Raw genomic sequence first — 72,089 nt, 5'->3', positions numbered from 1 at the left:
TTTGGCTCAAGAGAAATACTAGATGGTTTAGTGGCAAGAAAAAGCACACGTCTGTAAAATCTAAACGTGTTGAGAATTTGTTCTTCTGGTGTAGGAGGAAAACAGTTACTGATTTCCAGTCCCCAATCAGTTACTGATTTAGAACACTTACTGTTCTAAGTGTGTGAATCTGATGTTGGAAGTCTTAATCGAGAGAAACACACAACTAGTTTCATACAGTTAACAGAGTCTTAAAAAAAAAAAAAATCACAACTATTTGCATGTCAAGAAGATCCAGATGTAGAGTGATTGACTATTTAAGCTTTCCCCTTTTGAAAAGGGCAATGATTATTAATTTCATCTTTTTTGACTCTGCATCTATCTTTTTCGTTGCTCACTCTTTCCCTAGAGAACTTTCGTTTATTTAACAGCACAGATTATTGTCTGTTCTTTCTAATTGTGAATGTCTATAATGCCCCTCTTTTCCCTCCTTATATCAATTTTTTTTAGGAAGCTGTTGTTAAAATCTTATTTCAATTTATGCCTTTCTCTGGAACCATTTTACTTCTTTCAGTTTATCATAAACTGAGTTTGTTCTGGATCAGGGAATACCAAAATGAGTATCAGCGGCAATCCTAGCTTCTGTTGAAAAAAGGTGGAGGCTTATATTCAATTTCTTATGCAGACGATGCTGAAGTAGTACTCCGACCACTTTTATTAGTATAATAATTCTTTAAGCTCAACATCTCCGTGAGTTGGTGGCCGAAAATGGAAGAATATATAGAAGCTTATATGAAGACTGTGAATCATGTGACCCAATTGATTGAAGGCACTGGCATGGCTGACATTGACATGAAGATGGGTGAAAAATATTCTAAGTGTTAGGTGAATCCATGAGGCAGAATTCGGGCCAGGCACACGCACGACACATGCCAAGAAGGCATGCACACGGGGCATGCACGAGGGTCATCTTTTATTAGTACAGTCAGACTTCTCTACAACGGCATCCGCATATAACAGCACCTCTCTATAACAGCCAAGTTTTTTCGGAACCGATTTTTTATGTTATATTTTATTTCTCTATAACAGCAATAATCAACTTTATAATAGTACTCTCTTTGTAAAATCACCCCCATATAACAACTATCTTTTTTTTTTTTGGTAATATAATAATTAACCATCTTTATAAAAATAGAATATCTTGATTACTAATAATAAGTGTAGAGATTTTGACTAAATATTTGATCCTTTGATACAATGTTTATGACAAAAAATATCATATGAATATATATATATTATCATTATAAGATTTTCCTTCATTATACAAAGTGTGATTAAGCTTGGAATTTGGCAATTAAAAATGAAAAATTAGATTTTATGCATTTTTTTTTTTTTGCCTACAGCAAAATATTATTTAAATGTCAATGCTGTTATATGCGTATAACAGCAATTCTCTATAACAGCAAAAAAATTTCGGACCCAATGATGCTGTTATAGAGAAGTTTGACTGTATAATAAGTCTTTAAATTCAACATCTCCGTGAGTTGGTGGCTGAAAATGGAAGAAGATATAGAAGCTTATCTGAAGATTGTGAATCATGTGGTCCAATTGATTGAAGGCATTGGCATGGCATGACATTGACATGAAGTTGGGTGAAAAATAATCTAAGTGTTAGGCGAAGCCATGAGGCAGAATTCGGACTAGGCACATGCACGACACATGCCAAGAAGGCATGCACACGGGACATGCACGAGGGTCATGCGCACGACACAAGCGACAATTACACAGTGTGCGCTGCAGTTTCGTCAGTTGAGGCGAATTTCTGAAGGCTTCCCCTCATGGGCGAAGTGGTTCCCTTAGAATCAGCTTAATGCCCCCTTATGGAACTGCTGGCACATGCTAAGCACGCCCCTACCCTTGTAATTACCCTGGCAGGTTTCTTTATGTAGGCAGAATTTGGCTAAGGCATGGATCAGTTTTGTAAGCCTCCAATTGTAATATCTGAGAGATAATAAAAGTTTGGGCATTTGCCTGTAAACGTGTGTGTCCCTATCATTGTGTACTGTCCCGAAATTAATCTAAGTGTCAAACGTGTGTGAGCGCGCAAAAGCTGAAGTTGGCTATGACGCTGGCCGAGCAGTAGTGACGAGAGAAAAAATCCACACCTATTACAACTGGTATCTCTGGCCAGTTTAATTTATATGTCTTATTTTTCCTTTTTTATTAAGTTTAAAAAAAATATCACTTTTATTAGTATAATAGTTCTTTAAATTCAACATCTTACATGACACATTTAAGACAACAAAGTACTAATGGCATTATGATACTATACATGCATCTTTAGTTTACGACCAGAAAATACAAAAGGCATTATGGTATTAGTAGTACTAATTCTTTAAATTCAACATCCTACATGACACATTTAAGACCACAAAATACAAAAGACATTATGATACTGTACATGCATCTTTAGTTTACGACCACCAGAGTCTTAATCAAGAGAAACACAACTAGTTTGCTTATGTATGTGTGATTCTTGTGGAAGTAACAGTTAACAGAGTCTGCATTTTGGCTAATTTAAGAGTTCTCTATACTAATGAAACATGCCTCTGCTAACATTTTGGACACTATTAACCATATCCATTAACTAATAATGGTGTATGCACTTTGGCAAATTTTTAGGAGAGACAGTGAGCTTAGGTTTCAAACTTCTATTTATGTTTGCTTAATTTTGTCCATGAGCTATCTTTTTCATTTTGATATTGTGATGTTTTTTTTTTAATTTTAAGTTGGATCATTATGTGTTCTTTCTAGCCATGCCGATTGATAAATCTTGGATTAGCAAACTACAAAACACACCTGAATATGAAAATGTGCTAGGAAAATTTTTGGGCTTTGCTTTCGAGCATGGGTCTGTTGATGGGCGTGTAATTAAGTGTCCATGTCCGAGATGTGGCTTTAAGAAGTGGCAAGGAAGAAGTGCAATTGAAGAGCAGCTGACTTATAAGTCTTTTCTAGAAAATTACAAATTTTGGTATTTGCACGGTGAAGAGTCAAATGCAACTGTGCCATAGACTTTTCAGAGCACAAATGTTACAGAAGATACTCTGCAACCCCAAAATTCGATGGCAACCATGATTAATGGTGCATTTGGTTCACCAGGAACAATGTCAATGAGTCTGATGTATCTTGTGAGCCTATAAATACAGAAGAAACATTTAATGAAGGGCACATTAAGGGGAATAATGAAGTTTGTGCGAAGTGTTCTTTGAATTGATCGAAGATGGCAAACAACCGTTATACGAAGGGTGTATGAAGTATTCCAAATTGTCATTCCTAATTAAGTTGTATCAGATATAAAATGTTTGTGCCGCATGACTGACAAAGCGACGAGTATGATATTAGAATTGTTAAAAGATGCCTTTGAAGATGCCAAGATTCCAGTTACTTTTTATGATGACAAGAAAACCATAAACACGTTGATGGTTCACTCAATAAAAAGTGGAAGGAGTTCAGGATTAACCAATGGCGTGCGGCTTGGAATCCATTAAAGAGTAAAGAAGAAATCATAAAGAAAGTTTCGGAAGGCATTCCCATGGACCAATACCGCTCCCAAACGCACACACAAGTATTCAAGACCGTACAAGTAATATAGGATTAAAGTCCAGATATCATATTCACTGGGACTTATGATTAACCGTCAACTAAATTAAACTAGTGCTAATTATCTAAACAAGAAATAATCCAAAATTATATTTATAAACTAACAAAAAATAAAAAGAACGCAAATAACGAACTTCGATCAAGAAAGAACAGATTTTTATCGGAGAAGAGAAGAGATAGATCTAGGGCTATGACCACTAACAATCCAGCTGAGTCTTCCAATCAATACATAGTTCTAGTTGACGGGTTAATTATTGCTTTATGAGTATCGTCCGAGTTGCTCACATGCCTGTAGATGTTACTCTAACGCCTATATTCCTATGGTCATCAGAAAATAACAAGAACACATTTATAGCTCCGTATTCAACTAAGCAAGGCTAAAGGGTATATTTCTATCCTCATTAGTGAAACGATTATTCGAACAAGCTCTATTTATTCTTATTACGCATGCAAATTCCCTATCCCTAGTTCAATTCACACGCCACAGATAGTGTCTAACTATTGGCCAGATAATCAAACAATTAAGACCAAGAATAAATAAATAACCCCAACGATTGGAAACCAATAGATGTAAACGATAATCAAACGTCAACTTTCATGTTTGAGCCAAAATCCTAGAACTAAAGAGTTTAGCTCCACATAGACATGGAGGAAAAAAGACAAATCATCCGAATGAAAACGTAAAAACGAGTACTACAGAGAAGAAAAGGTCAAACCCCGTAACTACTGCCTCAACGGCGGCTCCAAGCTCTCTCATAGGTATAGGAAAAAGTCCAGACGAAATAACCCAATCCAAAATAAAATGAGACAAGTTTTAATCCGAGAATCCCTTGGTTGCTCCATTGTTATCAGAATCTCAGGAATTTATATGAATTCGAGTGATTCCTAAGCTATTACAAGAGTTTCTATGAACTCGAGTGAAGATAGCTAAGTAATGCAGCGTAAGAATGTAGAAGAAGTAGTTGTGATTGAAAAAGAGTAAAAGTATATTCATCCATGAAATCAATATTGAGATTACAATCTATTATAAGGCTGAATTCAAATCCGTGAATGTGCTAACCACCCAAACTAACTTTCCCGCCTAAACTGCATTTGAACTAACTCTACTTGAATTAACCAACTAACCTACTGCTGAGCTGGAAATTCTCAATTAGATGGAATTCCAGCTGATTACGAATCAATTACAATTCACTAAACACAAATCATGTATCAGTACTCCCTGCATCAAAAGATCCTTGACCACAAGGATCAAAATTCTGGAAACCTAGTGTGAAGTACATTGACAAACTCCCAAGTAGCAGCATTAGCTGTAAGACCATGCCATTTCACCAGGACCTGAGCTACTGCTTTATTGCCCTTCTTCACCATTCTTCTTTGTAAAATCAACTCAGTGTTGGGACAGTAGGGACTGTCAACATAGACCACTGGAGGGTAAGCAATTTGGGATGGCAATTCATAACATTTCTTCAATAATGACACATGAACTATAGGGTGAATTTTGACAGAATCAGGAAACAAAAGTGTGTATGCTACAGGACCAACTTTCACTTCAGTATTTGGAATGGTCCATAATACTTGGCAGCTAGCTTATGAAATGGATGACGAGAAATGGTCATTTGTCTATAGGGTTGCACTTTAAAATACACCCAATCTCCCACATCAAAGTTCCTATCACTTCTATGATTATTTGCTTGTTTCATCCTCAACTGAGCCCTCAGTAAGTGATGCTTAAGAAGTTGCAGTTTGAATTCTCTGTTAATAAGTGGGTTATCCACCTCAGAAGAAGCAGATTCCCTAGGAAGATAAGGCAAGTGTAATGGAGGTGGTCTGCCATAAAGTGCTTCATAAGATGTCAAGCTAATAGCTGAATGATGACTAGTATTGTACTAATACTCTACCATAAGTAAACAAGAGAACCAGTTATGAGCATCATCAGCACAAAAACATCTCAAATAAGTTTCTAAACATCTGTTAAGGACCTCAGTTTGTCCATCAGATTGTGGATGGTAGGCTGAAGATATGTGCAGTTGAACCCCTTGTATTGAAAAGAGTTCTTGCCAAAAGTACTCAAAAAGACTGCATCCCTATCACTAGTGATAGCATCAGGTAGTCCATGAAGTCTTACAATAACATCCACAAAGACCTTAGCTATAGACTGAGCAGTGTAAGGGTGTTTAAGTGGAATGAAATGACCATATTTACTTGGTCTATCCACTACCACCAAGATGACTTCATGACCCTGAGAATTTGGTAAACCATCCACAAAGTCCATACTGATCTGAGACCATACCACATCAGGAATAGGAAGAGGTTGTAAAAGACCAGGATAAGTAGCTAAGTCAGCTTTACTCCTCTTGCATACATCACATTTCTGCACAAAGGATTTAACATCCTTTCTCAGCCCTTTCCAATAGAATAAAGTCGGTAACCTCTTGAGTGCAACATCAACTCCTGAGTGCCCACCTTGAGCAGTAGAATGACAAAGTGAGATGATAGTATTTCTCAGTTGATCAGATTTACCAATAACCAATTTTCCTTTTCTCCTGAGCTGATTATTGTGCCAAGTGAACTGAGAAGGAACATCAGCATTAGACTGCAGCTTCTCAATTAGTGATTTCAGTTCCACATCAGTACTCCAACTATCAGAATTGGTATTAGAGAATGTTAGGACCAGTAATTCAGCACCATATATCTAGAGAGAGCATCTGCGACCTTGTTTTATACCCCCTTTTTATACTTAATAGTATAATCAAAAGGCATAAGTTTTGTCAACCAAAGTAACTGTGAATTGGTGTGAAGAGTTTATTCCATTAAGTACTTCAAAGACTTCTGGTCAGTTCTAATAATGAACTTCTGGCTGAGTAAGTATTCAGACCACTTGGTAACTGTATGTACAATGGCTAAATGTTCTCTGTCATAGATAGACATAGTTGCATATCTTGGAGATAGGGCCTTGCTAATGAAGGCAATGGGATGACCCTCTTGCATGAGAACAACTCCAGTTCCAAACCCACTGGCATCAGTCACAACCGCAAAGGTCTTGGTGATGTCAGGCAAGGCTAAGACAGGTGCATTTGTCAAAGCATTCTTAAGTTTTTCAAATGCTGCAGTAGCCACTGGTGACCATTTGAAACTATCCTTCCTTAGTAGGTCAGTTAGAGGCTTTCATATGATACTAAAACCTTGAATGAATCTCCTGTAATAACCAGCTAATCCAATAAAGCCCCTCAACTGCTTCAAGGTTGTAGGAATAGGCCAATTTTAAACTGCTGCTATCTTTTGAGGATCAATGGACACACCTTCCTCAGTAATGAAATGACCTAAATACTTAATTTTCTTCACCCCAAAGAAGCATTTACTGTGCTTAGCAAATACTGATGCTTCACCATTTCTTGGAAAACAACTCTCAACTGCCATACATGCTCATTCACTGCGTTGCTGTATATTAATATGCCATCAAAAAATACCAATACAAACCTCCTCAAGAAAGGTTGGAATACAGAATTAATGAGACCTTGGAATGTTGCAGGTGCATTAGACAATCCAAAGGGCATGACTGAGAGCTCATATTGCCCTGAATGAGTCCTAAATGCTGTTTTTAGTATATCTTCAGTTGCCATATTTAGCTGGTGATAACTAGATCTAAGGTCAATTTTAGAAAAAATCTTTGAGCCTCCTAACTCATCCAATAAATCCTCTACCATAGGAATAGGAAATTTGTTTTTAACAGTGGCCTTATTGGGATCTCTATAATCAACACACAATCTCCAAGTCCCATCCTTTTCCCCCACCAAAACTGCTGGTGAAGCAAATGGACTGCAACTAGGTTGTATCACCCCTTGATTCAACATTTGTTTTACCAATGATTCTATCACTTCCTTTTTAATAGATGGATACCTTTAAGGTTACTTATTTATAGGTTAAGTCCCTTGGTGTAACACTACTCTATGATCAAATACACCTCTAGAGGGTGGTAATTGAGTAGGTTCTTCAAACAATCCCTTAAACTCACCTAGCAGATTGGATTAACTAGTATCAATCTGAGTTAATGTATTAGTTACCATATCCTGTGTGTAAAACTTGCCTTCCAGCTCCCCTCAAGACATGTTTCTTGCCCTTGTATAGGAACTCCATTGTAAGATTCCTGAAGTTTATCTTGATATCCCCTAGAGTGCATAACCATTGGACTCCTAATGCTACTCCACAACTTCCTAATGGCAATAGCAAGAATTCAGCTTTGAACTCTGCCCCTTGCAATAACCAAGATAACTGACACATTTTATCAACCTATGGTCCCATTAGCTGCTGAAACCACATCAGGAATGGTTTCAATAACTTGATAACCCAACTGCTCCACTACTACAGGATCAATGAAGTTATGTGAACTTCCTATATGTATTAGTATGTGTAATGGCTTCTTGGAATGATAGCCAGTGACCTTCAAAGTTCTGTAGCCCATTGATCCATTCAAAGCATGAATAAATATCTCTATGTGCCCCTTGCCGTGCAGTTGTTCTAGTTCTTCAATCATCAATTCATTCTGTAATTCCTCCTTAGAGTTCTGAACTCTATTAAGTTGTTCTTCTAACTCTTGGATGTATAGTTGTTTCTGGTGCTTGCACTTATGTCCCATAACATACTTCTCATCACAAAAGAAGCATAATCCTTTGGCTCTCTTCTCATTCATTTCCTCAGGTGTCAATGTCCTTCTATTGAACCCCTTCTGCTGTGGTATATTATTCCTATGAGAAGCTGGAAGAATAGGTTTCCTTTGAGTTTTTGGATCATTAAATCTTCTTACAGGATTGACTACATTGCTCACAGTTAAAGAAGCAACTTGTTGTAATGCAGCAATGTAAGCTTCTTACATCCTAGTAGTTTTATAAACTTGTGATAAAGTAGTTGGATTTGTGACTTTAATTGCAATGTATGACAGGTTTCAACTCCCCCCCCCCCCCCTACAAGAAACAACTGATGGCATTTTCCTGAGACAAATTTACCCTTGTCAAATTCCTCTCAAAGACTGCCTGATAATCCTTCACACACCCTTCTTGTTTCACTTTTTTGATTTCTTCCATGGGGTCATCAAAATCGGTGCCAAACCTCTCCCCTATGCCATGATGTATTCATTCCAAGTAGCTGGTTTTAGGTATTGTTTGTATTTCACAAAAGAAAGGTGCCATTGAATAGCATCACCTTCCAATTGCAGAGCAGCAACCCCAATTTTCTCATCATTTGGTACATCTTCCATCTCAAAAAATTGTTCAATCTTGAACAACCAAGATCTGAGATCTTCTCCAGAAAATCTCATGAATTATAACCTTGACCATCGATTGAAATTTGAATGCTGAGAATTGTAACTTGTAGGGATCCATTCTCTTTCCCTTTGTACTCTCTCCTCTGAATTGTTATTTCTAGATGGACCTTCTTCCTGTACCAATGCAGTATGCTCTCTTGGAGTCTTGTCCCTTCGATTTTCTCCAGTTGCTGCTACTAATTGATTCTTCAATTCCACCATTGCTTGGTCCAATTTCTCCAAGTGTGAAACCTTGCCTGCTAAGGTTCCCGTTTCTGTTATCATGATTTGCATCATATCTCTCAATTCTCCCACTTCTGTAGTTGATGTTTCAAGAGTTGGTTCACCATTTGTCCTTGTTCCTTTCGCCCTTAATGCCGAGTATTGTTCAGCTCTAATACCATTGTTATCAGAATCTCAGGAATTTATATGAATTCGAGTGATTCCTAAGCTATTACAGGAGTTTCTATGAACTCAAGTGAAGATTGCTAAATAATGGAGGGTAAGAATGTAGAAGAAGTAGTTGTGATTGAACAAGAGTAAAAGTATATTCATACATGAAATTAATATTGAAATTACAATCCTTTATAAGGCTGAATTCAGATTCGTGAATGTGCTAACCACCCTAACTAATTTTCCCGCCTAAATTGCATTTGAACTAACTCCACTAGCTCTACTTGAATTAACCAACTAACAGACTGCTGAGCTGGAAATTCCCAATTAAATGGAATTCCAGCTAATTACAAATCAATTACAATTCACTAAACACAAATCATGTATCATCCACGACGTGCAAAGCATCAATATTGCTCACTGTCAGCTACGTGTCACGAGGAAGTCTGTTTGCTACATCACTTTGTAATTATAGTTGTTCCTTTTCAATTTCAAGTGTAATTTTCATGTATTGTTGACCCAATCATCATGTGTAATGTTGATGTTCCCCACAATTGTCTCCTCTTCTTTTACTTTCCTTTTGTTACTGCACTTTATTCAATTTTGCTCCAAATTTTTTCATCTTCACACCGCTTTATTCTTATATGATAAAAGTATAATATTAAGCACAAAGAAATATAATTTATACTCAAACGACGATTAAAAGTACTAGAATGCGAGGCAACAATGGCTAAATATATGCATTTTAGGCCGAACATCAACCAACAAGCACTGTTTGCTGCTAATTATTGCCTGAAAGAAGAAACACAGGTACTTACTATTCTTTCTGTTTCTGCGACTGCATCTTCTTCTACTTCTTCTGGGAATGCTCCTGCTTTTGCGTCTGCGAATGCTTCTGCTGTGAAAAGGAGAGCATAAAATGGTTATTTTGCTTCTTCTACTTTTTTTTTTTGAGACTGGTACTATTGTATTCCTCTTCCTCAACATTAAGGGTATGCTGGCCACCTCCAGAAAAACAGAGTTCAACAGAGAGAAAGAAAAGAAAAGAAAAGAAAAAAAACAGATCTACAGGGCACTTAAGAAATCTACCAGATCATCTACCTCCTCTATGAAGTTTTCTTTACACCAAAAGAATAAAGATACAGTACAATTCCATTTTACTTTATATATGGAATTGATTTTATCTTCAAAGCATCTACCATTCCTCTTCTTCCAAACAGTCCACCAAATGCAGGGTGGTATAATCCTCCACCACTTCTTCTGAGTCTTACTGCCCCCTCTTCTGATCCAGCAACTCATCAGATCTGCAGTGTGCTCGAGCATTGTCCACTTGATCTTTTTGAGACTAAAGAACATGGTTCATATTTGAGCATTGAATTTGCAATGAAGGAATAGATGATTGTTGGTCTCTCCAGTCTCATTGCATAAAAAACATCTGGTTACTATTGGCATACCCTTCTTTTGTAGTACTTCATGAGTGAGACAAGCCCTTTTGGCCACCAACCATGTAAAGCATTTCACCTTAGTTGGTGCCAGACTTTTCCAGATATTCTTCCAGGTCCTTGTACTGCTCCCCACCTAGTATTTTGCTTCTTCTACTTCAATCTGAAATTCGTTTTCCCCCCTCTTTTTCAGCTTTTTTGTTTGATTTAAGTTGTTGATCGATATAGAGTATTCATACAACTTTACTCCAACTAGTTTGGAAATGATTTTGTAGTTGTTATTTTGTTGTATTGGCATATTGCAAATGGGTTTTTGTGTTCGAGCTGAAATTTGATCTCTCTTGATGTATGAATTATATACAGTGTTATATTTCAATCTGAAAAACATTTTTTTCACGAGATTACTTATAGCATTTGTGTCCTTAAACCAGTTATGTATCTTGTGATATTTTATGAAGTCTTTATATGAGACAAAAGTTTTGGCTATCCTTTTTAGCATGATTACTTAACATAGTCTTTTACCAGAAAAGCTATTCTCATTTTGTTATTGTTTTGTCTTTCGTGTAGGAGAGAATCGAAGCTATCCGAAGGCAACCCTCAGAAGGTCTTGCATGAGTTTCGCCTAATGATGCGCTTGGTGTGGTCTTCGGTCCCGAGCACCCTGGCCGTGTTTCAGGGTTTGGCATGGGTGTCTTTCCATCTGTGGCATTCAATCAAACATCAAGGCTAGGTGGTCGTTTTTTATATGCGTTCATCTAGTGCTAGTGCTTCACCCCCACAATGGCAACAAGAGATGGCGGATATAATATCACAATTAAATGCGCTAAAAAGCTTATATAAAATGGACATAGGGAGTATCCCGAGGAGTTTAATCACTTATTTCCGACTCCTCCACATGTACAAGTACTTATTTTATCTTTATTATAGATTTAAAATATTATGATGCACATTTTGAGAATACACATTTTGAGAAGTCAGTACCTTTTAATGCAACATCTTAGTTGCATAGACACTTGATGGAACATAATCAACGAGCAAACTACTATTGTCTTATGGGTTTTAACTGTTGTTGAGTTACTTTCTTTTATTTCTCTTCTATTTTTGCTGGTTTGACACAATTTTTGCTCCTCTTTTCTAGGTTAGTCTTGAAATTTGAAGCTAGTGATTTATTTTTCTTGAATTGGTCGTTTGCTTAGTCTAGTGTTTTAGGTTTTTAAATTGCATGAGTTTTTTTTCCTTGAATTTTTTCTTTTTTTCAGTAACTAAAAGCCTGCAATTCTGGATGATTCTCCCTTTTTTTGGTCGATGATTATTTTCTGTGTGATTATATTGGGTATTGAGAAAGTTGGGACCTTTGACTTCTTTAGGTGGTTTTGTAATGGTGTAAAAAAAAATGATCTTTTGTCTCATATATGTGAAATGGAATTAGCTATCCCTTTTAATTAACAATTTCCTCTCTCATCTTTGTTCTGTTGGCAATTATTTATTTGTTTACTTTTAATATCCAAAAAGAGTTTTTTTTTTTAATTATTTTTTATTACATAGGGGGTAGGGGAAGGGGAAATGTGAGAGGAGATTACAATGTGGGGATTCGAACCCTCACCAACAAGGTAAAGGTTTAGGTAGCCACCAACTGAACTACTAGATCCCTACCCAAAGATAGAGCTTTGGTTAAGTGGTTGCGTTTGTTTTTTCTTGAGATGAATGAACTTGTCCATTAGCTGATGCTGATCTTTTTATTTAGATGTTGGTTTTATATTCTTCTTTCTGAGTGTTTGTTGGTCACCTTTTATAGTCAGTGATCTTGGAAGATATATTTAGTACAGATTGGAAAAAAAGATGTTTGCTGAGTAGCCTAGTCCCTATCTTGGCCTCCTTTAGTCATTACCAAGGAAGAAAGGAGTCGTCAAACCTCAGATGGTCTTGCAGATGTTTCGCCGAATGATGTGTTTGGTGTGGTCTTCGGTCCGAGCACTCTGGCCATGTTTGAGGGTTAGACATGGGTGTCGTTCCAACTGTGGCATTCAATCAAAGATCAAGGCGAGGTGGTCATTTTTTTATGGGTTCATGTGGTGCTAGCGCTCCTCCACAATGGCAACAAGAGTTGGCGGCTATGAGATCACAATTAAATGCGCTAACAAGCTTATATCGAATGATAGGGAGTATCCCCGAGGAGTTTAATTACTTATTTCCCACTCCTCCACAGGTACAAGTACTTATTTTATCTTTATTATAGACTTAAAATATTATGATGCACATTTTGAGAATACACATTTTAAGAAGTCAGTACCTTTTAAAAAAGGTTAGTTCTTTAACTAGAGGTGGTGTCTTTTGGGGCATCCTGTGGATCTAGGATTTTGAGGAGACACATCTTGCACCAAGTGGAAATAATTGACTGATCTGTGTAGTTGTGGACGCGAAGATGACTATCTTACACAGTGGCAAGAGAGGTTTAAGATTTTAATTATACAGTTATTTTATGTAGAGCACTCCCTATTGTATCAATTAGCATTCTCAGCCTGTATATAATACTTGTTTAGTTGTAATCCTAATTTTTTTAGCAAGCACAAGATTTAGGAAGCGCTCCGTCTCCAATTGGACCAGGAAGATCCTCGATAGAAGTAACAACGACGATAGAGCGAGTGACAATTAATAATCATCATTTGGATCAAAACTATGTTTTTTGGGTATTGTTGGCGAATCCCTTTGAAACTCTAACTTGAATCTAGATGTAATTTTGGGATACTTTTGTTTTCTCATTTAATCCTTGCAAGTGTTAAATTATTATGGTGTTTGATTTCATAAAAGGTGGAATTATTATGAATGGTGTTTGATTTAATAAAAGGTGCAGAAATAGGATCTAAATCTGATATACAGAATTGTTAACTGCTTAGGGTGGTCTAAACTGCCAAAATATTATTTTATACAATTACAAAAGTCAGTATAAAAAATGCATTTCGAACCGTCGTAATTGTCGCCTAAAAAATACAAATTATTAGCACTAGTATATAACGTGCATTTTACGGCGGTTTTGGCAGAAACGACCGTAATAGTACTAAATCAAAAGGAAATGGCCATAGGAGGCTAGCTTTTAGAATTAGAAAAGGAACCTTATTATCATGATAGGGGGATGATGCTTAGACAAGCAAAAAGCATTCAACAAAACGGGAAAAATGCTTTCTTAGGAAGGATTCCGCTCTGGGGGTGGGACTATTACATAATGGCAGCAGGTATTGTGGCGGTGTTGAAAACCGTCATTTTGGCTGATTACGGTGGTTTGAAACCGTTGTTATACCTAATTTTAACAGCCGTAATCTTCCCCTTTTTTCTGTGGTGTGTTACCGCATCGCTCGTTCACCCTTTCGGCTTCTTACATTTAAAAAAAGGTAGTCTTTCCTTGGTATATGGGGCCAAGAAGGCTTCTCTTATAAAAGCATAACTCATCAGATCTTTTGAATTATTAAGGTAGCTATTGGACTTGCTTTTCCTAACTGTGATATTACACTTTGGGTTAAACTCTGTGAAGTGGTTGAGTTGATGGAACCAATTAGAGTATTAAAGCAAGTTACAGGGAACTCTCCTTCTAGTGGTTGGATTAAATTAAACACAAATGAAAGCTTTATGGAAGCAAAAGGAAAAGCTGGTATAAGGGGAATAATTAGGGATGACTAAGGAAACTTAATTATGACTTTTTTGGTCCCAATCATGTACAACAATAACCATCAAGCTCAAGCTGTCAAGTTTGGAGTTGGTTGGTTCATTAGAATGGGAATCAAGAAATTGATTGGAACTTGACTCCCTGATCATAACGAACTTCTTAAAAAATCAAGGTATTGACAACATGAAGCTCAAGATGATTATTGAAGACACTTACACCAAGCGGAGGTAAGATTAGTTATTGTTATAGAGAAGCAAATCAAGTAGCGGATGGGTTGGCGAAACATGCTATGACTGTGGAACAATCTAGTTGTTTTCCGATGAAAATGGATTAGATCAGAAAATCAGTTAGAGATTTGTTTTTATAGGATTTGAAGACAAGTGAGTCGTATCCAATCCTGAAAACTCTGTTATGAGCCCGGTTTGGAGTAGCAATGAGTACGGGTAAAGCACAATGCGAGATAACAAACAAGAAAATGATTCAAGAAAATAGATAAATAATGGATGTTCTTGTTTATATTGCCTTAGAGAGAATAGAGAGATAGAGTTTATAAAGTGTGAGCAAGATGCCCTTCCTTCTATCCTAAGCTATCCTTATATAAGTCAAAGTTGGACTTTTCAACCCCTAAAGTATGGGTGATGTGACCTCTCTGTGACCACAATGTTAGTGTATGATATGGTTCTCTAATCAAGGTCGGTAGACGTGATAGGAGTTGGTAGGAGTGGAAGCCAGCTGTATGGATCCCCCAGACCTCTTGAGCATCCGGTCGGGCAAACCAACCTCAGGTGCATTTCCCCCTCTATACACTAGCATCTACGACACATTTCAACAACCGACTTTAGAGTGTAAAGGACACTTTCAGTTATATAAATTGCAGTTACCAAATTTTAGTGGTGGGGTTGGGGTAGTGGTGGATGGGCAAGGGGTGTGGGGCGGGGGACGAGGGGCCCATTGGGAGGAGAAATAAGTGTGAATGTCACATATGAATTTTTTTTCTCTAGTCCCATCATAAAAGTCATTTTCTTATTTTTTGTTGTGTGTCTTGGCAGCAGAAAGTTAGAATTTTATTTACTTCGCCTTTGCATCGTGAGATGATAATAGTGTGTGGATGTTGAAAGAAGTGTTGCCATTATTAAAACTTGCATATGTTGCTGCTTTTGTACTAAGCAATTGACATTTGCATACTAAATCTTCAAATTGTGCTGATCTCAGCCACCTTTTCAAATGAGATATTGGACATGACTAGCAAATTTTTGACAAATCCTATTTGAATTATCATGAAGCGTGATGAATTGACATGATTTTAGTTTGCCTTTTTTTTTTTCTTTTCATTTGTTATCACAAACCATATTTACAAGTAAATAAGTGTTATTGTTTGTGTTGTTCCGCTTTTCTAAGCATATAATTGGTTACTAAATGTCATCTGGTGATGGGAGGAAAAACAATACCACCAGTTTTAGTGTTACTGATGGTTGTGGCAATTTGAGCATACTACTGGTGGACAAAGATCTAAATAGTACAGGAATCATGCTTATTATGGAGCCTGTTCATGTGAGAAATGAGGTGGTGCTATACTGGTTCAATGATCCTACTCAGTTGAGAAATGAGTTGATCCAAAAATGGTGTAAAGTGGAGTTTTATATATCTGTCTTTATCACAAGAAATGACATGAGACTTGGTAAGCTGGGAACAAGTTTTCCATGGAAACTTGCAGGCAGCAGGATTTGGTTTGGGACTTACAGATGTACAACAGTTGCAAAAGGTAGGGTGCTGCTAGTCAGACAAGGTCACAAGTGCTGTAATTATGCTGAAAATTCATGCCTGATGGTGATATTGAAGATGGTTGTTGGTGGTGGGATAGCAAGGAGGCCTTATCACCATATTAAATCCTATGGGAGGAGAGCATGGTGGTAAATTTTTACACTAACACTATATTCTTTTTTGCAAGTTTAAGTTTTGCATGGAAATACAACAGCACCAGGAAATCAGGAAAACTGGAACATGTTTGTGCCACTGATCCTATGCAAATGGGAATGAAGTGATGCAACTATGGACCAAATTTGATAATATGCTATACCCTATTGATCCTACTCAGCTTAGAAATGATATGGGAGTTATAGCAAATATAAGGAAAAGGAATAAACAGGCTACATGGATATATACTGGTAGCAGGAATTTTGATTACTGGTCATTGTGCAAGCAGCTGCTACTGGTACTGATTTATATTGGCAACAGGATTTTTGGACTTGTGGTTAGTGTTTGTGTTATTGGTCCTACTTATGTAGGATATGATGTGATACAAACTTCATACAATGTAGGCTACCACTATTATTTCATTGATCCAAATTCAGGAAATGATATGGGATATATTAGTTCTACTGGTTGTGTGGTGCAGCAACTACACAAGCAAAGTTGCAATTTCAAGTTTCAAGTGAGAAAGGCAGAAGTTGCTACTACATGCAAGATTCTGCAGCAGAGAAAGATTACCAAATATGCAACAGATTGCTCATACAGCTACAACATGAGGTGATGCCATATATGCAAATATTTGGCAGCTGCAGAGGATATATGGCAATTATACATTTTGCTGAAACAGTTGTTTGATCATTTAATGACCAAAAACCATTTTATCTTATAGTTTACAATGTAATTTTCAGATTTCTAGTTAGTAGGCTATTAGCAATTTGTAGCACCAACTTAAGATATCATATAAATTTTAAGTTGGTCATTAGATTAATTTTTGCATCTTTATTAGCCATTTTGACTACATTAGTAAAGACTCTTTATTTGTTTCGCGTTGAGAAAAATATATAAAATTAGCCCTAGGCATCATGCCAAGTGGACTTTATTAAAAAAAAATGATGAAAAATCAAAGGCAGAACGACAAGCAAGATACAGTAGACAATTACTATTACAAATTATTTTTTATTAAGTACATGATAATGAGAAAAAGAGACACATGCATACACAAAAACACCATATTTCCTAATGCAAATTTGAAAATTTTCGAGATTTCCATTGTACCATTGGTTACAAGAGTGATTAGATTTGCAGATTCTACACTTCGTTTATGGAAATGTTACTTGCGAATATTAATGGCTTGGCTAGCAAAGTAAAAAACTGCTTCCATATCCGAAAAGGAAAAAAGAAACCATATTTTTTTATTTCATAGTGTTCCTAATCCCAAGCTACACACTGAAAGAAATGTCTCCAGATAGGAGGTCATAACCACTGATGCTTCTATGTGAAGCACAAGTCAACACTTTGAGCAGCTCAAAAATATCAATTTACAAAAACCTCTTAAAGTATTCTAACAGACGAGTATTGTAGGTTCTGCACATGGACGGTTCGAGATACAACATTTATATTAGAGAGCACAGTTTCTCTAAATAAAGAGACAAAACAACATCTCATTATTAAGTGCAACTGCTGGCTTATCGGAACGTACTTTTATTTCCTCTGTTGGTTTTCCAGAGTTGCAACTAATAGTAAGGACCTTTTTTTTAGACTTACGATCTCTAGTTTCATAAAAAAGCATTTAGCAGCAAGAGATTATAAAGATAAAATTTATTTTATCTTCAACGTGCAGGATTCAGGATCATTTCTTGAACGCAGGGCTCTTGGTGTAAAGTCAGTAATTATTCAATACAGCAAAGAGGCCAAAGCTATCAACAATTTCTCATAGGGTTATCAGGATATTCTCAGCTAACAGATAGCCCAAATCTTTTGTTTGTTTAGTCATTGATGCTTTTGCTCATGCCATATAATGTATAAACCACTACCCCTTATTTAAGTAAATACTTTTTTAGGCATTTCAATAAGGAGACACTCGTCTCGTTGGAGATTCACAGCAGAACCAAAATCAAACAACAAAGTAAAGGAGCAAAAATGGAGGAAACTTGACCATTGAAGCTTTGCATAAGGACATTCTAAAGATTGAAGTGATGGATAAAAAACTTATCTTTACCGTTGATATGCCACTGAAATTACAGACAAGGGATGTAGATGGATTGGATAAAACTAAAATGGCTTTTAAGCCAAAAGGCAAAAGGGCTGACTGTCATTTAAAATTTGATTTCTTTGAGAAATAAAACTACGAAAATTTCTATTTTGAAACTTAATTTATTTCGAAATAATTGTGTATGAATTGCTTACTTGATTACAACGAGATTTTGTTTTCGAAAAACTTCCTTAAAAAGCTTTTCTAATGTATATGACAACCCAAACCTGGTATCCATAACCAAAAACCTTAACAGATAAAAAAGATCCAAAATTCAAACAACAGCGCTAGCCACAATAACCACAAATGTTTTTTTTTTTTTTTTTTTTTAATTTGCTTCTTTTAACGGAACCATTAACGGTTAAACCTAATCGTATCGACATCATTCTTTAAACACAAAGATAGCAATAAAATGACTAATCAATTAGAATTCTTCAAAGTGTCTAATTCCACCAATTACGCATCTTAAGCATAACGTATAAATCCTCTTAAGAAAGCAAACACATAAGCTTAAATCTCCAAAATTTCAATACTTCCTTGCAGCATAAGAAGAAGCCAATCCATAATAGATTTTAAGAAAAAATACCAAAGAGAACACTAAAAAATTTAATTCGAAAATTATAATGGGACAAACCCCCAAAAACAAACCCCAAAAATTGTATTACGCATCTCAGGCATAAAGTGTATATCAAAGGAATATGGGACTACAATTCAGAATCAACTATTCAGAATTGCAAAATAAATAAAAAAAAATTATGAGAGAGGGAGTACCTGGAGAGATGCAGACGCAATCAACCGAGCTAAATATCAAATCTACTGGTAAGCGACCTCAATCGATGAACTCGAACAAACTCTACAGAAAATTTTGACAAAAAATCAATCAAACAATTCTAAGAAAGCTGTAATCTTTTCTGGGTAAATGGGATTTAAAATAAAAGACAAACAATTTAACTCGAGAAAAGGAAGAATAATCTCAATTGAAACCTCACCACTGCGATTCACATCGTAAAGTGTTGGTGTGTCCGCTGTTCAAAGAGAGCCCAACAAGAAAAGCACAGCAATATCAAAATCAATTAGATTTTGCAGAACAAGACCCAACAACAAAAAAAAATCCTAGAACTTTCATACATCAAATATGCAATATTGATTTTATGTTGCTGCTACAAAATGGAGCATATACTAACATTTTCCTGAAATTTTCTTTTCTATATTTTGTTTGAAATTCCTAAAAGAAAAAGCTAATAGCGATAAGCTAATGGTATAGAGATGGCGTAGAGGAAGGAGAACTTACTTTGAATGGAGTTCGTCCGTGAGGAGATGGCGAGAAGAGTTGGTGTTAATGGGTTTGCAATTTTGTGATAAGTGTTGGTGTTAAAGGGTTTGCAATTTTGTGATATGAACTGGTGTAAGAGCGTTTTGGAACCTTGTTTTATTTTTTAGAACAAATAAACAAATAGAGATTAAAAGAAAAGAGTACAAAGTTTTTGGGGGGTTTGGAGGGATTAGTGAAATTTTAGGAGGGAAAATAACGAGGGAACTAAAAACCGTACCAATAGAATTTTTTAACCCAAAATGTGTTCCATTAGATACATCTATTGGTACGGTGGACAAAATTGTAGCAATAACTAGAGCTATGGCAACGGTTCAAACACTATTGCAACGGTTTAAGAGTCGAAATGTTCCAGTAGCATCGAAGTCCTATTGCAACAGTTGGAACTGTTGCAATAGACGATCTTTATAACAACGCGGTTATTAAAGCAGTTGCTAATATGTTTGTTGCCATAGGCTCATTTTCCAGTAGTATATTTTGTATTTTTCAATGCATAGATGGTGAATATTTCAAGGTAGTGAAAGTTGATGAATGTTACTCCCTCCGCATAAAAAAAAGAGTTCACTTAGCCATTTAGACGCCCCCCATTAAAATACTAACTCCTAGACAAAAATAGATAATTTGACTAAACTACCCCTAATTAAATAGGCATTGGGATTTGATCATATAACACTTAATAGGGGCAAATATGGAAAAACAAGATTAATTCTTTTTTATTTGGGTAAACAGTTTCATTCTATTCAACCAAAAAGTGTTCGTTACAATACCCAAGGCGGTCGACCTTCCGCGCTCAAAATACATAACAAAAGCCTATACACACTTCTAACGTCTATACAAGTACAACATCATAAGAAATACAATAGAGCTCATCAGTCCTAGGGATAAGAATTAAGTTGACTAAGAGTCCTTTGCCAGTTAGAGATAGTATTTCCTCTGATGTGTATATCTTTGAGCCATTTCCCTGCACAATTCGTTTGCTGAAGTAGTCCTTCTCTGAAATCTGACTGCATTCCTATCTCTCAATACCAGATATATCAACATGCCAAATGTGTAGTTGACAATTGCCCGATAACGCATTTCCTAGGCTGGCGTATTAATTCCAGATCACCTCAGATGCCCAGGTTTCAACAAGCCTATGCTGTCCTAACCAAGCTAGCATCTTAGTCCACATAGTATTAACATAAGGACAATCAAAGAACAAGTGCTCAAACACTTCATCAGCCAACCCACAAAACACACAAGTCTGAGGCACTTGCATACCAAATTTCATCAGCACATGCACGGTGGCTAGCCTCTTGTTTGCAACAAGCCAAAGGATGAACTTAAATCTAGGGTGTAGCTGAGGTTGAAGTACCATGTATTTCCAGGGAACTCTTGGGTATTGTGGCATTATCAGAAGATACAGTTTCTTGATGCTGAACCTCTCCCCCTGCTGTAGCTGGGATAGCCTTTGTGTGATGTTGCCTGATATGCCTTGTAGGCCAAGTAGTATGTCCCTTGTTCCTAAATTTTCCTAACAACCCAAGCTGCAGTCTTAGGTATTTGAAGTTGTGCCAAATCATTTCGTTTAATGTAGAAGCTATGTATCTATTTAATCCAAAGGTAGTCTTTTTTCATAGCAATTGCCCAGAGTTGTTTTGTAACTGCTGCCTTGTTCCACATACAAAGGTTTGTGACATTCAGGCCCCCTGCTGCCTGTGGCATACATACTCTCTCCCATGCAACTAGTGCTTTTTTGGAGATAGAAGAAGTCCCAGTCCATAAGAATGATCTGCACAGGGATTCAATCATCTTCATCACCTTTTTTGGCAGCAGGAAGATCTGTGACCAATATGACTGAACTCCAAATAAGACTGATTTTATCAGCTGCAGCCTGCCAGCATACGAAAGCAGCTTAAATGACCAGCAGTTGATTTTTGAAGTAATCTTCTCCACCAAAGGCCAGCATTGAATAATGGACAATTTTTTCTTGCCAGGGGAACACCAAGGTATCTGAAGGGTAGAGCGCCTTCAGGAAATCCCAAAGTCTGAATAATATCTATCTTCAGATCATTTGATATACCAGCAACATAGATAGAGCTCTTTTCTGCACTTGCCTGGAGGCCTGAGGCAAGAGAAAATTTGGTGAAAGTCTCTAATAAGAGCCTTATAGATATCAAGTCAGCCCTGCAAAACATTAAAAGATCATCAACAAAGCATATGTGTATAATTCCCAGCCTTTTGCATCTTGGATCGAAGGAAAAGGTCCTGCTCAGTGCTAGTTGAGAAAACTCTCTCTGCAAGTATTCCATAGCAATCACAAATAGGTAAGGAGACATGGGGTCTCCTTGCCTAATGCCCCTCTTTCCTTGGAATGGTTTGGTCAGTCCTCCATTTAATGTCAAGGAATAAGATACTGTGGATATGCACTCCATGATCCACATAACAAATGTGTGTGGGAAGCCCAGATCAATCAGCATTCTTTGAAGAAAATCCCAGTCCAAGGTGTCATAAGCTTTCCTCAAGTCCACTTTGAGCACACATCTGAGATTTGCTAAGTGGACTCTTTTTTTATCCAAGAAAAAATGGCTAAGTGGACTCTTTTTTTGATCCGAATGGAGTATTTGAGTAAAGAAGATTAGAAACAGGTAAAGATAGCTACGCATTTGATTGTAAACATAGCTATGAATTGTAATTACAAATTTTGGAACTGTTATCGGAGTATAGAACTTCTAGATTTTGATTGTATTTTTGGGCAAACTAGATGTATTTGACTGTATGTATTGTTCGACTGATGTATATATATATGTATTTGATAGACTGTACTTTGGAACTGTGTATATGAATACACCCGAATACATGCGAAATAAGTAAAACCTAGCTACAAAGTGTAACTACAAAAACAGTAGCTACGATTGGTTAGAAGCATAGAAACTATAGTTGTTCATGCAAGCTACTTTTTAAAGATTGACTTGAAAAAAAAAAAAATCATACAGCGCAAATTGTTGGGCAAGGGTCCAAGACCCCATAATACTGCCTAATTTTCATAAATAGCCCTTTTCCTGGTATAATTTATCCCTATTTTATAAAGGTTTGAAATTATAATATATGTGCTTCACAACCAATTTCAGACAATTCCAAACAATCTTAGACAAAGTGGTCTAAAGTTTGATCATATATAGTTTTATTGGTAGTTCAGTTTCTTTTGCAACTTTAGACTAATATTAATTTATTTGTTTAAAATTTGGTCGAAAGCAAAATAAACGCACTCAAGGGAAGAACACACAACAGTGAAATCTTCTTTCATTCCGCAATAGTCTGCAAAACAAACATAAAGTTTGGATGCCTCATATGATTCAACTAATATCAAGTTCATTGTTCTAATTGGATAGAGCTTTATGATTTGGTCTGTTGGTATTTTGCATCATTCTTGTAAAGTCCCTTTTAGTTAATTTGGAGATTCGAACTTAAAAGACGTTGTTTACCCCGAAATTAGGTAATAAGTTGAATTTGTAAGTGAGGTATAAGATATGTGAATACTTTAATCTATTTCGGTTAATGAGGAATGTATATGCGGGTTTGTGTATAATGACTTTATATATATAAATATCTATGTGTTAATAACTTGGATGAATAAGTTAATATTATGGATTTGAGCTAATATATATATATATATATATATATATATATATATATTTTGATGCTATATCGTGTATGGTTGAATCAAGTCAAACAACACTGCAATCCGGACCAAAATTAGAAAGAAAGAGAAAGAAAGAGAGAGCTTCAATATAAATTCTATTACAAATGTTTTTGATCTGAAAAGCTAACCCCTAAAAGTAGGGAAGTGCCCCCTATTTATAGTTTTTCTCTATGGGCCTTTCATACATCATCAAGCCCTTTTAAAATAAAGGAAGCCCTAATATGGATAAGGTTGGGTCGTACGGTCTGACACCCGTACGACTGACAGTAATAGGTGGCAAAGCGGTCTTCACACGTGGCAATCGAATAACTGATTAACCGGACCAACGACCACGATCATAACGGCCATGAAGAAATCGGACTATCGGCCACGATCAACTTGGCCATGTAGAAACCGGACTAACTGATAAGTAGTTTGCCCCGGATAAATCGGACCTTACGATTTTCCTCCGACTTCTTCTGATCAAGCACTACTGATGCAATACCCCCGGTCTGAACGCTCGTGCTTGTTTCTTCCTTTTCTTGGTCCCCGGTCTCACCGGTCAAACATTAATCCGATTTTTACCGTATACAGATAGTCCCCACACTTTCCGGACCGAGGCTTTGCCGGAGTAACGGGAAGTGGATGAGTCACGAAACCGGTGGTTCCATAGGCTCGTTCTTATCTTTTCATTTTGGCGGGAACAGTTACGTCACATCCTACACGCATCGCCACGTGTCATACCCCGAATGGCCAATTTACGTAACCGCCGTTACGCATGTCTTTTCAAATCACGTCTCATTAATTATGGGACACGTGGCATCCCCGGTTGGTTGGGATCCGTAATGCATCTCGGACCCCATGCCTATATAAAACGTTTTACCCCTTCATTTTTTCACTTTTACTTCTTCACTTCTACTTCTTCACTTCTGTTTTTACGCTCAATTCATCATCTTCATTTTCCTTGTTGATTCAACCGCTCTAATACCCAAATTTGTTGCTCACATTTGTTTGCAAGAACCTTGTTTAACCCTTCAACAAGCTCTTGTTTTTCGATTGAAGGCTTACTACGTTCCTTCACTTTGTCATTTTCAATTCCCCTTCCAATTGTTGTTTCTCTTTTCTTAGCTTGGAACCTTTCCCTTACCAAATTTTTAACCTCCATTACCATTTTTTCCGAATGTCTGCCAACACCGAAACCACTTCCCAGGACGTTCCCTCGGTTTCTTCTCAAGGAGCCGAGCCTGTATCTCAACCGAAGGGAAAAACCGTAGCCGAGCCTACGGCTTTAGACATAGTACCGTCCAAGCCTAACTACAACAAAGAATTCGAAGCTGAGAAGCCTTCCTTGGTTGCTGATAGAGGGTATGATGTAAGGCGATATCCCTCGTCCATTACCGAGGATAAACTTGATCAGGTCCGGGCTGACTGCGGATGGGATAACCGTCCGGTGCAAGTGTTCGCCCCGGTCACGATGAATCGATTACCGACCATAGAGAAGGCTTCTTGTACGTTTACACCTATCCCTTCACGCTCAAGCTCGATCCCCCAATTGATCCGGTTATATTGGAGATGTGCCGGACTTATAATGTAACCCTTGCCCAAATTGGTCCGATAATCTGGAGGACCGTAGCCTGCCTCCGGCTCTTGGCCAACAACGCCAAAAAGGAATTCACGATGACCCATTTGATCCGTTTATATTCCCCGAGGCGATTCCGGGGTGGTGTAATAAAGCTCGCCAAGCGAGGCCGGAATCCGATCTTTTCAAAGATGGATGAAGACAGAGACCGGGGCTGGCTAGAGCGCTTCGTCCGGGTGAGGACCGCAGACATTATTCCGGTTGAGCATATGCCCTTCCCGGAAAAATAGAACGATAACCGTAAGTTTCTCGGTTCCCTCTTCATTAATTTATTCTTGGATTCTTTCATCTAACCCTTTGTATTTACACTTCCTTTTCTTTTCATCGGTCGTGGCATGGATACCTCGGCCGTTCCACACGTGAACGAGTGGGTTGAAGCGGCTTTCGACCAACACACGCCTTTATGAAGAAGCGACATGGGGAATCTGTCGCGTGGCCGATGGGTTGCCCAAAATCATGGTAACACTACTTTTGAATTAGAATATAACGTATCTTCTGTTTTTTCTTCTTTCCATAAACTCTTCGATATTTAGGTTTACCCAAAGGCTCGGTAGGTCCCAGACCGGGGGCAGCAGCTGAGCAAGCTGTGCCGGCATCAGAGTTCGATTCAGCCGGGTCATCCTGGATCATCGCTGCTGCCAACAAAAGACGAAGGAAGCCCTCGGACAAAGGGGAGAAACCGAGGAAAAAGGCTAGGAGCGTCGTCTGGACTCTAAGAGATGAAGAAGAGCCTGATTTGATTATTCGGTGGGTCGGCGTGGCCCCATCCTTCTAGTCTGTCCCGGAGGAAGAAGCTACCGTTCTCCCTCCTTCAGCCGAGGAGAGACCTTCCGCTCCGGCTCTGCTAACAGGTGGGGAAGAAATCCTTTACCCGACACCTCTAAGGTCCATTGAATTCATTGATATTTCAGGTGATGCCTCTTCTGAGGAGATTCCCCTACAAAGGTCGAAGATCGGGCCGACTCTCTTTGTTGAGGCCGGACCAAAGGCCGAGCCGACACCCGACCCGAGGCCCCAACGGATACTAGCTCACGCCGCCGGGGACCGGCTACAACATTCGAAGCACACGCTCCCTACCGAGGATTCTTGGTCTTGTTCGACCTCTCCTCTGCTCGAGGTCGGACAACCTCGATGACATATTTTTGGATAACCCTCACTTGCAATCGGGGGCTGCGGGTTTCGGACATCTTCCCATCCCTCGAGCCACGAGGGAAGCTAGTCGGTCCTGAAGCCGGTGTAAGGGAGAGCCTAGTGCGCGCCTTCCGGCTCCCGAGTGTGGAACCTAGGAGGACAAGATCGGGCGGTTACCGTTCCCAGGGGCTAACGGCTTTCTCTCTCGTCCGGTGGGAGTAGCAAGCTATTTGGGCCCTCGTTTCGGACTCGGACAAGAGGAAGATGAACGGAGACCTGCAGCGAGCCTAATTAACGAAGGCATGCACGCGGCGATCGGGTAAGATTATCAGCCTATCCTTGCATAATTCGATGTGAATTTTAGTTTCTCGTTTAACTTCTCCGTTTCTTTTATAGAGTGTGGTGCTTGTTAATGAAGCCTTCATCCATGCTCAGCAAGAGGTAGACGACCTTAGAGGCCAGCTGGACGCCCAAGGTTGGGAAACGGAGAAGTTCCAGCATCTTTTGCAGGTAAAGGAGGATGGGCGGCCGGCCTGCACCAACCTTCGGCCGAGCTTGATGCAACGAAGGCTGAAAACCTTCGATTAAAGGATGAGCTGGCCGGGATTGTGGAGAGGAACCGGCACGGAAGCGGAGAAAGTCGGTCTCAGTCAAGACAACGCTCGTTTTTCTTCCAAGCTTAGCGAGCTCGAAACCATCATTTTTCGACTCGAGGGAGCTTGACTCGGTCAAGTCGATGCCGTGAACATGGTCGAGAGGCATCGACGGCTTGAATCCGAGAGTGCCAAGTATGAAGAGAGAATGAGGGTATTCGAGCAAAAGTTGAGGACGGGGCCCGAATATGTGACGGGCGAAAACCACGCTTGAGGAGACGGTCGGGGCTAATGATCTTCTCAAAGTCGAGCTTGAGTCGGCCACTCAATACCGAGAACCCTCGATGGAGAGAGGGATGAGTTAGTGGCGGGCGGCCGGCGGCCGAGGCCGATTTGGCGAAGCCACGAGGAGTGTGGAAGGCGCCAGGGCTTACTCCACGATTGCGGTAGAGCATGAACGGTGGAAGTCTCGGAGGATCACCCTCGAAGAAGCCGAGCATGGCTTTACTGATCTCCCGGCCCTTATACTCGAAGCTAGAAGGACCGAGGAAGAAGCCAGAAGAGCCCTTGATTCAGACTCCGAAGACTCTGAGCGGACAGTGTCCGAACATTCTGGTTCCAGCCACACCGGATAGGCCGGGGCACCCGTATTTAGCCTTTGTTTTGCTTTTTGCCTTTTTTTTTTTCAATTTTGTAGAATTTTAAGTGTAAAAAATTTACATATATGAAAAGCACATCTTTCTTGTTGACTATTCTTTTGCTTGAATGTTTGCTATAACTTTTGTTCGAACTGTCGGTCCGTTACGAGGACAAGCAGAGACATCAGAGTCACTTTTTCGGACTGTGCCTTATACATTGGCTTTTAACTTCATTCAGTATGTTTTGTCCGAGAGTTGGATGGAGTGGTTTGCCCGCGGGACTTATTTATGCTTCGTGAATTCAGACGTCTCGAATCACGTTAGGCATTTTTAGAGGCCGATATTCTTTGGCTATTCGCTTATCTTAGATTTTTGAATCTCTGCCTTACCAATTTCTGATGTAGCAGTCCCTATTCGGGGGTATTAAGATTTTGGCTCAGTTCAATGTGACCTTGTTGCCTTTGTCGAATTTCGACTGTAGTACCCGATTTTCGGGGTAGTGTGCTTTAACAAGAAGACATATCCGAAATGTAATAATTCGATTTTTCAATAATCTTTAAGTATTTGTACATGATATGAGGGCTTTATCCGTTTCCTTCTATTTTTTGCCGTAGCAAATTCTAAGTGGACACGATTCGTTCTGATCGTTTGGTCCTTACATCAAAACCTAATATAGAAGGTCCGGCTTTAGTTTTGCCGTAGCAAGTATTAAGTGGACACGATTCGTTCTTGATCGCTTGGTCCTTACATCGAAACCTAATACCGAAGGTCCGGTTTACGAGGACCCAACGGTGCTCTTTGTTGAGCTTCTCCGTTTCCAACTAATCGGGGTAAACCTCGATGTGGGTGTAGTAGCCCCCTAGTGCTTATTCGAGTTGTAAAGTCGGGTAAGCACTATCAAGCCCCCACTCGTTGGGTGTGGCCCCGAGTTTTCGAGTATTCGTCCTCGTCTCATTCTAGTAACACGTTGTACTTGTTGCCTCATTAAAAACCTTGTCGGAAAACCCATTTTGGGACAAAACCGTACTAAGGAAAAGAGTGCAACACGTGTTTTCAGATCTAGCACCTAACTATATTCGGTACCCGGCTTCCTGCAAAAAAGAAAAGGTTAGTAAATAAACAAAAAGTGTCCATACCTTAGCAGTAGTATCTCTTCAAATGAGCCACATTCCAGTTATTGCGCAACCGTTGCCCTTCCATGGATTCACCGATATGACCCTTTGCTCGTTATCTCGGTTATCTTGTACGCCCTTCCCGTTCGGGCACGGTTTTCCCTCGTTGGGATTCTTGGTGTTCAAGGTAACTTTTCGAAGTACAAGTCCCAATTTGGAAATGTCAAAAATTGGCCCTCCGGTTATAGTACCTTTCCATCCTCTATTTACCGGGGTTGCGCAATACGGACCATCGCGTTTTCGCGAAGCTCATCCGCGAGATCGAGTCTTACGGCCATGGCCTCCTCGTTTGATCCTCGGTGGTGTGCCGAATAGGAGACTCGGTTCACGCGACTTCTACGGGAATGAGGGCTTCGGCCCCGTAGACCAACGAGAAGGGTGTTTCTCCCGTGCTCGATTTCGATGTGGTTCTGTAGGCCCACAGTACTTCCGGTAGTATTTCTCTCCAGTGATTCTTTGATGTTTCAAGTCTTTTCCTCAGATTCTGAATTATTGTTTGTTAGTACATTCCGCCTGTCCGTTCGCACACGGGTGATACGGAGTCGATACAATTTTCTTGATCTTCAATCCTTCGAGAAAATTATTGACTTTGCCACCAATGAACTGAGGACCGTTGTCACAAGTTATCTCGGCCGGAATGCCGAACCGACGAATAATGTGGTCCCATATGAAGTCAATAACTTTCTTTTCTCTAATCTTTTCGAAGTCCTGCGCTTCAACTCATTTGGAGAAACAGTCAGTCATAAACAAAATAAAACGGGCCTTACCTGGCGCCCATGGCAACGGACCAACAATGTCCATCCCCCACTTCATGAAGGGCTAGGGTGATATCACCGAGTGCAACAACTCCCCGGGCTGATGAATCATCGGGGCATGTCTTTGACATCCGTCGCACTTCCGGACAAAATTCTTCGAATCTTCCTCATCGGTTCGGTAATAACCGGCTATTCTCCGATGATTTTTCGAACTAAGGCTTCAGCACCAGAGTGATTGCCGCAAGTCCCCTCGTGTACTTCTCTCATCACGTACTCGGTTTCTCCGGGACCTAAACTGTTATAGCCCGTATATTGTACGTTTGGAAATTCCAAAGTTGTCGTGGAAAGTTAAGGGCGAGACCATTTTCAGAAATTATTTTAATGGACGAGTTGTTATAAATATTATTTATGACTATTATTAGTATGGAAATATTGGGAAAGGTTAAGGGCAAAAAGGGAAATTTGCAAATGGCATCATGGTAATTTTGCGGAAAGGCTAAGGGTAAAATGGGAATTTATGATGTTCTAGAAAAATTCATGGAATGGCCATGTTGGCCGAAAATGTAGCATATGTAGGTGTATGCTCACATTTTTTTTTATGAGGGCTAAAGTGTACATAGGAAGACAATTAAGTCTTCTTTGTTATTTCAAGAAATTTCTAGAAAAATGAAATGAAAATGATGACAAAAATTAAGTCATCTTTGCCATGGAAAATAAGAAAATTCTAGAAATAAAGAAAGGGGAAAAGAAAAGAAAAATCTAGAGAGGGGCATGTGCCCCTCACGTACGTGCAATATGTATATATATATATAAGAGGAGGGTGGTCATATTTTAACAAGGAGAGAAAGAAAGCAAGAAAGAAAGAAAGAAGAAAAAAAAATGGAGGGGCCATTCGGCCATGCCTTGGCGAATTGGTGCCATGAGGGAGAGAGCAAGAAAAATATTTTTCTCCTAGTTTTCCTATCAATTTGAGGATCCTCTACAACATGGTGCAAGTGTTGAAGCAAGTATAAGGATGTTTGGTGTCATGCACCAACCGTACACCAAGTGAGAAGTTGAAGAAAAAAGGTGAGATTTAATCTCTTTTTATATGTTATGAAGGGTTTATTTATGTTCTAGTATGTAGAAATGGTTATAATTCATAAGAATATGGAAGTTTGCGTGGTGTTTATATGTGTGTATGAAGCCGTGTGTGTGTAATGTTGTGTAGACAAAATAAGTTGAATTTTATGTAGTATTTTAGTTGTGGATATTGTGGATTTTATATTGGAAGTGAAGGTTGAATGAATTGGGTTGAAATTGGAAATATGGAATATGGTCGTATGGTTGTTGCATGATGTAGAAGACAATGAATTAATTGTTCTTAGTATTGGTTGTTGTCGTAATGTATAGAAATAGATGAAAAATTCATGAAAACTTGTTGGTAGTTGTTGTGGAAAATGATGGAAGGTTGACAAGTTATGGTGAATTAATTCTAGTTAATATTTTAGTTGTTGTGTTGCGGAATCCATGATGAAAATGAAGGTTTGATGGCTTAAAATGAAGTTGTAGTCGTTATCGGAATATTAGAATAGTTAATGTGATATTGGCTTGAATTCTTACATTGCATGGAAAATGTTGCTAATATAAATTGATATTATTGGATATTCTAGTTGTCGTCGTTATGAATTATGTGATGAAGGGGGAAGGTTGTTGTTGAAGTTAGTATACATGAATGATGATGAAATGTATAGTTGTTGTGAATTGGAAGGTTTCGGGTAAAGTAATATGTTAATTGAGTTGTTAGAAGATTATATGAATTGAATTGAAGTGAATTGAATTGAATTGAATTGAATATAGAAGTGTTGCTTGAATAAGCTAGTATTGTTGTTGGATTGGCCGAGTTGAATTCTCGGGTTTGTTGATGTTGGTTTGGGCGAGCCATATTCTCGGGACGGTGTATTTTAGAGATCTTTAAATTTCGGTTAATATAAGTGAATTTATTTGAAAAGTTGAGACAAGTGAATAACAACGGATTAAATGATTGTGTGAATTCTTTAGTATGTAGATTGACAAGTTTGGACAAATAAGCATAACTAGTTGGTCGCGGCACAGGTATGTAAGGCTTACCCTTTCTTTCTTTCTTTCTTTTGGCATGTCTTAGAGCCAAGTAAGGTGTGATATTGATATGTATATTGGGTTATTCTATTCCGTGATTCCGAATCGTTTTAGGAGTCGTATGTCCCCACTAATTTAAGTATCTAATAATTGAATACGACTCGATTTAAGCACCTGCATGCGTATCCCGATATAAACATTCAGTAAGCATCCTAGGATATAGATATTCGATGTAAATATTTGACACAAGCGTTCGACACGAGAAATTCGATACAAGAAATTTGGAATAGGTATTACGAGTTGAGTATTCGATATATAAGTATGAGTATTCTAACCTTGATATCAATATTCCGACATAAGTGTTTCGATATAAGTATTACGATATAAATATTCGATAAGAAGATTCGATATAAGTATTCGTTATGAATAATCCATTATGAACGTCGATTATTTCATCGGGTCTTGGTTTATGTGCATTTATTTTTTCATTTACTGTTCGTGCATATGTTACGATTTCTTAAGCCGAGTCCGGGCCGGTTTATTTCGTGCGCATTATGACATATTCGGCAAAGCATGATGTGTTACGGTTTCGAGACCTCGCCATAGGGCCGATACTGCCTCCATGGTGTTATGATGTGATATGGCTTACGATATATTCGATGATATGATGTGTATGATGTTACGATGTGTTCGGAGTTTGTACGGAGATTTGAAATCTTCGGAGTATGATGTGTTGTGGCACCGGCGTCGGGGGGTGACCACGTTCCGAGCGTCCATGATTTTTATTTGCATTCCGTACATTTGCATTCTGCGCAGGTTTGATCCGTCCTTCCGTATTTGTTTCGTTACTCGCATATCGTACATATGTTCTATACATCTAGATCTGGTTATGATTTGTCTCTTGCTATGCTTTCGTACATTTGATTCTCGGTCATGATCCGCGACTTGTATTTCTGCCTTTCATACTCGCACATATTCCGTATTACCGACCCCTTTCTTCGGGGGCTGCGTTTCATGCCACGCGAGTACACCCAGATGATCAGAAGACTTTGCTAGGAGGAGTTTCAGCGAGGTTGGCGAGCTCCGTTTCTCCGGAGTGTCGCCGAGTCGAGCGTACCCGAGTTGTGATTTCGATTTGTGTTAGAGACTTTGCGAACGAGTCGTGGGTCGAGATACGTATGTCGAGCTGACGACATATGCCATGGTGGCACACAACGGCCTATATGTTTGTACATGTATGTATGTTCGGGCGATGTACATCCGCCTACCTACGGATTTGATCCGATATGTTTGTTATGTTTGATACGCGGTCGCCTAAGACGATGTACGTATCGATTCCTTTGAAAGTCTTTACGTACGCTTCATGTGATTTGATGCGGAAATTTGAAAGGAATGTGTATGAAATTGGAGTACGAGGGTTCGCTCGGCTCCGTATGTGGGCGGGTGCCATCACGCCCCTCGATCAAGATTGGGGTGTAACATAACACTTTGCCAAAGGACCAAGAAAGATCGTCGATATAATTGGCCATCTACCAAGCGAACCGTTTCTTTTGTCCTCAGCGACCGTGATTCCTTTGGGTCACTCGGGAGCTTTCCATCTTGCATGTAGTCGATGTATTTGTTGCGCCAATCCCAAGTTAAACCCATTGTGTTTATTTCTGCATGCCGTTTCTATTGCCGAATTCGTCGAAGTGCGCACCGCGATCCGGGGTTGATTTCTTCCCTTCGAAGATCCCAAATTAGTGCTAATGCATCGGCTTTTGCTCGCTCCCTCGGTACGTGCCGCATGGTCCATTCTTTAAGCGGTAGTATCACTTGGATTTTTTCCGGATACCTTTGCATCCGTTCGTCGCTTCCCGACCTCGAAGACGCCATTCACTGGTTAATGACCGAGGAGTCGCATTTGTGATTACTTCGGCCCCCATACTCGAGCTAATTCCCAATCACGCAATCATAGCCTTATACTCGGCTTCATTGTTAGTCAATTTAACGGTTCTAATGGATTGCCGAACCGCGTCTCGGCGGGGGTTCTAAAATGATTCTAACCCGAACCCCAAGGTTTGAGGCCCGTCGCGTGTATTGACCAAATACCTGAGGCTTTCCCCGAGGTTAGCAGAAGTTCTTTCTTAACCTCGGGGACCATGGCCGGGGTGAAGTCGGCCACAAAGTCGGCTAAGATCTGGGACTTGATGGCCGTTCGAGGCTTGTATTCGATATCATATCCGCTAATTTCTACCGCCCATTTAGTTAGTCTACCCGATAATTCTGGTTTATGCATGATGTTCTTTAGAGGATAAGTAGTCACTACACATATCGGGTGGCATTAAAAGTAGGGCTTGAGCTTTCTAGAAGCACTTACCAGTGCCAATGCCAACTTTTCAAGATGGGGATAACGGGTCTCCGCATCCCCCAAAGTTACTCACATAATATGGGGAATTGTGTACACGACTCTTCTCGGACCAAAACACCACTTTACCACTACCTCGGACACGGCAAGGTAGAGAAAAAGGCGCTCGTTCGTTTTCGGTGCGTGCGTAGAGGCGGGGCGGATAAGTACTCTTTTAATTCTTGTAAGGCTTTTTGGCATTACCGTGTCCAAGTGAAGTCATTCTTCTTGTTAATAAGGAGAAGAAACGGTGACTCTTGTCGAAGATCTCGATATGAACCGACTCGGTCTTGGTTATCCTTCCGGTAAGCCCCTGCACTCCTTTGACGTTATTTACCACCTCGATATCCTCGATTGCTTTGATATTGTCCAAGTTAATCTCAATTCCCCGGTTAGACACCATAAAATCGAGGAACTTGCCCGATCGGACACAAAAGCACATTTCTCGGGTTAAGCTTCGTATTTATATTTTCGGAGCACGTCGAAGGTTTCCTACAAATGTTTTAAATGGTCTCTTGTTTCCGGGGAATTGACAACCATGTCATCAATATAAACTTCCATTGTTTTCCTATCATTCGAACATTCCATTAACTAGGCGTTGGTAAGTTGCACCGGTATTTTTAATCCGAAAGGCATGATATTGTAGCAAGAAGTCCCATATCGGGTAACAAGGATGTTTTCTCTTGATCCTCCGGGTGCATCCATTTGGTTATACCAGTAAGCATCGAGAAAACTTAACATCTCGTACCCTACTGCCGTATCGATCATTCTATCGATGTGAGGCATCTGAAAAACGAATCCTTCTGCACGCTTTGTTTAAGTCCTTATAATCACCCATTCGAAATTTATTACCTTTTTTCTACATTCACCACTACGTTAGCGCCCAATCCGAGTATTTTACCTCCCGAATAGAGCCTATTTTCAAAAGCTTGGTTACTCTCTATCCTTTACGAAGCGCATGCTCGGTTACGCCGTAAGCCTCGCTTTGCTTTCATAGTGAAATCTCCCGTCGCCGAGCTTCGTGAGTTGTTACTTCGGCGGCACACCCGTCATATCTATATGGGACCATGCGAAACAATTTTGTCATTAGCTTGAAGAAATTTAATTAATCGGTTCCCCGTGCTCCGAGGTTAACCCCTGCCTGTGTATACCTTTCTATCACGGTAGATGATCAAACAAGGTGACTTGCTCCTCCTCTCACACACCGTAGATTTTGTCGCGTCCGAGTCATCCCAAGAAGACGAATGATGCGGTATACAGTCATTCTCTTCGCCCGGGTCCCCCCTTCCGCTCCGTTGTCGAACCCGCGCGGTAGTTCTTGTTGAATCCTTACCCACGGTTTTGATTCTTCCTTTTTGATCCAATTTTTTGAGAAGGGGTGATGCTTCCTCAACCGCGAACATCTCTCTTGCGGCGGGTTGTTCTCCCCGGATGGTTTTTACCCCCTTCGGGGTCGGGAATTTCAGCAGTTGATGTAATGTGGATGGCACGTGTTATATCCCGCCTTTTTGCATAATCGGAAAATTCGAAAAATTGTGATTTATGAGAAAGGAGGCCATGTTTGAATTTTTCTTAGTATGTATGCGGTTATGGAAGTTTGGATGCTAGAATATTGGAGAGGCCTAAGGGCAAAATGGAATTTCGGAAATTAGTTTCGGGAATTACAAAACGGGACTTTAACCCTTGTTGGGCTCAAAAGAATAAAATGAAAATGAGGCCCAATTGGAGAGAGGAGGTGGACGGCCATGAATAGGCAAGCCACCAAAATAATGAATAATTTCCATGTGCCAAACATGTGACTAATCGATGGGAATATATATATGAGATCCTCTCTAGAATTTTCAAGAAAAATCAAAGAAATCAAGAAGAAAAAAGAAGGAGAAGCTCACGGCTTTGGCCATAGAAAATTGGCTTCTTAAAATCTTTCTCCAAAAATTGTTTTCTTGCATGTATTTCCACCAATTCGAAGTCTTTTTACAACTTGGTGCAATTGTTTTGGAAGAAGGAGCACTTGTTTCTTCAAGTGGGCAACTTGGTTAAGTGAAGGACTTAGTGAAGAAGGTAAGATTTAAACTCTTTTTGTATGTTATGAAGGCTTTGTCTATGTTGTAGTGTGTGAAAGAATGAAAATCATGAGAATAGGGGGTATATGCGTAGTAACGCATGCATGTGTATGTATATAGGAGAATGAACAAATTTTTGTCTTGAATGTTAGAATAAGTGGAATTGCATGGAAATCATGGAATTGTGATTTGTGTGTATGTCTTGCAAGTATGTGTGTGCAAGCATTGTGGCCGTGTGGTGCTATATATGTAGGGAGTTGGTTGATTTATTTAGTATGTTAATTATGTTGTTATGGCATTGTGAAGTGAATGGAAGATTAATGGTTTTGTTGGAATGGAAGAAATGTGGTGAGGTTGTTGTAGGAAAATATATGTAGTGTTATTATAGTCTATGTAATTAGGGAAATGAAGTTGTAGGATGCAAATTATGATGGTGGTTAATGGAATTGAAAGGTAAAAAATATGTTATGAAAGTTTATGTTGGAAGTTGGGAGTTTGAACGCAATTATGGTTTTGGTGGAATTTTTGTATAATTTGTGAAATAATGTGAAATGTTCTTGAATTGTATTTGATGGTCTTGAATGAGTAAATGAGTATGAAAATATTGATGTCGGTTTGAAAATGTGAAGTTGGAATGGAAGTTGTTGCCGTATGTAGAAAAGAAAACTAGTTATGCTATGTTGCGTTTATAATGATTCTTGGTATTGTTGTGTTGGCTTGTTGGTGGTTATTTTGAACCGAGTTAATTCTCGGGGTGTCACATTTATAGGGGAGGTCTTTAACAAAATTTCGGTAGCTAAGTATAAACAAGAGTGAAATGTTAACTTTTTGTGAATGAATCGGTAAGAGTGGCCATTTGCAGATTTCGACTTAAACTAGAGTTGAAATTGACGAGCGTAAGGCATAACAAATGTATGTAAAGCCTTCCCTATATTTCTTTGGCATGTTCGAGGGTAATGTGCTTGAAAGCGAGCCTTGATCGCATTCGCGACTCACAATCCAAGATTGAAATTAGCGCCAAATCATTCGGAAGATTGAACAATTTCCTCTAAATTGACCTATAAGTACGCAACTTCCATAAAGGAAGTCGAAACACTCTAAAATGGTTATGGACAACTCCCTAAGGTTTATTATCCGTAACTTACGTATTCTATGGTTGGGTCGGCGGGCCCACAAAACCCCGATATTCCCAAGTATGGGTAAAATTGATCTATTTCCGTCCGTTCTTCCTAAGTAACTCTTAATTATGTTTCCGCCCGCTAACTAATGAGTATTATGGCCATCCATCCGAATCTTGATATTAACCGATGTCCGGAACGATTCACGATACTGTTCGAATATAATCCGATTACTCGATTTGACCGTTTCCGAACTATTTCAGCTTTTATTAAGTCCGTATGTGTCGGTACGTATGCATATGGTTTCTCATTTGTCCGTTCGTGGATGCCTCAACGCTTCCTTCACCGCGCCGGGCTCCGTGATTCGTACACTTCCACCGCATTATTCACCGCGTCCCCTGTGCGATGGCCGGGATACTGCCCGTACGACATGATCGATTATGATCCGATTATGAGATATTATGGGACGGCGCGGTGATGGTGCGCCTTGACCGATTCTCGTTCGTCCACCGCGTCCCGTACTACGAGGGCCGGGTTCTGTTACCGCGTCCCTTATTAAAGGGCCGGGATCTGATTTATGATATGTATGTCTGTATATGCTTATGACTCTGCATGCATGATTCTGTCTGTTACAGTTCTGTATGTCTGATTTGGATCATGACTCTGTCTGTCACACTTCTGGAAATCTGATTCGAACTCTGATTCTGTCTGTCACGTTTCTGTACGTCTGATTCGGATTCTGACTCTGTCTGTCATGCTTCTGAGTTCTGGTTCTGTCTGAGGATCTGTCAGCTACATTCTGTACCTCTGGTCCGTATTGACACTCCGTCCGCTACATTCCCTAAATCTGACATATTACGATTCTGTCTGTACACTCTGTAAGTCTGACTCCGCTACGAATCCGATTCTGTCTGTTATGATTTTACATATCCGACTCTGATTATGATTATGTATATTTTGTTTCCGCTTTACATACTCGGTACATTTCCGTACTGACCCCCTGTTCTTCGGGGGCTGTGTTACATGCCCACAGGTACAGACGCGCCGCACGGTACGCCGCCAGTGTAGGTTATCGGTCTGCTGTTTGGAGAGCTCCCTTGATCCGGAGCTGATACTTTTGGTATATACCTTCTGTTGTCTGTTTGTTCTGTATATATGATCATTTGGGTACGGCGGGGCCCTGTCCCGTCTTCTGATTCTGTTCTGTATGTTAGAGGCCTGTAGACATGTTTGTGGGTTGTGGGATGTCACTAGTCAGGTACGTATGTTCGGGTTTGCGAATCTGTCTGTTATAACAGCCCTAACGGCTTATGTACAGGTTTAAGCATGTGTGTATATATTTCCGTACGATGTAATTTATATCTGTATGAACTTATGTATGTGTGAGCGGAATTTAGCTATTTGGTATGCCAGATCTGTCAGGTGGGTACGTATGGGTGTCCAGATAGGACACCAGTCGCGGCCCACGGGGTTGGGTCGTGACAGCACGGCTCTCATGCTATGTATCCATGGTCTACCCAGCAATGCATTATACTTCATATCCCCTTCTATCACATAGAACACCGTTTGCTGGATAGTGCCATCAATGTTGACTGGCAAAGAAATCTCACCCTTCGTGGTTTCACTCGCCATATTGAACCCGCTGAGCACCCGGGCTACCGGTACGATCTGGTCGAGTAGCCTTAGCTGTTCAACCACTCTCCACCGGATGATGTTGGCCGAGCTACCTGGGTCAATTAAAATACATTTAATTTGTGACTTAAAAATTAGAATAGAAATTACCAACGCATCATTGTGCGGCTGAATGATGCCTTCCACATCCTCGTTGCTGAAGGTGATCGAACCCTCGGGTACGTAATCCCAGTTGCGCTTTTCACAAACAATGAAAACCTTTGTCCGTTTCATCACCGGCCCTCTAGGAGCATCTGTACCCCCGATTATCATGTTGATTATATGCTGAGGTTCTACCGGTTCAACCCGTTTGTTTGACTCCCTTTCCTTGTAGTGGCTTTTGGCCCGCTCACTCAGGAATTCACGAAGGTGACCATTTTTCAGTAAACGGGCCACCTCCTCTCTTAATTAGCGACAGTCTTCAGTTCTGTGACCCTGGGTTCCATGGTATTCACATATCATGTTCGGGTCTCGACCGGGATCGACCTCAATGGTCTCGCCACCTTGCTTCTCGCGATGCGACCTATGGCCGAGACGAGATCCGAGGTATTGACACTAAAGTTGTATTCCGATATCCTTGGCGGGTCTCTGTTGGTAGCCGAGATTCCGCATCACTCCTAAATGACAACCTGGCTATTCGATGGTCGCCTGGCTCGCCTATCTCCCCGACTGGAGAATTGACCGGGACCAGTCCTCGACTTTTCCGACCTGAAGCTTGGCTTCTCTGAATGAGAGTACGGTCGATATCTTTCCCTCGTTGGCCGTGACTCCGGATCGTAATTCTTCCTCGATCTTTCAGAGCCTTTGTTCATGTTTACGGGACCCGGGGGAAGTTCGAGCTGGTCGTCCTCTACCCGAATCTTTGATTCGTATCTGTTGTGAACGTCTGCCCATGTCACAGCCTCGTATTCCAGCAAATTTTCCTTTAGTGTGAACGAGGCCGTTGAACTCCGAGGATTGAGTCCTTTGGTAAAAGCTTGTGCAGCCCATTCCTCCGGAATCGGAGGGAGTTCCATCCGTTCCCTTTGGAAACGGTTGACAAATTCACGCAATAACTCGTCATCCCTTTAGGCTATCCCTTTGGAAAAGGTACCTTTTTGGCTCCGGCATGAGCTTTTATGAACGCATCCGCGAGCATTTCGAAAGAAGTGATTAAATGCTCGGGCAGATGGTCATGCCAAGTCAATGCTCCTTTTGACAGAGTTTCCCCGAATTTTTTCAACAATACGGATTCAATTTCATCTTCTTCGACATCATTGCCTTTGGCAGCGAGTGTATGAAGTCACATGTTCCCCGGGGATCCGTCGTACCATCATATTTCGGGATATCCGACATTTCGAACCTCTTCGGATCAACTCTCGAGCCGCGCTCGGAGGAAAAGGACTCTAAATGTACCTCTTCGAATCTGGTCCTTTCAGAATGGGCGGAGCCCCCGGGATCTGGTCCACCCGAGAGTTATATGTCTCCACCCTCTTCTCGATTGAGTCTACCCGCTTCGCCGTTGTTTCGAGCATTCTCAACACTTCTAATCCGGTGGACGAACAAGAACCGATCCATTACTCTCGACCATCCGTGCTTCATCCTTTCTACGGGTTCTAAGAACACCTTCGTCTTCTCGGAGCGTTTCATCATTTTTGCTTTGCAACCGGGCTATTGCGACTCTTTGTTCGGAATAGTCGCTCGTTCCCCGCAACATTTCAAAGATAAGGCGTAAGTTAATATCATCCGGGTATTTGGCACTTTCGGCCCCGTGCCCGGGACGGCAGTAATCGAACCGAGAGTATTTAAGGGATCGGTGGCCGGCCGGGCGGCATTCTCCCCGATTCCACGGTGTTCGCGGTCGAGGCCCTCCCTCGAATCGACGTTGTTCGGGGGTCGATGGGTTCCGCCGCAATCCCCCGTAGCCCACCGTTGTCATTTTCGCCACAATCTCGTTGTTGTTGACGTGACAGCATTGTCCGTCATTGCTCGCCATTTTGGCCCATTTTCGCAGAGACGAACGAAAGATTGAAAAGTCTTAATGGGTGAGCGACTGAAATCGAGATCAAAGACCACTATTATCCTAGCCCCGGTATGGGCGCCAAACCTGTTACCCCGAAATTAGGTAATAAGTTGAATTTGTGTGAGGTATAGGATATGTGAATACTTTAATCTATTTCGGTTAATGAGGAATGTATATGCGGGTTTGTGTATAATGACTTTATATATATAAATATCTATGTGTTAATAACTTGGATGAATAAGTTAATATTATGGATTTGAGCTAAATATATATATATATATCGTGTATGGTTGAATCAAGTCAAACAACACTGCAATCCGAACCAAAACTAGAAAGAAAGAGAGAGCTTCAATATAAATTCTATTACAAATGTTTTTGATCTGAAAAGCTAACCCCTAAAAGTAGGGAAGTGCCCCCTATTTATAGTTTTTCTCTATGGCCCTTTCATACATCATCAAGACCTTTTAGAATAAAGGAAGCCCTAATATGGATAAGGTTGGGTCGTACGATCTGCCGACACCGTACGACCGATGTGCATAGTGTGGCAAAATGGTCTTCACACGTGGCAATCGAATAACTGATTAACCGGACCAATGGCCACGATCATAACGGCCATGAAGAAACAGGACTATCGGCCACGATCAACTCCCTGCCTATGTAGAAACCGACTAATCGATAAAGTAGTTTGCCCCTGGATAAATCGGACCTTACGTTTTTCCTCCGACTTCTTCCGATCAAGCATACCGATGCAATACCCCCAGTCTGAACGCTCGTGCTTGTTTTCTTCCTTTTCTTGGTCCCCAGTCTCACCGGTCAAACATTAATCCGGTTTTTACAGTATACAGACGTAAAAAAAAAAAGGTTACTCGATGCACAAAGGATCCTGCGTTAGGTGGTTCGGGGAAGGGCTACACTCAAGAGGTGTGATGTAGACAACCTACCGTAATGCAAGCAAGCATTAAAAAACTTAAAAGACGAAAGTTAAGAAAATCCAAATTATGTGGGACTCACACGAGGGTAGTGAAGTGTTTGGGACTTGGTTGAAGTAGTAGAATGGCTAAAAGAACCCAAAATAGAAAAGGTTCGAGATGTTGATAAGAATCAAGCCAAAAAGAAAACTGTGGGTCTACTTCAAACGAGTACAATTCTCCATATAGAAAAGAATTGGTCATGGTTTTAGAACGGAAGTTGTAGTCCTTTAAATCTAGCTCCCAACGCCTAAATCATTTGTCATTTGGAGTTAGATTAGATAAGAGTATGAGTTAGATTTTTTCTTTTTTGAGAAAAAAATCTGAGGTGTACAAGCCAATATAGAAGGTGAGACAGAATCTGTTGGGATCAAAATAATCAGGCGCCATGCGGAAGCTAATAATTTGCAAACCTCAAATACGTTAAATCAAACAACAAATAAAAACATCCTAAAAGAGGCAAAATATTTTATGTATATGGTTTGATTAATTGATCTACATATGAAAACTAATATAAAAACATAAAAACTATAGGGAGAAAAATCTCCCCTAAACAAAATTATCTAAATGACTACATTGTGGATGCTATTGTGTTTTATGTGAGAGACGGATCTTCAATTTATAGAAGTCAGAAACTTTTCCTCCAAGGATTATTCAAATATGGAAGAGATCTTTTCCACCAAGAAAACCTTTTCCATTAAGAAAACCTTTTTGAAATAAAATACAATTATGATAGAATCTAAATAAGGTAGAAAATTCCGGGCACACCCTAACAAAATCTAACAACCAAAAACCTGCAGAAGTTACTTCAAGAAAGAAAGGTGAAGGGAAGACCTTTGTGGCAGGTGTGTCCACTTTTTTCTATGCAAGCAACAAGTAGAAGATTAGGCCTCAACTAACTGTTTATAAAACAGTCTGAAATAGGAAGTCTCTCTCCTTCTTCTTGTCCCCTTCTATTGTTGTTCTCCAACTCTTTTCCATACACTTTGTGATTAATTCCCATGGTTGATAAAGTCTCCTTTTGTCTCTGGATGTTGATAAAGGAATAAAGTTTTTTGCATTGTCGTCTATATTGCTCAGACTTTCCAAAAATCATGTTGTATTTAAGTTCAATCCTTCAAAAACGAACTACTTTTGGAGGACTCGACACACATCTGCTGGCATCTATAAATCAAAGAGTTCAAAGCACGTAGATTGTCGCAATACTTCGCATTAATCTAGTTTTGTTCGCGTCTTTCAAATTTTCTATTGTTTCTTCTTTATAGCATGTTCTCTTTTTCTATATGGGATAGAGGGAGATAGTTCTCCATATCCTTTTCGCTATTCTAATGTTCAAATTTTTCCAAGAAAACCATGCAAAGATATGCTAAATTGCTATTGTTAATTAGTTAAAAGTTTTTACATATTTTAAAGCTAAAAAAACATGTATTAACATCAATAAATGGAATATAAAGCCGGCGGGTTGGGGCCGGGGGGGGGGGGGGATAGAAACTACACACAGACGTTACTAACTAAAATCATAATCCAATAATATATCAACGAAATTCAAAACACGCAAAATTTGTCTAGAAATTCGAAAACAGCAACTGTATAGAAACACAACTTATCTTAATACTACTAAAGTAATAAAATACTTAAACCTTCAAATAACATTTTAAGCTAAGAGACTAAAATAACCAAATTTGACAGTCAAAGACAATCAAAAGTGGTCTGTACAATGATTATGTGACTAAATCAGGCACCTCCATGTCAAACTTTCAAGCAAAATGGAGCTTTCACACCAGCTAGAGCAAGAACAGATGCTGGAATTCCCCACAAGGAGTCACCACATATTAGACCAGAAGCCACTGCAGGTCCAAAATCTTTTGCTAGCTGCTTGTTATACCTTTGCCAAAGGAACAGGAACAATGACCCTACACACATGTCAATGGCAAAGTACCCTCCAAGGTAAAATGGTATGGCCATGCACATTGGACTCGGAATGAATCGATAAATTCCAAACTTGGTCTCGAATTTCTTCAGCAGCTGAGTCATTAGGTTGATCAGAATAGCAGCGAGAAAGAACCAAATAGATAGCCTGAGGCAATGCTTGGGAAGACTTCCAAAACCTTCCACGCCAAGTAGTGCGATTCCACGATACATGAGAGCATATGGTGCAGGGTATGCACCTTCTGGATCACCCAAACGATAGGCACTGTTGAAAATCCAGAAGACTAGAGGGGTTATAACACAACCCATGGCAGTTCCAATGAGTTGGCTAAAGAACATGGAACGCGGCGATGTAAGGGTTAAATAACCAGTCTTGAAATCTCCCATCAAGCCAGAAGCTGTGTCTAGTATGCTCATCATCAAACCACATGAAGCAAGACCAGCAATCACTCCACCATTCTCCAAACCAACCCAATAACTAAACGTAAGAATTGCAATTTTTCCGTAATTTGAGGCCAGGGACCAGTCAGTGAGGCCGGCTCCATAAGAATTGCAGAAGGCCAAAATTGGAGCGATTAAGTAGGCAACCAAAATGTGATACCATTTGAGTGAGTGGAAGATTATGGGTACAACAATGATAGATATGACTGCAATAGCAGCGTATCCACCAACGGCTGCCCAGTTGGGAATCTGGTCTTTCAAGAAGTACTTGTTTCGTATCTCATTGTCGTAGTCTTCTGAGGACCCTTCACCTGAATAATCTTCCTGTCCTGATTTCCTCTTTGCGAAACTTGAGATTGTGACCACCAACATGTAGACAAAATGGAATAGACCATCTCCAAGCATCATGGCAATTGCGATAAATACCTGTTTAGAACAAAAGAAATTGAATTAGTTTATGAACATATACATGAAGTAAGATCAGGATCAAAGTATTGAGGATCAAAGTATTGACATAGTAAGTTTAACGTACCCTATATCCTTGGATACCATGAAGACTTGTTGCGGATAACTTGGCAGAGTACCAGTCGCCTTTCTTTTCTTCAATCATGGGCCACATGATAGCCCATGAAACTATGGCACCAATTAGCAATGATATGTTGACCATGTAGGGACAAAGCATACCAACTCCAACATATGTTGCGGAGAAGTCAAAATAGAACCTGTGAATTAATTAATCAAGCATTATACAGTTAAAGAGACAGATACAATTAATGGGTACTATTGCTCCAAAGGACTATCTCAATGCTTAATATTAATAGTGCTCCTACTTTTTAGCATAGGCTTGGGCTCCAAATGTAGGAATGCTACCAAATCCGCAGCCTTCTTCACGTGCAAATATCCACTGAATAGCCGCAAATATAAAGCTGCCGCCAAAGGTTTTGAACAAAGAACCAACTTGTTTCCTGAATGTACATACATAAAATTAGAGGTTGATTCAGAATTTAAATTGTACTTGATAGGTTCAACTTGTAAGCAACTACATATGAAATTTATGATTCACGACGGATTCAGTTGAACCCTTGAAATCCTTGGAACCAATCACTCATCACATAAGTAAATTTGGAATAACGTAATGGCTAGTGAAACAATAACTTACTTGGCCAGCTTTGCTCCTTTAGGAGTGTGGAAACAGTTGATAAGGTATGCAGTTGCAGTTCCACTTGGATATGTTAACTTGTACTTCATTATCATCATCTGGAAACATTAAAAGTGTTCAACCTAAAACTCTAATCTGAGGAAATTAAAGATTTTTACTGGATATATCATGAGTTGTATTTTACCTTTCTGAGTGCAACAATTGAGAAGAGACCAGCAAAGCTCACAACAAGAAGATAGGGAAGCATCCAACCAATAGCAAGCTTCTTAGTATTATTTGGAGTATTTCCTGCATCTGCCTGAGATGCTATGTATGGACTCATTCCCAACATATAACTTGCTGTCCCGCCTGAAATTGTCAAATAATATAATATAAGATTGAACAAAACATATAAGATAATTAAAATTGGGGAAATTATATTAAACATACTGCTAAAAGCAATGCCAGAAGAAGCAACGACGCAGGTCTGGATGACGGTATTCTCTTGCCTAGTAAAAGGTTGCTTCAACTTGCCAAACTTCTCAATAACAGCAGTCCATGACCTAATCATAGTGAAGAGAAACAAGTTGACATTGCATTGTAAGTAACAACATGATAAAAAAGAGAAAAAATGATAAAAATGTCCCTTACGACATTTAAGGGTAGGTTCAAAATAGTCCCTCAAGTATAATACTGACCTAATCGTAGCGAATAGAAACAAGTTAACATTGCATGTAAGTAACAACAGGAACAAAAAAAGAGAGACAAAAATGATCTCTTACGTTCGAGGGTACGTATGTAGGTTCAAAATAGTACTGACCTAATCGCGGCGAAGCCCAAGAGGCCAGCGGCCACGTTAAGAGAAGGGATAACACCAGTGGTGAGATTGAGTTTGCAAACAATGAAGTTGAAGACAACGCTGAGAATCAAACCAGTCACCATTGCCCTCAACGTTATTTGTTTGCCCCATGTTGGCACGTCTTCGTTCTCGAATGCTTTTTCTGTCGAAAGCGCCTGGTTTTCGCCTGCCCATTCTTGATCATCCTCTCCACTACTACTTTTCGCCATTATATTCTTCTTCTTTCTTTGGGTTATTCTTCGAAAGAAGAAAGATCCCAACCCAAAGAAGAAGCCTAATATTATTAACAGACAGACAAGAAATTAAAGAAAGAGAAACTGACCAAGGTTTGGTGGGTTTGTACGTGGGGGTGGCTGTTGTGTTGATTTATATTAGTGGTAGAGGAGAGGAAGAGAGAATCCCGGAACAATTTGAAGTAGTTGTGTATTTTTCCTAGGATTCAGCTGATCCCACTCAATCTAAAACTATAATTACAATTTACTATACGGTTTCCTTTAATTTTCTTATTTTTATTAAATATTATTCCTTCACCGATTTATGTGATATACATTTTTCTTTTTAGTTTGTCTAAAAAAGATTGATACATTTTCTTATTTGGTAACAATTTAACTTTAAACTTTACATTTACGCCTAACGAGATGATCTATAACCACACAAATATCTTTAGCTTATTTTATATCACAAAATTCAAAAGTTTTCTTTATTTCTTAAACTCCGTGCCTAATCAAACTATATCACATAAATTCGGAGAGAGATACTCCAACCTACTACTCTTTCTTTCCTTAGTTTGACATGGAATGGGAAAAAGAATAAAACTGTTTCTCGATTTTCAAGTTTTGTTTGTCTAACTATATAAAGATCGTGTTAATTTAGGGATAATAATCTTGTATTTATCTTATTAGTTACTAGGAATATTTTGAATTGTATACAAAATCACTATATATAGGAGTAATAAATACATGTAACACATGCCAATGCTCTCAACTGATCGTTTCTAAATTTTTATTCAATTTAATTAGCTCATTGAAGAAGTAATAGGAGTAATTATCAGCTGTAAAATTAATTTTTATACAGTATAGCCATAACATTGTTGTGATTAATAAACCACTTTAGTGTAAATACTTGCTTAATAATTTAGCTGATATTCATATTATACATGAACTAGCATTCGTACCCGCGAGATGCGCGGATAAAATTAAAGAATATTAATCATATTAAAATGTGATTTATGAGATACTTTTCAGTTTTGGAGAGTTAATTTGATTAAACTTTGAAGCTAATTAGAATAGATTAACTCAATATTTGAAAATTAATATTTTATTTGAAAACTAAATGAAAAATAAGCTATAACTTTTATCATATCAATTTGGTAAAAAAATATATCTCAAAATGATGATCAAAATTCATGCAGTTTGAATGTTGGGAAGCGAAATGTATACATAAATTGGTACAGAGGAAGTATAAACTTTTGTATCCAAATCAAGCATTCACCAAACTTACCAACTATCAACACTATGAATAATTCAAATCATTCGCGACAAATATTTTTCTTGTTCTAAACATACGTTGTGAATTTAGCGTTCAACCTCCATTAGCTCTTATTTGAATTAGTGATGTCCGAGAGAAAACTTCTCATCAACATGCTTGATCGAAAACTTCTCATCAACATGCTTGATCTCCTACTCTACCAAAACCTGGTGTTGAAAGGATAAAAAAGAAAAAGATCAAGAAAGTCAATCATCTTTATATCATAATTATGCAAAACAACATAAAATCAAGAAACTACACATGTAACACAGGTTATAAATTTTAAGGAATGAAAAGCAAAAGCAAGGAGGATGTTTGGAGAGTTGGTTGATGGCATAAATAGAACGACTTCAGAAATTTATCACCCTTTTTTGCTTAATAATTTGCACAAAAATAAATATACCATAATTATGTATCATTATTGACTGATATTCTATTATTTCATACCTTATTTATGTGCCCGCTTCATTTTTTGTAACCTCCAATCAAATCTTTCTTAATGAAGTTCTCCTTAAATCTCTCTTAATTTTATGATTTGATAATATGTAACTGATTACTTAATTATCTCCACAAATTTCAGGAAGATTTCCTGGACTCATATAAGGCATCGGTTATTTTTTCTAATTAGTGATTGTTTTTTTTAATTATTTATTTAAATAAGATATAGCAGATTAGTAAGAGAGAATGCAAAATAAAAAAATATATATAAATAGAGAAAAGACGAAAAAGGAGATAATTTTTTAACCATTTTTCCACAGAAATATATGGCTAACTACTTCAAATTCAGAATTTGAATTAAACATTTTAGACTTTATAATCAGTTACGTAAATTTTAGGGGGTATAATCAATTTTAATTTTTTTATTGCATTATAAATTCATTACAAAAATAACCCAATCTATGGGGGGAAAAATTCGAATATTCCTTATATGATGATATTTGAATTGCACATGTTTTACCTTTTAATTCAAATTCAAATTTTTTATTTCAGTTCAAATATTTGTATTAGAATATTTTCTCTACATAGAAAGAGAAATATAGAAAAGGAAATTGATATTTATTTATAAGATTTTGTTCATCAGAGCCATAAAACTTGTCGATTTCATTCTGTTAGTACCCTAGCTTGAAAGAAAATCTTCTTCTTAAAAGGAAGTACCAAAAAAACTTTGATGTGTTCCATATTTTTTACTTTTTGGAAGGATAATCATTTGATTAGTTTAAAAGAGGTAATTGTCTTTCAATTTAATTCAAATTCTATTATTTATTTATTTATTTATTTTAAGTTTAAATTGTTTTACACATATATATATATATATATATATATATATATATAGTATGAACTTGGTTTAAATTTCAAAGTAGCTTTATATATATTTTTCCTGCTAATTACGCTAATATTGATTCGTTCTATTATTAATAAGAAAGGTGATAAAATCTAATTGTTGATATCTCAATTTCGTTTAGACTTATCGTTTTCTATATTCCTAATAGATTACTTACATAGTAACATTTTAAAGTGAAAATATTAAACAAATGACTTTTAGTCATGATTTTTTGATACATTTTAATTTTGATATTGCATTCAATTTAATCGTATGGGTGCTCCTCATATGGGCTTGAATTTATGTTAATTGAAGAAAGTAATAAAGGACAATATTATATCTTACCATTTAAAGGAGCATTGTTGACTATAAATTAGAATCCAAGAATATCAATTAATAATTTTCTCCAATCAAATACACCAAATTAGGTGAGTTCATTTAATAATGTCAATTAATTTATTTTTAGAATTGATACAAATAGAATTTGTTGCCAAGTGACTTGTTCATATTACGCCACTTGGCTTAATACTAAGCTATATTTTATTATAACATAGACATAGGTATAGATATTATTATTAACAACTCTACTACTATGTGTTGATAACATCGTATGAATATATTAGGTGAGTTCATTATTATTATTAACAACTACTATTACTATGTGTTGATAATATCGCATGAGTATATTACGTGAGTTCATTATTATTATTATTATTATTATTATTATTATTATTAATTATTATTATTATTATTAGTAGTAGTAGATAATTAAATTAGGTAATATTTTAAACTACAATTAATAACTTCTTTAATAATAAATGCAAATAAAATTTGTTGCCAAGTGGCTTGTTCATATTACGCCACTTGGGTTAATATTAACTAGACTACTATATATATATATATATATATATATATATATATATATATATATATATATATATATATATATATATATATATATATATATATATATATATTATTAACAACTCTACTACTATGTGATTTGATAACATCGTATGAGTATATTAGGTGAGTTCATTATTATTTTCATTATTATTATTAACAAAGCACTACTACCTACGTATGTTGATAATATCGTATGAGTATATTATGTGAGTTCATTATAATAATAATAATAATAATAATAATTATTATTATTATTACTATTATTATTATTATTATTATTATTATTATTAGTAGTAGTAGTAGTAGTAGTAGTAGTAGTAGATCATTAAATTAGGTAATATTTTGAACTACAATTAATAAATTCTTTAATAATAAATGCAAATAAAATTTATTGCCAAGTGGCTTGTTCATATTAGCCACTTGGCTTCATATTAAGCTAGACTACTCTCCTTTTTTTATATATATATATATATATATATATATATATATATATATATATATATATATATATAGATAATTCCTCGATTAAGAATAATGAATTTTGTTGATTATTACAGCAACTTTTTGATACGATTACCGACAAAGAACAATTAGATCAATTTTCCATACACAACCAACTACAATTATGATTAGGAGTTAGGACAGTGATTTTAATAACTTAATACACAACCAAAGCAAAGCCTTCCTAACTAGGGAATGTTTTGATTTTGATTTGGATTTGGACAGATTTTTGAAAAGTACATACTGATCTTTTCCACAACTATTTTCCTATTTGAATTCGTGTATCCTATTTATTTCCATTCCTTTAATGACAAGGAAATAAATTAATGAAGGCCTTGAAGAGTTTTGATCAATGTATTACCATGCATGAAACGAAAGACAACTATTATTACACTGTCACTGCAGTTATAATCAGTAACCTTTTTCTACAATGTGAAAACAATTAAACAGTTGTATTTCACAAAATGAAGATGGAAAATTAAAAAGAGCTAGCTTGCCTTTTTTCTTAAAGTAAAATACTTACTGTAACGAGTCAGATTCGATATGAATGTAAACTTTGACTTACAAATTTAGAATACGAATTAATGACTTATGACTCGTTACTTCATCAACTAATGACCTTTCCACGATATGCCAACTAATCACTTGCTAAATTTACTATTCCCTTTATTCCAATTTATGTAATACTTTTTTTTATTTTAGTCGGCCCTAATAAATACACATTTCTATATTTAGTTCTAATGGTTATATTTAACGGTAAATTCTAGTTAGGAAACTAACGAGTTTCTCCTTAGCAAAAACAGATCTGCATCAACTACAACTCGTTTCTTCGTCGTAGGAAATCCTCACAAATCGAATGAATTTCCTTATGTCCACAATCAAGATATCCTCAAAAGATGCAAAGCGTTTTCTTTGTAAAGCTAACTATAGTCGTCATGTTAATGTGGAAAAACCTTCTATTTTAGAATGCCCATAATAGTGTATCTATACGTACATTATAGGTAAGGTTTAGTAGGTGACAAGATAACAAGCTAATTAACACCCTTTATGGGTGGACCTGACCCAATAGCTATTTCCAACATCTTCCGCTCACATATAAGGGAGTGCTCAAGCTCCATCAAGCTAAGTAAAACATATTCTCCTTTAAATTCTCTTGTATTGTTTCATATAGGATAAATAGGTTGTGCGATCGACATTATATGAGAGCACTTATATGGCCTCTCGTCGTTGTCATGAGAATCATCAAGTAGATCATAAGAAGTGTGCTTAGTGCCCTAGATCATTTGAATCACATTGATACATCACACTTTTGATCTCATCTATGGTACTTTCTTGTCTTCACAAGTATGACCCGTAAGTCATAACTGGTACTAGCAAACACAAACTAAATGAGATTCCGTCAATGATCTTTCTCTTCTCCCGAGTCTTTCGATTCTCGCTTTTCTAGTCATGCTCCCTCAAACTGAATCTCTCATTGTTATTTTGATAAGATTCGACTTGGGAGAAGAAAATGAGATGAGATTTAGAAGAAAGAAGGGATTTAATCAACTACAATTGTGACTAATCGACATAGGAAAGGAAACCTACACCTATTAATCAACAATCTAAGATGAATTCAACCAAAGGAAGAAGAGACTTAAACTCATACATGGAAATCTAATCCTAGATTATCCAAGAGAGATTCAAGGTAAGAGTTAAGGGAATCCGCCCACTACCTAAAACTAGCTAATCCTAGCATAACCTAAACTCCATAGAAGGAGAAGTACACTCATAAGAGTTTCATCATAAATCTCAAGCTAAGGAATGAAAGGCTAAGGCAAGCTTATATAGTTTTGCCTTTACATGCATAGCCACAATTATTAAACTACTAGCCATATTGGGCATTTAACTACTAAGCCCTATTACAACAAAGGCCCCAAAGTGGCCTTTGCATAATTAAGTTGTCACGACCAAAACCGATAAGTCATGACGAGTGTCTGACCTCTAGTGACCCCACACCCCTATACTTGTATCTGGACAATAATGAACATTAAGGGACCATAAGTAACTCAAACTGATCTCATACTACCTCATGAAAGGGTGACGTCTGCACAATCTGAATATATATATACATGCTGAAAGAACAGTGCAAGCCAACTAGGCCGCTACATATGCGTACACAAAAGAATGAAGCGAGCAAGGCTACATCATCTCGACATATACATACAGGCTTGTCTACGGACCTCTCTTGGAGTATAATCTTTGTAGAAAGGATGGGACGGGGCCGTCATATACCTATATGCATATACATCTCAAAAGAATGGCATACCAAAAAATAGGCTGACTGCTGGATCAAATGGAGCACGCGACCACTGGCGGGATATAGGAGGTCCTACCGAGGCCGACCACCGTTCGTCTACCTCGCGGGCATGTGCGGCCCTCGAGCAACAGGGAGTCGGTGACCATGTGTGCGAGTATGTAAAGCATAAGAGTAACATAAGCATAAGCATAAGCATAAGAATCATGAACGGAATCTGAAACTCAAAAGCCAAACTGACGATCTGCATAGATTTGTATGAACAAGTATCTGTAAGTATTTGAATAAATACGTAATCGACAATGCCTACGCTAGGCGCATAATGCCGCATGCTCTCAATGATAATCATGCTCATATATGTAAATATAGGTCATAGTGCTGAGGAACGTTCAGCCCGATTCATATCCCAGATAATAGTGCCGAGGAACGTACGACCCGATCCATACATCATATAATAATGCCGAGGAACATACGGCCCGATCCATATATAATAATGTCGAGGAACGTACGGCCCGATCCATATATCATCAATCATCATCAAGGTGCACCAGCTGATCAGGTGGTAATGCGTATATAACGCCTATCCCTTTTCCCATATCCCATATACATATAATATAAGCTTATATAACGCCTTCTGATCATGGGTCAATATGCATATGCATATGAATGCGATGCATAACTGAAATGTATACATAGAACTGTCGGAGTGACATAAGGTCATTTTACCTCCGTTGGACAACTTTTGAGCTAACATTATCAGCATAAGTAATCTCAAGACCCATGAATAGAAGGAACAGTCATACGGGGCATAGGAACAGCAAAGACTGAAGTACTCCTAGTGCTTCTAAGAGTAGAGTAATATGGAAGCTCGTTTAATCGCTTGTTGGCTCATAACATAGGATCATGCCAAAATGAAGAAAGAATGGCCTTAACATACCTTATCGCCTTCTTAATCACTTAACGTTCTCCTTCCAAGTTCACAAAGTCTACCTTCAAGAGGAATTACACTAAGGTTAAGTCTAGGAAACATGTTTAAGTTCAAATTAGAGCGACTAAGAGCTAACGAAAATTGGGCAGCACTTCCCCTATTTTTTTAACTCCGACCAAATGAAAAAACAATTCCCAAGCAACAATAACAACATCCATAATATCACAATCAAGAATTTATATTCAATTAAATCCCAAGATAGCCAAAAATCCCCTTTTTAAGTTCACTCACAGTCATCTTCTTCATTACACCATCCATGGTTTCTCTACTTTAGTTCTTTTCCTCACTAAGGAGTACTAAAACTTTACGTCAACTCAACCATAAGAATAATATGGAAAAAATACCTTAAAATAAAAGAACTTCACCTCACTCAACTTCCTCCAAGCTCAAGTTCACCACAACTTTGAATAGAAACAAGAACCATCACCCTCCTTGGATTACCTTAAGCTCTTGATGTTGATCTTCTCTCTTGATGATATGGAAAGGTGTGGAGGGTTAGGGAACCTTAAAAATCTCTCAAGAAGACTCTATAAAGGTAGGGAAATAAGTGAGAGAAGGTGGAAATGAGTTTGGGGTCGTTTGGGTTTTAAAAAGGTGGCCAAATCACACCCCGACCAACTTTGCGAAGAGTATGCGGCTTAGCACACTTAGTGTGCGGCTGCACACTCCACTCCTGGCCTGGGGAGGGCCTTGGTCAGTAAGTCCAGCCATTTTGGAAAGTTAGCGTGCAGTGTGCGGGTCAGCACATTGAGTGTGCGACCGCACACTGCTCACTTTCTCCCGGTTTCGCGAAAATGCGATCTTTTCGATTCGTTTGATCTCCAATCCTTATGGAACCTTCTTGGAACTTGTCTAGAACTTCATTAACCATCTAAGGGACCTAATATCTCTTCCTCAAGGTGATTCTAGGCAATGCATACCTCAAACGATACGAATTTCCCAAAACATGGCTCAACCTTAACTTTCTCCGACGAACTTACTTCTTTAGCCTCAAATGCCTTTGGAATCTTAATTAGAATCATCAAACATCCTTCTTAACCTTACAAGGGCTTCATGTCTACTTTAAGTTTACATTAGCATGTTCATAATGCGAGCGACACGAAATCCCAAGGTGTAACTGTTACACCCTGAAAAATTTCGTGTTACCAAGACTGTAGACGGCTTAGTATGAGCTCAAGGGAGAGCAAAGTTATACAAGGATCAGGGATGAAGATTATATGATCTGAGTATAAGAATATATATATATATATGACATTTGGAGACCGTATGGAGTAAATCATTTAACACGTTACTTGATGAATAGCCCTTGTAACCGTAAGTTAAGGTGGGGCCCACATGTCGGAATTTTATAAAGGACATATGAAAAGTGATACGAGTAGTACACGGGAAGTTGAGAAAATCTTAAGAAGGACCCTTAAGCCAAATATGGGCATAAGCCCTCCAAAAGGATGATTTAAGGATACGTTTTCGGATGATCTGACTTGAAGGGGCCAAAACGCTATTATAAGTTTGGAATTTGGAAACACACCAAAAATGAAAGTTGTAGATAATTGAAAGATATTTCCAACCATAGGTCATGGTCCCTCATACGATATTGGGATCAAGAATTATGGCCATTTTATGATAAAGACTCCAAGCTGCCAAATGGCTTCCGCGGGTCCCACTTAAGAAGGTCGGTGGAACCGACCTATGAGGGGTATAAATACCATCATTAACTCCATTTTTTCATCATTTTACATTGTCAAAAGTCCTATAAACTTCCCAACACAACCCCCAAACATTTATAGCCCATTAAATCAAGAATTTAACAAGATTACACCAAACTAGTCCATGAAAAGTGATTGTTCTTGCTTCTACTTGATGTTGTGGTAAGTTTGGTCTTGAAGAAAGTTGGTGTGGCTGAATTTATTCAAGTATAAGGTATGTATAAACTTCCCAACACAACCCCCAAACATTTATAGCCCATTAAATCAAGAATTTAACAAGATTACACCAAACTAGTCCATGAAAGGTGATTGTTCTTGCTTCTACTTGATGTTGTGGTAAGTTTGGTCTCGAAGAAAGTTGGTGTGGCTGAATTTATTCAAGTATAAGGTATGTTCTTCATCCTACCTCTTATGTTGAGTTGATTTGAAGGTGTAGCAAGTCTTAAAAGTGAAAATAGTTATGGAGGAAAGGTTATAAAGTGTCGTTGTAGTTGTGTTTATGGGTTTTGAGCATGTTGTGGTCGCGTAGGCTGGGCTGATGCATATGTATAGAGATGGTATCTAATGTTGTTGGTGTGTTGATGAGATTATGCTCCTTGATTAGGAAGAAAGGAAGTGTATATTGTTGTTGTATGTTGAAAAACATCGTGTTGGATGTTTTATGGAATATATTGGTATTGATAATATTGTTGTTGATGTTGGTATTGTTTCTGTTGTTGTTGGTTACTGAACTGTGATTTCGGGCTAAGCATATAAACAGGGGAGTTGCTGCCAATTTTGCGTATTCTAAAAAGCGAGTTTGGTTTAAGGACTTGAGATGGCATATGACGATAAGTCTAACGTAGTATGATTTCTCTTGAGTGTGATTTGCAAGTTCTGGAGAATAAGCGTTAGTTGGGTAGGAGATCAATCGGTATGTTAAGGCTTTCCTTTCTTTCATTTTGGCATAATCCTATGATATGAGCGAACAACGAGTAATCGAGTCTCCATATTACTCTACTCTAGAAGTACTAGGAGTATCTCGTTTATTGATGATCCGTACCCTCCATGATGATTATTCCTTCGTTCATGGGTCCTAAACGTTGTATCATGATAATGTTAGTTTATGTTTACGCATTGCATTCATTTGCATACATGCATATTGATTCGTGACCGTAAGGCGTTATATATATATATATATATATATGGGGTATGGGAAAGTGCGGGCGAGGCGTTATATACGCATTACCACCTGATCAGGGCCGGTGCACGCCGATGATGATTATTATGCTCCGGGGTCGCTATTCGGGAGGGCCATTATGCTATGCCCGAGGGCCATTATGCTATTATGCCCGAAGGGGCCTGTTTGATGATGGGATATAGATCGGGCCATACGTTTCTCGACACTATGACCTATGCATTGCATATCATACGCCCTCAGAGGCATTTTTAGTAAGCAGAGATATACAGATATGTTCAGATAGTCAGACATATAGATGCATTCACGCAGACATGTTCGATAATCGTACTTCGTACGCATTCACTACCAGTTTAGTTTACGAGTTTCAGATTTTCTTTATGACTCCTATGTGTATGTTACTCTTCTGCCTTACATACTCGGTACATTTTTCGTACTGACTCCCCTATTGTTCGAGGGGGCTGCGTTCATGCCCGCAGGTTCAGATAGCCAGGAAGACAGATTGCATCCTTAGGCTGCTTCTTCACGCTTGGACAAAGCCGGGAGCACCCTCTCTGGCAGTGAGCCGCCCAGACCCGGTATATGTTTTGATGTTTATGGGCAGGGGGCCCCGTTCGTCCGCAACATGTATGCAAGATGTGTCCCGTAGACACTTATATTCCGCCGACAAGAGGGCCCGCTCAAAGACTTGTTTGGTTATATAGTTTTATCGTGTAGCCTTGTCGCCAGGCCCCCATTTTCGCCTTAGTGATGCATGTATGTATATACCTTTCGAGGGCGGTGACCCTCCCGGTTTATGATACCATCGACAAGCATACCGCATGTTGTGATGCTCCTCGTGTGGCCCATTTATACATGAGCAAAGTATGTTATGTATGTATTGTGGCATCTAGAGGTCGAACTCTGGTGTCCGTCATAGCCCTCCGGTTGCGCTGTGACAGTAACATAAGCTAACATTAGGCCTTCACACGCCCAATTGCAATCTTAGCCACTTTTTGTGGCTTCTATCTTTTGACCTTCATATTCATGCCTCCTCCAAGCGATCATCCACACTATGTATGCCTTTGTGAATTTTCCTTCCATGGCCTCCAAAGGCCCTATCTTCATCATCCAAGGGCGTGTGGTATGGAAATGTATGTCCAAGGCTCTAACATGGATTTTAGCCCTTATTATCACCCATGAGCTTCCTAGGATCATATCATCCTCCCCTTCTTCAAAGGGATTCGTCTTCGAATCCGAACCTCGCAAAACCCAAGGAAGACACGAAAACATGGTCCTCAAAGCATGAGGGTTAGCACAAAAGGCAATAATTATACTTTCACTCCAAAGAGGGATAAACTTGTGGTGCAACCATATATCAATAATTATCAGGAATAAAATCCGCACATATGAGGTATCAAGAAGTGGATTCCTCCAATGTTACATCAAGACTAAGTCACACAAAGTATCACCGGGATCAAAAGGGAAGAATATCCACATATCATGGTCAAGAATACAACCATTTACCCCGTAATAACCCCCCTCAACATAAGATACACCCCTAACACAAACATGAGCATCATCACATGCAAATAAGTAGTAAAGAAAAGTGTCATGCAAAAAAACTTCCTCAGCTATGTCATCCTCAAATGTAGCCTCACTACTAGGTTCAAGAATAAGATCATGCATTAGGCTAGTAAGATTTTGAACATGCAAGGAGGAATTAGCAATTTTCATGCAAGCATCACCTTTTTTTTCAACACTTCCCTTCCCCATAAGTGTATTACAGTTCTTCAAGGAAAGATTTCCATCATTAGGAAGAGTGTTATCATTCCATAGTGGGTTACTAAACACCTTGTAGTCTCCAAAGGTGACTACTTTGTCAACATTACCATATATACCACTAGGTAAATCATCTCCAATAGTCATGTCAACATCAAATAAGACATTATCTTTAAAGAGAGAACAATCAATAAATGATGAGGGTTCAAAACATGTGGTTTCACTCTTGAAAAGATAAAAGTCATTTTTCAAAGTATTTTCCTTCATATGACTATCTACATGACACACAACTTGGGATTCGATTTGGGGAAAACACCAAATCAAAACACAAACGCGGAAAATTAAGATAGATAGAAATAAAGGGAAGAAAATTGAAGAAAAAGAATGAGAAAAAAGGGATAGAAGCTAGACCCTCTTGATAATGAATCTATGGACAAACCTATATATATCAAACCTAGACCCTTCCAATTGGATTCAATCAAGGAACCTTAGCTATTTGAAATCCAATCAAGAGTTACAAACTTGAAATCCACAAATAAGCAACTCTCATATGAATATCAATGGAAAATGGTTCATAAGCCAACAATGGAATCACACTCCATCAACTAAGTCTAAACTAAGGCTAGTAAGCCAACTATGATACTAATATCAATTCTCAATTCATCATAACCCATCAAAATCTCATCCAACTTGTGTTCCATTCGAAGTAACCTTCTTCATTATATTTTGGACACAAGGTTGCCACTCCACGTTGAAATTTTGCACATTTGCAAAGAATAGGTTCTCTCTTTCTCGCACTGAGTTCGAGCCATGTCGAATCGATACTACAAGGAGGCAATGCCAAATTCCCTAACTTAAACATTGTACTTGCAAAACTATCAAACACGTTAGTAGCAAAAATTTCTCACGGCACTCGTATTTGCACTCAAAGCTTACCACTCAACCTAGTGCTTCTTCCAAAGTTGGTAAAGAACCTCCTATCCCAAATCAATTCACAAGGTTGCTAAGCTTTGTGGAAGAATGGATTCTTGTTTAATGAATGACGAACGATACCAAACAAACAGACAAGAGCCAATAAACTTGCAACAAAGTTAAAACGAATAAAGCTTGAAAGAATTGGTACGAAGGAAATGAGACTCAAGAGAACTAATTAACAACTTAGTAGGAACAATTACTAGTTGTTAATTAGCTTAGAGAATCAAATAAATAAGAAGAACAATTAGAGAAATTTGGGAAGTTTTTAGGCCAACACTTAGAAAATTCAGAGCTGCTTGCAGTGTCTTATTAAAACGTATGTAACTTTTTGTATAGAGCTTCGATTGACAAACGGCTTGTTGATTTGGAAAGTAGACTCACTGAATTCAATTTAGATAGGTTATAAGTCCCATAACTCCTTATACACGCGAAGATATACCCCCTAAATTTGGGCCAAAATCTGCCAACACTTAGAAATTTTTCTAAGTGTTGAAAAACAACTCTCTGAATTTGGGCCCCACGCGCCCATCAAAGGACCAGGCGCGGGCGCGAGTCGTCTGATATGGATCTTCGACGCGGATGTCGTGGCGCGCTGATGTGGAATTTCCATTTTTTTTTTGGCTGAATTTTTTTCGGATATTTTTTTTTTTGTCTTGGGCCCACACAAACACTTTTCAATCCTTTGACTTGAAGACTTTTGGATCAAATATTCTCTTTGGTCTTCTTCTTCAAGATGAACTTATGAAGACCCTTATGAACTTCAAGAACACCCAAAATTTAATCTATGCTCAAATCAACTTATTTTTCTTCCAAATTTCGGATTTAAGTCTCCTTGACTAGGAGAACAAAATCCAATAAAAATTAGCTCCAAATAAACTCCAAATCACTAATCCCACTTTGTTAGTTTCTAAACTTTTCCAAGAACACCTATGAAGATATGAAGATCTTCAAGAACACTACAAACTTTAAATTTGCAATTTCTACAATCAAGTCAATTAACTCCAAATTTCGAATCTAGCTCCTCCTTAACATAGAGAACAAATCCCAATACAAATTGAAATCAATTAACCCTCAAAATCAACAAACCCAAATTTCTTGTTCTTTAAGTTCTTCATACCTTCAAATCCAACAATGGTGAATTCTTCCAGTCAACTTGAAATAACCCCAAATTTTGTATGTGGCTTCCTCTCAAGTTAGAGAACACACCCCAATACTTTTTAAGCTCAAACAAACACGAATTCTTCGAGACCCACTTCAAGTTTTTCAAAAATCTGCAAGTTCAACAATGGTGATTTGTCCAAAACTCTTCCAAACACCTTAAAAAGTTTAGATCTAGGTAGATTTGACCTCTAGGAATTCAACTCTGCACTCAAATAGAACAACAAATCGAATTTTCGAATTTTTTTTGGGAATTTTCAGATTTTTTTTTTAATTCAAGGATGAAGAATTGATGGAACAATCCTTCTACCTTTCTTTGATACCAAATGATAAGATTCGACTTGGGAGAAACTCCAAATCAGATCATAAAAGCGAAAATTAAGATAGATAGAAATTTAGAGATGAGAATAGAAGAAAATGAGATGAGATTTAGAAAAAAAGAAGAAGAAGGGATTTAATCAACTACAATTGTAACTAATTAACATAGGAAAGGAAGCCTATACCTATTAATCAACAATCTAAGATGAATTCAATCCAAGGAAAAAGAGACTTAAACTCATACATGAAAATCTAATCCTAGATTATCCAAGAGAGATTCAAGGTAAGAGTTAAGGGAATCCACCCACTACCTAAAACTAGCTAATCCTGGCATAACCTAAACTCCATAGATGGAGAGCTACACATATAAGAGTTTCATCATAAATCTCAAGCTAAGGAATGAAAATAGGGTAAGACAAGGTTATATAGTTTTGCCTTTACATGCATGGCCACAATTATTAAACTACTAGTCACCTTTGGCATTTAACTACTAAGCCCTATTGCAACAAAGGCCCCAAAGTGGCCTTTGCACAATTAAGCCAACATTGGGCCTTCACACGCCCAATTGCAATCTTGGCCACTTTTTGTGCCTTCCATCTTTTGGCCTTCATCTTCAGGCCTCCTCTAAGCAATCATCCACACTATGTATGCCTTTGTGAATTGTCTTTCCATGGCCTCCAAAGGCCCTATCTTCATCATCTACGGGCGTGTGGCGTGGAAATGTACGTCCAAGGCTCTAATATGGATTTTAGCCCTCATTAACGCCCATGAGCTTCCTAAGATCATATCATATTTGGTAGCATACTAAGACAATGAACGTTGATAGTTCCAAGTGCACTAGTGTTTTGATGATTGTCAACTGTTTCAGAACTAGATAGAGACCTGGTCTCTAATCTGCTCTCTGTACACCTTGAACTGTCGGCAGAGATAGCTGTAAAGCTGAGCCACTTGCTGCACACAAGTACAATAGTGAGTTGGCCCTCAAAATTGAAGAGTGGTCTCTTTTCACCCCACATGCTCTCACTATATATACAACATTATGGCAACATATTTGGTAGACTTGAAAACCTAATCTAAATCATGAAAAGCTACCGACACAAGTTCTCAAGATCTCTCAAGAATAAAGTTACTTTCAAGTTGAAGAACAGATCCTGATATGAGTTTAGTCTATGTTCTTTAGGTTGTTGTAAATCTTTGTTCATTTATGCTTAAACTGAAAACCTACTCTTCTTGTTTAGAAGTTGTTTGTAGGTATCTTAAATTCTCAAAATGTGTTTGTTGGAAGTGTGTTTCCTCAAGCTGTTGAGTGGTACATTAGGCTAGGATTAGTCTAAGTGTATTAGTGGTCCTGGGCTAGAGTTAGTCAAGTGAAGGTGCTTGAAATCGGGGTATTTCAAGTGAGGAAGGACTACGAGGGTTAGTTCCTAGGTCGCAAAAGCGTTATTGTAAGGGTGAGGGATTATGAGAGTTAGTTCCTAGCTTACGATAGAGTTGTAACTTGAAGTTGCTCGTGTAATGGAGTTGAAATCCTACTGGGGTAGGTCGTGGTTTTTAATCCCTTGAGCAAGGAGTTTTCTACGTAAAAATCCTGGTTGATTCACCGTCTTGACCGCGTAGTGGAAGCTGATGTAACCCCAGTCCCCCATCTCGTTTGGCGAACTGACCTTTAACAATTGGTATAGGCAGGGCCCTTTCTAAAAGGTTAACACCTAGAAAGGTTCATTCTAATGGTTTGTCTTATCAAACTGAAGAAGGAGAATCGACTTATATCGTAAACCTAAGGAGCAAATGTGTTTCTGTATAGGAAATACAGGATGCCACAAATGCTCTCCTCAAAATATGACTTTTTCAGAATGAACGTTGGCGAATCAGTTCATGACATGCATACTAGATTCACCTCAATCATAAATGAACTTCACTCTCTGGGGTCAATCATGAAGACAAGGCTTCTGGTTCACAAACTACTTGATGCACTTCCAGAATCCTAGTTGAACCAAGTGAATATCATCACTAAAACTAAGGATATCCAAAATCTGACCATTGAGGAACTCATTAGCTACCTTAAGATACATGAGCTTACTAGAAGTCAGATTTGGAAGAAAAGGAGGCAAAGGAAGAGAAAAGAAATGCTCTGGATAATAAGAATAGAAGAGATCCAAGCTGCGATGATGAGTCAGAAATGGAGTATCTCACTCGCCGATTTTAGAGATTGATTCGAAGAAATGATAAATACCTGAAGAGAAGAAACCATGGCAAAGATCTCAGGCAAAATCACCGAGAGGACAACAACGAAACTTCAACGGAAGAGTCAGACTCTGTTTCAAGTAAACAATCTGACACTGGAAGTAAAAAAAGGTTCAAGTTAATTCTCTCGATGATCAAGTGAAGATAAAGGGATGTCCCCATAAGAGATTAGTCTCCTTGATTAAGAAATTGTTAAATGAGCGTCATGAACTCATTGAAGAAAAGAAGGAGATAATTAAAAAAACTCAACAGTTCTGAGCAAGAAAGAGATGATATGGTGGTGTGCATTATAGATCTGAGGGAACAGGTTGAAGAAGCTACAAGAGAAAATCAACTCCAGAAAATCCTGAACAAGGTGAATATCTTACAGGAGACCTGTTCCTCAACCATATCCATGGATTTCTTGAGTACAAAAGACTGACAAGAGCACGCGCTTCAGAAGATTGGCATCTCCAACTATCTACAAAATGAAGACACTGCTAAAAAAAAATTTAGAAAGGAGGAATTTTTGCTGCATCAAGAAGTAATAAACTTCCCTGAACAAGAAAAAGGGAGTTTAACTCACTCCACTCATTATTTCAAGGGACCCAATCTGGAATGTGGTCCCAAGCTGAGTCAGTAGTTATGATGGAAGGCTTGAGTGTGAAAAAGGGAGGAGATCAAGAAAATAAATATTGCTTTCTCACTCAAGTAACTGCCAAGGAGAGGATGTATCACTGGAATTAGAAAACATGACAATACACCCTTCTGTGATTCAGAACACGGGATACTTCTAAGACAAAATGCTGAAATATTCTAACTAGATGCTGAGCAAAGCTCCAAACATGCTCCGGTTGAATGCAGAAAGGACGTTGCTAAAGATGGCTAGGTATACACGTATGGATGTCTCAGAACACGTAAGCAGAAGTGACATGGCACATTTCAGAGTCTTTGCCGAAATAATCTCAGAGACCTGGTCTCTGTAGCCCAGGTTAGTAGCCTTTTCAGCATTTGTATAAAATTAAAAATGTCATTTAAGTGCCAAGTCAGCTTTTTGAAAATCCTCCCCGAAACACTACATCTTCTCTATATCGAACAGACCCATTCATCCCTTTTCCTTCTCAAATACACTCGACTGCATTCCCCTTCTTCTCAATTGAAATTGAAAATCCAAACATATCCTCTCACCTCTAGTCTTCGATTACAAACCTGATCTCTCTCACTCTCTTAAAACTCTTCCTATTCCTTCTCAAATCAAACCATCGATTATGTTGAGCGAAGGATTCACCACTCAAAATCCTCCTGATTCAAATCAGCCCATTCTCTCCCCAAAACCCCAATCAATTTAAATCTTGGTACCTCCTCCTCAAAATCCTCTGTCTCCAGTCAAACTCGCAGAAAAACTGTACCCTCTTCAGTCACCTCTGTCCAAATCAAAAAACCCGACTCCGTCAGCAGTGGGTATACAATATCAGTGTCTAAGTACTTTCAAATGACTGACGAAAGAGAAGAACAGGACAATGGTATAGAAGTTACTAGTCAACCCTTCGAGAACACAGAGAAATTAAATCAAGCTAAAGAGGACCTGGTCTCTTCAGGGTCTGTTGAAAGAAAAGTCACGAATGACAAAGAGGAACAAACCACTCAGATTGACAAAAACAATGTGGAAAAAGGTAACTTTTCTTCTGTTGATCTTGGTAAAGGAGTAGAGGAGTCAATATATGAGTCTCCCATAAAAGTGGATGGTACTATTTCTGGGATTGGTCAGGGACGTTTTTGTAGGATGAGTAGTGATGTTGCTCTTATGGAAGAACTTGCTTAGACTATGTGCACTATGAGTAAGTTAGAAAATGTAAGGTCTTCACAAGAAACAAATGAGAGACCAGTTCCCTCTTCACGAGGAACCCTTGAAACTGGACCTATGACAGCTCCTGTGTGGGATGAGGCACCAGGGTCATCTAGGAGGAACCTAGACCTGATCCTAAGTCCTGAGCCTGTACCTCATGATGTTGTACCTCTTACTGAAATATCACCAGAGAAGGATCATGGTCAACGTGCGTATGCTGATGGGTCTGATGAAGATGAGATACCTCTTATTTTTCAAATAAAGAAAAGGTCAAAGGTTAAGAAACCAAAGGATCCACATCCTCGGTGAGAACTACCGTTGGTCGAACCACACCGAAAACTAGACAGAGTAAGCATGTAGGAAAGGAAGCCCTTGAATCAGCTCTTCAAGCAAGTAAAGCCAAGGCTACGAAAAGAGCTAGGGGTTCTCAGACGAAGAGTAGATTGATTGATGAAACTGAGTTAGTGGATGTGGAGACTAAAGTTTCCAAAGGACCTGATAAAGAGAAAGAAGTAGAAGTGGAAGATGTCTCACTTATGAGGGAAATTGCTAAAAAGAAGGAAAAGAAGAGGAACAGTAAGTCAAAGGTCACATTAGCTAAGGGTGACAGGTGGACAAATGAATCAAACCCTTCAAAGAAGATAAAGAGTGAGATGATTCAGGCATCCGATTCCTTAAACGAGCAAAGGGTGAGCAAAGTTGTTATTCAAAGTGAAATTGAGAGAAGAGGATCTCTAGGGAAACAAAAGGTGTTACTGGGAAGGGTGTTTGACCCTGAAGTTGTAGAAAAATATGGAATGAAAGAACTGATTGAAATTATTGAATGCAGGGATGGAGTCATCTCTTTGCTCCACCTATCTCTACTACTTCGATGATCTCAGTACTCTCATTGCATCAGTTAGAGGGACTAAATTTGTGTTAGAGGAAAAGATATTGGGAGAAATTCTGAAAGTTCCTACTAAAGGGTTGAGAACCATAAATGGAAAAGCAGAGGCTTCAAGGGACTTCAAGGTTATGATAGTCAAGAATGGGGTAACGGGTGCCGGGTCAAGGGCTAGACTTTTGAAGAAAGAGCTGAGAGGAGAGTTTCAGCTCATGTTTGAATTGGTGAACAAAGTCCTGCTTCCAAGAAAAAAAGGTCGCACCAAGACCTCTATCAAAGATCTGGTCATCATGGAGGCACTGACTAACTACCAACCTATCAACCTTCCTGCTATTATGATTGAGCATATCATCAAGGTAGAGAGGGCATCAGGGGGTCAACATGGGATCTCATATGGTTCTCTTCTGACCAAAGTATTTGCTCACTTCAAGGTCAGGACAGACAACGCTACTACTGGCACTAAGAAGCATATGTTTTCCATGGGAACTCTGGAAGAGTGTGAGTGTATACCTAATAAAAGTGGTGTGGGAAGTGTCTCCACAATCTCAAAAGTGCTTGAAGCTCAAGAGATCACTACTGTTGAACTACAAAGGGTAAAGGCTGAGAATGCTGTCCTTCAACCTCAGCTATCTGAGAAAGAGAAAGAAGTTAGTTCTCAGGGTGCTCTGAAAGCTGCAAGATTGGAAATTGAGAGGCTCAAGCCAGACAATGAGAGGCTGTCATTGAAGGTGGATGAGCTCAAAGATCAGATTATAGAGGACCAGAGAGTCAACGGTGAAAGAATAAACAATCTCCTAAAAGCACTGGCCCAAAATTCACAGAAGCCCAAAACTCCTTAGCTTGTTCATATCAAATTCATCTTCCTGAGCCTTTTTTATTCCTATTCCCTTTTTTTTTTTTTTTTTTTTTTTCTGTTTTTGTGTGACAATGTTCTGGTGTTAATGACAATTTCTCCTTTACGCATTTTTTGATTTAGCTACTATGCTATGTATCTGTATTACCTGGTTCGGCTTTTTTACTCTATTTTGTGCCAGTCTAACTGCTTGAATGTTTCTCTTACTTCTTGTTGGCTGTGATTAAATCTTTTTGATGATGCCAAAAGGGGGAAGATGTATTTGTATAGCAAAAAAGTGAACTGAAAACTGAACATGCGCGGTGATTACGGGGGAAGACATGTCGAATAAATGATTATGATGTTGAAAATTCACAATTGTGGGAAGATGTCTTTGAGCAAGGGGGAAGAACTGGAAGATTGATATGTGATGATATTGTGGCAATTTTTGTCTTCCAGTTGAAATTGGTATTATGTTGCTAACATGTTGCAGGTGCCTTGACAATGATGGTCTGCTTCGCAGGGGGAACAAGTGGGAAGCTGGTTCTCAGGGGGAACATCAGTCTATGAGTTTATCATCATCAAAAAGGGGGAAATTGATAGTTCCAAGTGCACTTGTGCTTTGATGATTGTCAAACTGTTTCAGAATCAGATAGAGACCTGGTCTGTAATCTACGCTTTGTACACCTTACACTGTCGACAGACAGTTGTAAAGCAGAGCCACTTGCTGCACACCAGTACAACAGTGAGTTGGCCCATGCTTTAGGTCAAAATTGAAGAGCGGTCTCTTTTCACCCCACATGCTCTCACTATATATACAACATTATTGCAACATATTTGGTAGACGTGAAAACTTAATCTAAATCGTGCAAAGCTGCCGACACAAGTTCTCAAAATCTCTCAAGAACAAAGTTACTTTCAAGTTGAAGAACCACATCCTGATATGAGTTTAGTCTATGTTCTTTAGGTTGTTGTAAATCTTTGTTCATTTGTGCTTAAACTGAAAACATACTCTTCTTGTTTAGAAGCTATTTGTAGGTATCTTAAATTCTCAAAGTGTACTTGCTGGAAGTGTGTTTCCTCAAGCTGTTGAGTGGTACATTAGGCTAGGATTAGTCTAAGTGTATTAGTGCTCCTTGGCTAGAGTTAGTCAAGTAGAGGTGCTTGCAATCAGAGTATTGCAAGTGTGGAGGGACTACGGGGGTTAGTTCCTAGGTAGCAAAAGTGTTATTGTAAGGGTGAGGGATTATGAGAGTTAGTTCCTAACTTACGATAGAGTTGTAACCTGAAGTTGCTCGTGTAATGGAGTTGAAATCCTACTGGGATAGGTCGTGGGTTTTAATCCTTTAAGCAAGGAGTTTTCCAGGTAAAAATCCTGTGTTGATTCTCGTACTGCACTGCATAAGGAAACTGGAACACAACCAGGTCTCTCCATACTGTTTGGTAAACGCGCAACCTCTAACAAACACGAAACCAAGCTTCGACCCACTAAAAGAGGAATTGTGAGGATACTCAATAAGGTCTCACACAACAAAAAGTTGAGATAATTCTTATGTTAAACCTTTCGATAGCGTAGATGTCTTGGCGATTGAGCTAAATGAAGAATATAATGGCTCCATATTAGAGGAGAATGTCAAGATTAAAGACTACGAAGATGAAATAGGAGTAACTCCGTTGATATCTTCCTTGTGTTCGGCTATAGCGGAAACCCAAACATCTAGAGCTTATGGTCTTAAGTTCCAATTCAAATCCAACAATGCACTTCTTGGCACATTGTCGGTAGGGGAAAGAGGAATTGCTTGACGCTGTATACTAAATACAACAAGCCCTATTCACATCATTATTCGAATCCTATCACTATGATTAAACATTGCACATGGAACATTCATATATACGTCTTAGTACACTTCTTACTCAGTAAGTATTCATTTTTGAAAAGTATCCTTATAGCCCTGTTTGGCCAAGCTTCTCCAAGTCAAAAATGTTTTTTCTTTCAAAGTTGAGGTGCTTGATCAAAGCATGAGAAGATAAAGTGATTTTGAGTATAAAAGGTAAGCTGAAAAAGTATATTTTAAAAAATAACACTTTTGGAGACTTGTTTAGCTAACCTTCTAAAATCAACTTATTTTAAAAAATATTTTTTGACTAATTAAATTGAAAAAGTAAGACTGATAAACATCTCTTCTAGGCACTCTCCGGTTTATAAAAGAATCATAGATATGTTTGCTTTGTAAATATTCATGTGTTGAAGAGTATTTCCTAGGCATTCTGATCATCATGTACTACTATAAATAATTGTGAACTTGCTACTGTAATGGTTATCAAATATCTACATCATTATGTTTAACATAACTAGAAATAAAATGTATCTTTTTAGGATTCTTGTTGCAAGTTAATTTAAAACTATGAATTTTTCTCCAGGATTCTAATTGCAAATCGATTAAACATTATGAAAGCTAATTATTCTTACCTATTTTTAGTTCAAATTGCTTAAATTTTAAAGAAGAAAAATAATATGTTAGGTATTTTTAATTATACCGATATAACTCATAATTCTTTTATCTTTGTTGTATGTACCATATGTAGCAAATATCTGCAGTGTGTAAACCCAGTAACAAATAAGTCAAATGTACACAATTGTGTCTAGTTTGGAACGATGTAAATTCTTAAGCTTGTACTACCAGTAATTGTTAAGGGTCAAATTTACCCCTCTACTATGAAAAATGGTGGTGGTCATGGTGGCACTATGGGGAAAGGAGTAGAGGTGCTAGTGCTTGGAAGAGAAGAAGTGGAAGGGAGGGGCTGAATGTGTTTGGAGTGCTGAGATGCCATGCCACGTGTGTCTATGTCACTAAAATATTAATGCCACGTGAGATTGGATATTCACTTTGGATAAACTTAACGGTAGATGTTATATTTGATCCACGTTGTTAATGTTAAGATATTTTTTAACCGAAAGTGTAACAGAGGGTAAATTTGACCCTTTTCTCACAGTAGAGGGGTAAATTTGACCCATTTCCCTTGTGATAAACTGATTGGGAGAAATGAGATTACCGCCGTGAACTCGTTCAAATACGAAACATGGGGGTTTTAATTATAGGTGACAAATGGGTTTTAAAATTGAGTTGGGGTAACTCTAGTTTTTTTAATTGAGTAAAGGTGATAAACTTTGGATTAGTGATTAGAGAAATTTGACTCACCCCAAAGTTATATTTTTAACATTTTAACCCTAAGCTTTATTTTTTACACTTTGCCCCCAAGTTTTATTTTTAACACTTTGACCCAACCCATATAAACCCTACGAGCCAAAATAACGCGCCAAATATTCTATTTGTCGCGCGCGTTTCCACCATTTTGGGCTCTTCTTTTTTGCTTCGTTACGATCTTCTTCTTCTTGCTTCTTCTTCTTATTCTGATGCTCGTTTCTTCTTCTTCTTCTTCTTCTTCTTCTTCTTCTTCTTCTTCTTGACTGGATTTTGCTCAAGAAAGAAAAAAACAAGACCACTTGATTTTGCAATTTTTTGACTGGATTTCATTCTTGTAGCACCGGAAATTACTTCATAACTCATTCCATTGTTTTGCTTTCTTCTTCTTCTTCTTCGTCCGCCATTGTTGCTCAAGAAAGAAAAAACTGTGACCACCCGATTTTGCAATTTTTTGACCGAATTTTGTTGGTGTACCGGCAATTACTTCATAAGTGTTTTCCGCTCATTTGGTAAGTACAACAACGTTGTTTTATTTCAATTTTTCACCTGGGTATAAATCTATCGATTTTTCAACAACTTACGAGTGTTGTAGTTGTTGCAACATATAATATGGTTGTTGCAACTTCTACAAATGATTATGAAGTTGTTGTAATTGTTAAATAAATAACCTCCAACAAGCCTGAGTGAGTTGTTGCAACAGGTATTCCACTTGTTGCAACAACCAACGACTGTTGGAGTCGAACCGCTTTTTGTTCAAATAACCTAAAAAGCAAGCCGCCAATGCATTATTGACTTGCCGCAACAAGTTGTATAGTTGTTGCAAAAGGGGTTCCACTTGCTGCAACAACTCAACCATCCGTTGAGTCACTTTCGCTTTTGCTCACGTAACCCAAAACCAAGTCGCTTTTAATGCATTATTGACTTACCGCAACAATTTGTATAGCTTGTTGCAACAAGTGTTCCACGTTGCAACAACTCAACTATTCGGTTGAGTCAAATTTCGCTTTTATTCAAATGTAACCCAAAAACTGTTGCCGTCTATCAGATATATTGACTGTTTAAATGTTGTGCATAGTTGTTGCAACAAAATTTGTTGCAACAACTCAACTATCTCGTTGGAGCCGCCAGCTTTTTGTCTCAAAATGTAACTCCAAAATCAGCTTTTTGGCCGATTATTCAATAATTTGTATAGTTGTCGCAACAGTGTTCCACTTGGTAAAAACTATCCTGTTCAGAGCTGCCTTCGCTTTTGTCCGAAACAATGTAAAATCAATCAAGCCGTCTACCGCATTATTGACTTACGCAACAAGTTGTATAGTTGTTGCAATGTGTGTTCCACTTGTCGCAACAACTCAACTATCCGTTGGAGTCACTTCGCTTTTGTCCATTCAAAACAACCCAAAAAAAGCTGTCGCTTCCAAACATTATTGACTTGCTGCAACAAGTTGTATAGTTGTTGTAAATGTGTTTCCACTTGTTGCAACAACTCAACTATCCTATCTGTTTGAGCCGCCACGATTTTTGTTTGAAACAGAACTCAAAAAATCAAGCCGACTCCAATGCATTAGTGACTTGTTGCAACAATTTTATTACTTGTTGCAACAAGTAGTCCACTTGTTCCAACAAGTCAATAACTGGTTGGAACAATCCGTCGCAAATGTTTCATTTTGTTATAGATTGATATGTACTCTACGACCAATTTTTTGTTAAAAAAAAATATCTTCGGTACCTCGAACACCACTAACGGGGACTCAATAACAATAGGGTTGATTGCCATGGTGAATGGATCGAGAAGAACAATCGATATATTTGGCGATGGAAGGGTAGTGACACATTAGAGACGATAGCGATGATCGTCCAAAGAGATGTTATGTTCGATGATTTTGTGAACCTAATCATCACCTATTGCGAATTAACTTGTGAACCAAAAGATCTTGCCATCACTTACATGCACAAACTTTTTTTGAAAATCGTAGGGTCTTGCCATTTAAGATAACTGATCATGTTCGTTTGCGTGCTTATTTGAATGATGTAGCTAGGCCCATTTTAAGGGTATACGTTGTTGGAAGCCCGATAGAGAACCACAATTTATCTCAAGACCAACAAGATGTGTTAAATGATGAATTAGATGGGGTGGATGTGCATATCCCGTATAATGGAAGTGGGGCCGACCCGATTCCTATACCCGAAGTTGCGAGCAATACATTGGGCACTACACAATCAATACAATCTAGCCATGTTCAAGATGATGAAATGTGTTTTTATAAAGGAATGTCATTCAAGAACAAGGAAGAACTAGCCACTTGGTTGAAACTTGCTTGCTTGAAGAAAGATTTTAGAATCAAGAAGGTGATTAATTCGCATCGTGTATTGCTTCGTATGTGTACATCCGGAGTGCAAGTGGTGGCTTAGTGGTCGTGGAAGCTTTTAAGTTCCGACGCAT

The 72,089-nt window shown here is 38.4% G+C and overlaps 1 protein-coding gene and 1 long non-coding RNA gene across 2 annotated transcripts; both read right to left on the bottom strand.

The window, feature by feature from the left end:
- Positions 1 to 18,613: 18,613 nt before the first annotated feature.
- Positions 18,614 to 19,929, bottom strand: LOC132033369 (uncharacterized). The gene is made up of 3 exons (XR_009408725.1): positions 19,723 to 19,929; positions 19,421 to 19,456; positions 18,614 to 19,284 (listed from the first exon to the last, which is right to left on the bottom strand). It is a non-coding gene; the product is annotated as an uncharacterized LOC132033369 (long non-coding RNA).
- A 23,239-nt stretch (positions 19,930 to 43,168) lies between these two features.
- On the bottom strand, positions 43,169 to 46,415 carry LOC132033363 (probable metal-nicotianamine transporter YSL7). The gene is made up of 7 exons (XM_059423322.1): positions 45,984 to 46,415; positions 45,614 to 45,726; positions 45,369 to 45,532; positions 45,185 to 45,282; positions 44,856 to 44,990; positions 44,558 to 44,747; positions 43,169 to 44,451 (listed from the first exon to the last, which is right to left on the bottom strand). Exons 1-7 carry the CDS (start codon positions 46,229 to 46,231, stop codon positions 43,405 to 43,407), a joined length of 1,995 nt encoding a protein of 664 aa, XP_059279305.1. The 5' UTR covers positions 46,232 to 46,415; the 3' UTR covers positions 43,169 to 43,404.
- Between the last annotated feature and the right edge of the window lie 25,674 nt (positions 46,416 to 72,089).

This window comes from Lycium ferocissimum, chromosome 2, assembly GCF_029784015.1.
Source record: "Lycium ferocissimum isolate CSIRO_LF1 chromosome 2, AGI_CSIRO_Lferr_CH_V1, whole genome shotgun sequence".
In the NCBI taxonomy this organism is placed as follows: domain Eukaryota; kingdom Viridiplantae; phylum Streptophyta; class Magnoliopsida; order Solanales; family Solanaceae; genus Lycium; species Lycium ferocissimum.
Note: the sequence above shows the minus strand (reverse complement) of the source record. Positions and strands in the feature narration are given on the sequence as shown.

Coding starts and splice junctions, on each gene's coding strand:
- LOC132033363 (XM_059423322.1), bottom strand. CDS start 46,231: ATGGCGAAAAGTAGTAGTGGAGAGGATGATCAAGAATGGGCAGGCGAA. Junction 44,748..44,855: donor GCCCAAGCCTATGCTAAAAA/GTAGGAGCACTA, acceptor ATTAATTCACAG/GTTCTATTTTGACTTCTCCG. Junction 44,452..44,557: donor ATGGTATCCAAGGATATAGG/GTACGTTAAACT, acceptor TGTTCTAAACAG/GTATTTATCGCAATTGCCAT.